A 65,000-nucleotide genomic window follows, 5' to 3' on the forward strand; every position below is an offset into this window, starting at 1 on the left:
AGGACCAGTAGTACCAGTAGCCAGGATGCAGTATCACCATCACCATGGCCAGTACTGCCAGTAGACAGGGGGGCGGGTTGCCCCGGCAAATGTCAAACACGGCGGACATTAAGGAAAGAGCCTCAACTGAATTCGGCGTTTACTCATCGCAGGGAAATTCTCACCCGCTGATTTTGTATAAAGTTGTTTACACAAAATACCGTCACGCTGGCTGTGGGGCCACTCGCTGTAGCCTAGCCTGAGGACTTTGGGAATCGAACCAAGAACCACCAGTGGACTCCATGCAGAGCCGGGAGGGGGGGGGGGGGGGGGGGGGGTTGGAGGCGGGGGGTAACAGCCTGGATGCGAGCCAGCAGCGGTCCATCACAACCAACATTTGGAATGAATCAATTAAATTACAAATAAATAATACTGAAATGGCTCCTTTTTGGTTGAGGAGGATGAGAGGATGAGGACATTTGAACGAAATATTTATGACCCCCAATGTTGAGATGAAGTTGGCGCCACTGATTGGTAGACTGTCGGAATGGCGGTAGGCCTACTAAAAGGTGTCTGAAGGGGGGCATGTGGGAATGGCCACATGATGTAACCATAACAACGGTTATAGCTAATGTGTACTGTGGACAGTACGGGACCGGGACGGAGTAAGGCCGTGACGTACAAGTTGTTCTGTGCTGTGTCCTGATTGGCTGAAGAGAAATAGCTCCGTCGTTGTGTTCTAAAACTGGACCTGGCGATTTGACGTGTTCAATCTCTGGCGACTCCTTGCGACTCCTTGCGACGGCATCAGCCGCGCCACAACGACCAGTTCACACTGCTGCAACTTTTCCCCTGCGACGTTCCAAAACAGTCTCGTTGCAAGTCGTTGCGAGGCGAATCTTCGGTCTGACCTGGGCGTTAAAGACCCGTCAAGCTCCCATTCTGCCCCGCATGCTTAAACAGCTCCTCTCCGCGGCAGATCTCTCAGAGGTCCTCAGACGTCGTCAGGGGGATCCGTCCGGTGATGACACAGCGCCCTCTGGGGCCGGATATATCTGATTATATCATGGATGTCATATCATGTGTCCCACATAACAAAGTCGTGAACATAATGAGAACGTGTGATGGACGAGGTAACACGCAGAGAGAGAGGAAAGGGGGAAGAGAGAGAGGGGGGGGGGAGAGAGAGAGAGGGAGAGAGGGGAAAGGGGGGAGAGGGAGGGGGAGAGGGAGAGGGGGGAAGAGAGAGAGAGAGGGAAAGGGGGGATAGAGGGAGAGGGGAGAGAGAGAGGGGGGGGGGAGCGAGAGGGGGGAGAGAGAGAGAGGGAGAGAGGGGAAAGGAGAGGGAGAGGGGGGAGAGAGAGAGGGGAACGGGGGAGAGAGGGAGAGGGGGGAAGAGAGGGAGAGGGGGGAAGAGAGAGAGAGGGGGAGAGGGAGAGAGAGGGGAAAGGGGGGAGAGACAGAGAAGGGGGAGAGAGGGAGAGGAGGGGAGGGAGGGGAAAGGAGGGAGAGAGGGGGGGAGGGAGAGAGGGGAAAGGGGGGAGAGAGAGAGGGGGAAACAGCGAGATAGCTGGACGGATAGAACAGGGAGGGAGACAGACAGACGGATATGTGGTGGGACAGACGGACAGACAAGAGACAAAGTGTGTTTATGTGTTTGTCGTTCTCAATGGTTCGTCCCTGACTTCTGAGTTGAACGAACACACCAGATGTTGAGGCTGACTCAGTCAGATGTTGGCGACAGCAAGAGCGAGACGAAGCCCCCCCCCCCCCCCCCACCTCGTTATCCTCAGATGTCAAACAGGTATTCATTGTACCGTGTTTGCCCCGCCCCCTCCGTCCCGCGGTTGGCCCTTTTCGTTGGGTGGGGGCGTGGCGGTTGATTGGGGGGCCTGACCTCCACCTCGTCACCACATATGTAACCCCCCCCCCGCTCTTCACTCCGCCCGACGCATTCAGTACTCCATTCAGCTCCTCCCATTGTTGACACCTTGTCACCGCCGAACCTGGTCGCCTAGCAACGGAACCTCAGCTCACTGATCGCGCCGCTCTTGCGTGAAACTCGTCTCCCTTCGTCTCCCCTCCTCTCCCCTCCCCTCCTCTCCTCTCCCCACTGCTCTCCCCTCCCCTCCCCTCCCCTCCCCTCCTCTCCCCTCCTCTTCCCCCCTGCCCTCCCCTCCTCTCCCCTCCCCTCTCCTCATCTCTCCCCTCCTCTCCTCTCCCCTCCTCTCCCCCCTGCTCTCCCCTCCTCTCCTCTCCTCTCCTCTCCTCTCCCCTCCTCTTCCCTCCTCTCCTCTCCCCTCCTCTCCTCTCCTCTCCTCTCCCCTCCTCTCCTCTCCCCTCCCCTCCTCTCCTCTCCCCTCCTCTCCTCTCCCCTCCCCTCCCCTCCTCTCCTCTCCCCTCCCCTCCCCTCCTCTTCCCTCCTCTTCCCTCCCCTCCTCTCCTCTCCCCTCCCCTCCCCTCCTCTTCCCTCCTCTCCTCTCCCCTCCTCTCCTCTCCTCTCCTCTCCCCTCCCCTCCCCTCCTCTTCCCTCCTCTCCTCTCCCCTCCTCTCCTCTCCTCTCCCCTCCCCTCCTCTCCTCTTCCCTCCCCTCCCCTCCTCTCCCCTCCTCTCCTCTCCCCTCCTCTCCTCTCTCCATCCTTGAAGGAGAGGGGACCAAAGGTTCAAATGGACCTCAGTGGGGGTTTTGCTTCTTTACTTGTGTTGTCGGCCTGTGGGTGTGCGTGCGTGTGTGTGTGCGTGCGGGCTTGCGTGTCTGTGTGTGTCCTCCGGCCTCCAGAAGAGTATCTACCATGTGGAGGCAGTGGGGGTCCTTCCCAGCAGGTACTACACCCCCTCCCTGACGAGCCGTCCAGAGAGGAGCCCGTACTGAACACACTTACAGGCTTTGTGATCGAAAACGAGCAGTGGGGGGGGGGGGGGGGGGACTGGGGGGGGGGGGGGGGGGGGGGGGGGGGGGGGAGGGGGGGTATCGATCGATCAGCCCGGGCTACCTCTCCTCATCACAGACGCCCCCCTGCCCTCTATTGATATGAAACAGCTTCATTGTTGCGGACCGATGGGTGTTGGATGAGGTGTGGGACTCCCCTGCTCTACGGAGAGCCGGACGACCCACTGCTGGAGAGACGAAGAGGAGGAAGAGGAGGAGGAGGGAGAGGGAGAGGGAGAGGGAGGAGGAGGAGGAGGAGAGGGAGCAGGAGGAGGAGGAGGAGGAGGGAGGACAGGAGGAGGAGGAGGAGGAGGAAGAGTGAAGGCCGTGCTTTCTCTCATTGAGGGGAGAGAGACAAAGACAAGTCCTTGGCCGGGAAACAGAGAGACGGGCAGGAGAGAGATTGAAAGGGAGAGAGAGCAAAAGGAGTGGGTAATTACAATCATTGGATATTGGAAAACAGGATGTGTGTGTGTGTGTGTGTGTGTGTGTGTGTGTGTGTGTGTGTGTGTGTGTGTGTGTGTGTGTGTCCTCTCGAGATTGCTAATTAAACATGTAACGCAAGTCTATTCACAACATACAATATGACAATTACAATACACTCATGATTTCATTCCATTAAAAGATAATTGTCTCTTTTGCAAAAAGACATTGACGTGCATTGGCACAGCAACGTCGCTTCAGACGTTGGTATGTCAATGCCAATCAAGAGGAGTCCTCAAAGCACCCTCCATCCAGACTATATATTCCACTGGGTCGTAACGCATTCATACTGATAAAGACTGATGTCTCCATGACATTTCGCAAATGAGAAAATCTTATGTTGACATATTGTAATTTGCAGCCTTAAAGACGAAATGTGTAGCATTTGAATTAGCTCGTAGCTTAAAATAACTTGGTCATTTCTGTGGGCAATGCTGAGATTCAAATAATTGGATCAATAAAAACTCATCCTAGAAATGTTTTCTACAAATAAAAACTGCTGGCCAGCCCGAACCTCTCTATGTACCTCATCTATCTTTCTCAGCCCGCTATTCGATCTCCTGCCTTCATTATCCTCTGGCTCTCTCTATCTCGTAGGTGTGTGTAAGAGGTATCCCGAAAAAGGGTTTTGTATTAAAAAAAGAGTTGAATCTGCACTACTGGAACCAATGAAGCGCAGAACACAAACAGTAAGTTGTAAACGCAGCAGAATAAAAACCTAAGTTAATTACTACAGCAACATGTCCATGTAGCCTTCACATGACTCACAACCTTAAGCACGCGCGCACACGCACGCACGCACGCACGCACACACACACACACACCCACACACAAAGGTACATCCATATTCTTCATGTGTCACTCTGTCCTAGGGACAAGGCAAGGGTTTACAAATAAATACATGAATGTTAATAAATCCATATAGATATATATTATATACACACACACGGCATGCGTTAAAAATAGGAATTCCGACAATGCTAGAAAGAGAGAGAGGGAGAGGGAGGAATGACAGTGAGTAAGAGACCCACACAGGAAGTCCTTGTGTCCGAGAGGAGTTCCCCAGATAAAGCCTCCTTTGAGGGTCTCCCTGGTTAATGAGCTCCACAGCTCTATAGACGCCCTGACGGAAGCGGAACCCCCAAAAGCACGGGGCCCCCACCAACACACTGGACCTACTGTAGCGCAAAGCAGCTACACACACACACACACACACACACACACACACACACACACACACACACACACACACACACACACACACACACACACACATTTCTGGAGACAGATTTCGGCTGGATTTGATCGAAGGATGTTAGTGGTAAGGTTTTGGTTGGACGTCGAAGCAATGCAAGGGGGTTTACGGACCCATGTCGCCCTTGCGGACCCCCCTTGCGTCCACCACAAGGGCCTGGCGTGTGCCTCCTGAAAATTGTAACCTTGTGTCGAGGCAATGGAGGACCAAGGGCTGTGATTGGTCCGCTAAAATAAACCCGACGTAAACCCAACGCAGAACCAAGACAGGTTCCCGACTGCGTCGAAAGCGACTGCGTGGTCATTGCGTTGCGTCAACATGGAACCATGACAAAGCCTTTAGTGTTCATTAGGCTAGGCTGCTGATTGGTTTGGAGCTGAATCCAGTCTTTTTGGAAATTGGTTATTAATTGGCTCAGTCCAACATATTCACAAGCTAATATATTCTGTCCTTCAAATGAAAGGTCAAATGAAAGGCTTGTCGGAGGTCAAAATTAATAACATCAAATTGGCCTGCATAGTGTCTGAAACAGAAGCATGAAGACTAAATATCCAGATCCCAAAATGAGTTGAAACGCTTCCTAAAGCTGTATCACCAAATGTTTTTCCTGGTTTTTCGTTTAGTCCATATGATGGGACTGTGAGGAGATGATAATCAGCTGTAGGTGAACAGCTGCAACAACACGCTTGGTTGGTCTGTCACTGAACACTGAACCACTGGAGGGGAAAACAGATCTATTGATGTGAGGGCCTATGGGGGCTTATAACAAAGAGAGATCTGAAGCTTCTGGAGACAAGCATCTAGTATCTGCTATCGGCCTAATGACATGCATGTCATTCATGCTATAGACAGCTTCTCTCTGCCTGGAGAATTTTGATTTGTATTTTGATTTGAGTTTCCCGATTATTACTTTTTTCTACTTCAAGTGGTACTTGACCGGATATATAGTAAGGCAGCAACCAAGACTGCTTTAGATGGGGCCGAATTCTGTTTCAGACACTATGTGGGCCTGATTGATGTTAATTTAGACCCCTGACAAGCCTTTAATTTGAAGGATTTTTAGAGGACTTAATACATTAGGTTAGGAATATATTGGACTGAGCCAATTAATAACCAGTCTCCAAAACGACTCAATTCAGCTCCAAACCAATCAGCAGGCGAGCCTAATGAATCAGAACGGTCGGATCCACGTCTGAAATCTCCATTACTGTCAATCACGCGTAGCGTCGCAAGTTTAACGAGTTTACTTCATGACGGTCCACACGTGCGCGTGCGCGTGTGTAGATTCGCCCTTCAGACCGAAAGGGTCAGCAAAATCTGTCACGGGCTTCTTTAATAGGTCCATGGTTATGGGCCCTCCCTCGAAGAACGCCACCTGTCGTCCCGCGCCCTGTTCTCGTCTGAAACGGGAGAGGCTAACAGGACTTGGCGCGGCGCCCGTCCAATCAGGGCCGCCGCCCGGGACATCCGATCCAGCTGTGGTCAACAGCTGCATCTCGTTTTTGTGGAAAAGCCATTTCGGTCATCTACCCCATCCCCTCCCCACGATCTCCGCGGCGTGGTTTACACGGGCGGGGATGTCATCATGGGCAGAACCCAGTTGTCAAAAGGAGAGTCGTTAAATATTAAAGGGGCTCCCGTTGTTCGGTTGTTGCCATGGCGACGCCGTCTGATGTGATGGTGTGATGGTGTGATGGTGGACGCCGGAATGACCTCATCAGGAGTGATGTCTGAGCAGAGTGCTGGGTGTGATTGGATGAGGAGGCATCTTGTTCATTCACTCCACATCACCCGCTCCCCTTTCTCTCCCCAGTGGCTCGTGACGAACTGTTGCTCTGCATCTCTACCAATGAGCTCCGAACAGCGGTGCGCGCCACGGACCGGAGGGGAATGTGGGCTCTCACACTAGGCAAGTTTGCCTGTTCCGTGCTGCAGGAAGATTCAGCACGATTCCCCCCCCCCTCCCCACTCCCCCCGCTGGCCCGTGGTCACTCTGCTCCCAAAGGCCGTGGCCTGGGCACGATTGCTCCTTCATTACATACGTCATCACGTCGTAATACGATAAATACGTCATCACCAAGCGTGGTGTCCAGCTGCGACTGAATGCTGTCGCTGGCCCAAATTTCAGGTAAACACTCGACTTCACTGTCGCACCAACGTAAACCCACTCGTGAACCGCTAGCCGCCATTGTTTAAAATGATTGTTGTGGGGAAGAAGGGCATGGACCTATAAAGAAAGAAGGGTCGCGCAAGGACTACGTCATCCAGCTCACGTTGCGTAGCCGCGTGTGTCATCTCATTAGCATCTGTACTTTGGCCACGGGGCTGTTCCGTGCTGGAATACGGATGGCGTGGTCACACTAGCCAAACGTTCTAGACTTTAGTATGCAAATGAAATCGGGCACGGGGCCGCGGCCCTAGTTTGAGTGGCCCCTTAACAACCGTCTTACTGGGGTTTCATTCATTTATGTGGACATGCACTGCAGGGAATTTACTTTTGTATTTATTTATTTTCTAATTACTTAACTTGTGATTTGATTTGCATAACTTTTCAAATTTGAAAAACACTTTGGTAAAGCACACCCAACAGAAAAAAACTATACACACAAATGAGCGCCTACCAGAGCTACTTTCCAGTGACCGTTGTGGAATATCTTATTTCCAATTTGTTTTTAATAATCGTCTCACTGGTATTTCATTAGTTTAAATGGACATGCACGTTAATTACTTAACTTCTACTGTGAATTGATTTGCACTACTTTACAAATTGAAAGACTTTTGTGAAACACATCCACATAAAAAAAACAACAACAACACTGTATCAGTTCACATTTAATGCCCTGGGCTTTATTGTCATATTTTAGTGAAAGTTTTGTCACATTTTCTCTTGTTTAATGTTCTATTCCCCTCCCTCCCCCCCAGCCCCCAGTGTGGGACGTGTATAAACCTCGGTAGTATGTTTCCTGCCAGTGGGCTGGGCATGACACAGACAAGAACTGCTACTAAGTAGCGCCATCTTTGTGCCAGACTCTTCACAGAAGAGAGGTATGTTTTCCCCAGAGGAAGGCACCCGATACGTGGTGTGTTGGCCTCGCAGCCACGTGAAGATTCTTTTTCCAAAAAGAAAAAAATATTTATAAAAAAAACCAACAAAATTAAAAAGACGAAAAACAGAACGAGGGGGATTGAGAGGAGGAGAAAGACAGGAGGAAACTAATGGGTCCCGTGGCTCTTCTCCTTCCTCACGTCAGCCGGTTTTGTAGTCAAACAACTGGAATGATTTAGCAGACAGCGGCGTAGCAGCTACGTCGCTAACGCAGGAACAAGTAGCAAGAGTCAAGTCCTTAAGAATAAAACAAAGAAACCGAGTTCAAGAACGGAAAAAGGATGAGGAAGACAAAAACAAATTGATACTCTTGAAAAATCTGTGTTGTGGTTTTTATAAACAGAAACTGGAACGGAAAAAGAAAAGCAGCATTGATATAGAAACGGATAAAAAAATAATAGTGCTTTGATTCAGAAGAGGTGGAGGCCACTTCTAGGAAGAGACGCATCCCTGGTTTGTTCCTTGTGTCAGGTTGGTGGGGGAGGGGTGGGAGAGGGAGACAGAGAGAGCGAGAGAGAGGGGGGAGGGGGAGTGCTTCCATCCAGACATCCACCCCAAGCCAGTAGCATAGTCCACCACCGATAGACCAAAGGAAATCAAACTACAAAAGAGTTCGAGGGGTGAGGAGCGAAGGGTGTCAGACCTGCTTTGTGTGTTCACAACATGTATATAAAATAAAATATATATATACCCAGGAGACCGTAGCTACCAGAAAACATACACTACCGCACAGGAACAAACGAAAAGTACAGTGTACAAATGAAACGAAAACCGATACAAAATCATAGAAAAATAAAATAAAAACTGTAAACACAGCACAATAAATAGATTTTTAAAAAACAGCAGACTCCGCACCATGCACATGATGTGATTAGAAAAAAAAAGAGGTTTCTCTGTACAACTCCGTCTCTCGCCACACGGCCCTCTTCCCTGAACCCCCAACACATTAATTTACTCACACACACACACACACACACACACACCAGACACGCACACACACACACACACACACACACACCAGACACACAGTCTCTTATAACCCAAGTGCAAAACATCACAAATGGACCACTTCTGTATCCAAGTAACATATATACAACAGGGGAAAGTACAAATGTGAAGTTACTGTACATATACTTAATTCATTTTTTTTCTTCTTGCCATATTCATAATTTACAGATGTCAATCTTTTTTTTTTTCCACCTTTTAGCAGTAACATTAAAAAAAAGGAAATCAAAGTAAAAAAAAAAAAAAAAAACGAAATAAACAAAAACAAACAAAGAGCGGTTTAAGAAAAACGCAGTTGAGAGATGAGATTTGCCGCCGAGTCTCCGCGGATGGATCCGTCGTTCCCGGAGCTCCGACCTCATCCCGGTCCCGGCGTCAGCGGCGTCCCTCGCTCGGCCATCCCGATGCTCCGCCCCCCCAGGGAGGATTCTGGGGGCCCCGTGGCGGCCCCTACGTCACCTCCATGGCCACCGTGTTGTCCACTATGCTGCTGAGCGACGGCGGCTCGGGCTCCCGGCTCTCCCTGAGGAGGAAGACTCGTCAGTGGGGGTCAGGGGTCACCGGGGTCCAGGGGTCAGGGGTCATCAGGGGTTAGGGGTCATAAGGGGTCAGGGGTGTTGAAGGTAGGGCTGGAATGAATGCTTTAAAACATCTTAAACTGAGGCGCGCAGCACAGTGGGAGATGGGTGTGATTTATTTTGCTTTTGTTAATCTTGTTATTCTTCAGATAAAATCCAAAATTATTATTTATTTATTTTTTCCCTTACAGAAAAAAATAGATTAAAATCTATAATCGGGTTTGGTTTGAAAAAAATCAGATTTTAATTTTTTAGGTCAAATCACCCAGCCCAGAAGGGTGTCCTAGGAATGACTGGATGAAGCACCCATTCATAAGTTTGCATATGCATGTGTGTGTTTACGTATGCGTATATATGTGTACATGCATCACCCATCTTGATGTTGGTTCTGTTTGTCTTGTTTTTGTCCTTATTTTTAACTATAAGCGTCTACTTATGCATTAGCACTTTGTATTTATTGTATTTATTTATTACATTGTTATTTTTTCTTGTGTCCTTCCATTGCTGCTGGGCTGTTCTGCAACAAACAAATTTCTCCTACGGGGGATTAATAAAGTTGTATCTTATCTTATCTTAAGACACACCTTCAGTAGTGAATGACCCATTGAGACCTCGACTACCCTCACACTTCAACAGCCACTAACTATTAACTAGTCTGTGACTTCCTCGTCCATCAGAGCAGCTCATTGAGATGCAGGCCCTTCAGCAGCAGGGAGGAGCTGCGGCCTCTTGCTTAAGAAGGCCTACAGGTTAGGCCTCAGATATGGAGGGGTTGAATCCAACATTACACCACCCCCCAGACGTTACAGGGGAAATATCATAGCACCAGGTGTGAGTGTGATTGGGGTGGATGGGCGTGTCCCCCTAGCCACCAAACGTTGCTCATCTATCCGTCGTACATCTAGACGTCTTGACACGCCCACTTGTGATGTCAGAAGAGGCAGATTTTCAAAATGGCTTTTCACGGCTAATCACCCTCACACCTGGTGGTAAAGTGTGTCACCTTTAATCAGCTTTCAACCCAACTTTCATGACTATTTCAATAAGAACTCCTTATCCTTATGTAAGCGTCTTAGGGTACCATATTAAGCGCTATATAAATTTCATTTATTATTATTATTATCTTCATACAACGGTTAATATAGACCTCTGAGGGGCCCCTCCTAAACTAGACCCATGAGGGGCCCCTCCTAAACTAGACCTCTGAGGGGCCCCTCCTAAACTAGACCTCTGAGGGGCCCCTCCTAAACTAGACCTCTGAGGGGCCCCTCCTAAACTAGACCTCTGAGGGGCCCCTCCTAAACTAGACCTCTGAGGGGCCTCTCCTAAACTAGACCTCCGAGGGGCCCCTCCTAAACTAGACCTCTGAGGGGCCTCTCCTAAACTAGACCCTTGAGGGGCCTCTCCTAAACTAGACCCTTGAGGGGCCCCTCCTAAACTGGACCTGAGGGGCCCCTCCTAAACTAGACCTCTGAGGGCCCCTATAGACCCTTGACGGGCCCCTATATACCCTTGAGGGGCCCCTCCTAAACTAACCCTCTGAGGGGCCCCTATAGACCCTATGAGGGGCCTCTCCTGAACTCGACCGTGTGGGGGCCCCTCCTAAACTAGACCCTTGAGGGGCCCCTATAGACCCTATGAGGGGCCCCTCCTGAACTCGAGCGTGTGGGGGCCCCTCCTGAAGCCGAGCGGGGTCTCACCGGGGGTCCACGGGCGGCGCTCCGGGCCCCTTGGCCAGGGGCAGGCCGGCGGCGGCGGCCAGCTTTAAGGCAGAGGGCGCCACGCCGCCCAGCGCCCGGGGGAGGTGGCGCGCGCCCAGCCCCCCCGCCGACGGCACGCTCAGGCGGAGGTTGTTCCCGATGAGGACCTGAGTGGGGCCGGCGGGGGGGGAGGGGCCCAGCAGCCCCAGGGCGGCGGCCGTGTGCGGGGACGAGGAGAGCAGGCTGGGCGACGCCGCGACGACGGGCTTGGAGGAGGGCTGGAGGAACACGGGGCCGGAGGCGGGCGGGGCCGGGGGCTGGTTGCCACGGTGAGGGGCGGAGGAGGCGGGGGAGGGGTGCAAGCCCTTGAACACACCTGGGGGGGCAGAGCGATTAACACCGGCATCAGGTTTAGGGGGAGGGGAATGAAGTCATGGCACTTCCTGTACGCTCTTATTGTGTGTACAGTACTTAGCGTCGTGTACTTAATGTACTCTTATCCTAGCTGTCTGTTGTTTACGTGGAATGGGTTAACCTAGTGATGGTTAGTGCTGTGCACTTGGTTTATGAACATCCTTACTGTACCGACAGAGTTACATTGTTGTTTCTCTTTCTCCTGAGAAATGTACTTAATGTACGTCGGTACTTTGGATAAAAGCGTCTTCTCAAGTGCCCTGAATGTAAACGAAATCGGATTAGCATTCTTCTACTTTGTCCGTTTCAGTAAATACACCAAAAAAGGAGGATATATATCATGGATTTGTGCGGGACGCAGTAGATCCAACAGTATGGGCGGAACCCTCTGCGGTCATGTGACAGAAAGGCGCTCTGTGATTGGTGGATGGGGGTAGGAGGCGGGCTGTGGAGCGGACACCCACCTGAGGCCGGGAGGACCCCGTTGACGCCGCTGGGCGCCGGCTCCTCCTTGGCCTTGAAGGCCAGCAGCTGGTCGCTGGTGACCAGGGCGGAGGCGGCGAACTGGGCACTGGCCTGGTCCAGGGTCTTAGATACCAGGCCCTGGGAGGGGAGGGGAGGGAGACAAAGGTTATGAGGGGGGGGGAAGAGTACAATGTAGAGAGGAGGGACAGAACGAAAGCAGGGGAAAAGAAAGAGCAAGAGAGGTAAGGACAGAGGGATGGAGCAAGAGGTGGAAGAGATGGATTTCCAAGAAGGAAAAGAAAGTGAGACAAAAAAGAGACAGGAAGAACCGAAAGGAGTAGTAATGATCGAAAGATGAAGGGTGAAACAGAAGGGAGAGAAATGACAGACACTATTAGGATGGTGCAGGGCAGAGGTAAACACTCTGTGAACGTGGAGAGCACAGCCTTATTCATTACCAAACAGGAAGAGGTAAGGTTGAGGAGGGAGAGGATGCGCCCGCTTCCCAAAGGACGGGGCAAACAAGGCCTCGAACCGGGAAACGTGCTAGAAGTAGTCCTGATAGTCCACTAGTCTTTCATATTATTTCAGCAGTTTACTTGAATAACGGCGTTAGTTAGCACGTTATTAGTGTTTACCCCTAAGATGAAGATAAATTATTACTTTATCGGTCTTACAAATTTGGGGTGCATGTATTTCTTTCGACTGACCAATGTGTGGTGACCTCATGATCATGCTCTACCCAACTGAGTACAGACACGCCTTCTGACCAGTGGGGGAACTCTTGGCTAACTGGCTTGATTGAGTTCTCTCATTAGCTTATTGATGTACGCTTTAGTACTAGCTCGCCCCTGTTTCGCCACTGTTTCAGTACTACCTAGCCACCCTGTGTGTGTTTCAGTACTACCTAGCCATACTGTGTGTGTTTTAGTACTACCTAGCCACCCTGTGTGCGTTTTAGTACTACCTACCCACACTGTGTGTGTTTTAGTACTAACTCGCCATACTGTGTGTGTTTTAGTACTAGCTCGCCATACTGTGTGCGTTTTAGTACTAGCTCGCCATACTGTGTGTGTTTTAGTACTACCTAGCCACACTGTGTGTTTGATTACCACCTAGCCACACTGCGTGTGTTTGAGTACTACCTAGCCACAGTGTGTGTGTTTGAGTACTACCTAGCCACACTGTGCGTTTCAGTACTACCTAGCCACCCTGTGTGTGTTTGATTACCACCTAGCCACACTGCGTGTGTTTGAGTACCAACTACTCCCCCAGTGTGAGCCGGCTCGCGGCGCTGTTTACCACCTAGCAGGCGTACTGACCTGCGTGCTGGCAGCGGAGGGCGCGTCGCTGGCCGCGAGCTGCTGCTGGATCTGCTCCAGCTGCTGCTTCTGCATGAGGGCCAGCTGGGCCTGGTGCTGTTGGTACTGCTCCAGGCTCAGCACTGAGGAGGAGGAGGAGGACATCACTGAGTCAGTGGGGACTCACACACACACAAACACACCTCTGATAGTGGGGCTCAATGGTTTAAAACAAACACATTCAGACGACGAGGTTAACCTGTAATCAGGACATGAGCCAGTGTCTCCTTGGACTGGTTTATAGCGGAAAATAAGGAGGACAGACAGACAGACAGACAGACAAAAGCTTGTCAGAGTGGAAGAAGCCAATTAGGTAGTAGGTCTCCCAGTTTGTGGCTGGAAGACTGAATTCAGACCGAATATAACAATCCTGCTAACGCACCACCCGATCGGGCATCAATACATCCAACCCAAGATGTTTGCCAGGGTGGGAGCCACAGTGATGTGGAAGTCAAACGTTTCCTTAACTCAGAGGAAAATCATTTACAAGAGATTATGTTCCACAAAAACAAAACATAATCAACAAAAAACACAAAAATGTAAACTCATTTAAAATGCTTGAAACCGAGCTATTTCAGTGTTGCACAATGCAGCCGTGACCTTTCAGTTCGCGACCGAACTAAAAGTAGATGTTCAGGCAGTGACTAAGACTTTCCTGGAAGGCAGAAGCCATTGTTTGAGCCTTTACAGAGAGAGGTGACAGGGCGGGGGTGACAACATTAGCTAGCATTCAGGAATCGTATACTCCCAGCCACCGAAAGTACACCATACTTTATTCTGCGTCTAGACAAATCGTTGACGCATGCACCATGACAGGCCGGGAAACGAACCGAAAACCATCCCCACACCGTTATCAGGTAAATAGTTATACTTTCTACTTCAGTGCCATAACAGTTGACAAGGTTTCGCGTCTGGTGGCAAATTATTTCAGGGCGGAGAACTAATTTCCCCAGATAAAATTCCCATTATGAACAACTCCCATTATAAACACTAAAACAATCAATTTTCAAAGTTATAATTGACAAACCACCCGCGCACACACACACACACACACACACACAGACACGACTCAGCATTGCCTCCATCTCGGAGCAGCAGAGATTCGCTGGTGTTCCAGTAAGACCGGAGGGAGGGAGTGCATACAGAGGGCCCGATTCATTCCCCTGCAGCCTCGAGTCTGACGGTGCAAACCAGCAGAGCATCGGAGCACAATACACATCCCCGGCTGGCCTTGACTTCTCTACCCCACACCTCAGCACTAGCCAGAAAATGTCATCACAACACACGCAAGTACACACATTGAACAACACAAACACACTCACAAGTGCACACAACAAAGTTGCCCGACCCAAGGGTTGGGCGGGCTCGCCTAATTTCATGCATGGTGACATTTTTCAATTCCACCCCTGTGGCCCTTACACGGTGCACATTGTAGCAGACTTTAATTCTGCGGTGAGGCCTTCAAAGTAAAAGCTTTAGAAAAGAGTTGAGCCGGTGTTATGAGAGGGTGAGACTTCGTGCCACCTGTCTCGGCTCATTCAACACACAGCACTCCTGAAACTCCCCTCCAGTATGTGTATTTTTTAAAGGCCTTTTAATGCCCCAAATGGAGTACAGAAGCCCCAGTCACGCTTCTTTGATGAATAACCCGATTTCAGTGACGACAAGTCCACTCCAACGTTTAAAGCTGCGTAGCGAAACGTCTGAACCACAAACCCGCAGACCGAACTGGCCTCTCACCACTAGCTTGTGGTTGGAGGACTTCCAGCGACGGAAAAAACAGCCGCACACACATTAGTGGTCAGTTATCAATTTTGTGGCGTGTCTAAGCACCCTCCTGGGTTGTGTAGGGCCCATGCTTAGGCTGTTCTCACGGTAGGGAGACGCAGAGACTGGGCTCAGAGCTTCCCACAGCGGTCGATAGGTGACCATTATGGCACAGGACTGACTGCCTCTACAAACAGATATGACAACCTGCCCGTCCAATCAGGTCCAGCAACTGCCTTCTGGCTGGGAATATAGCCTATACTATTACAGCATAGCCAAACATTATGAACCGTAGGTTCATAATAAAAGGAAAAAGAAACGCAAAGAAAAACAAAGCCAAGTTTTGATGCAAACTATAATTACGTTTTTGTACAGCACCTCTTCATTCTGTACAAGGATGAGCGCATTCTCTCGTTTTTAAGTGAAAACAACCTACCTATCATTCACTGTCGCTGGAAAAAAATAAAATAAATTCCCTACCTAGCCATGACCTCAACTGACAACCAAAAGGAACCAAACTCTTTTTTTTTTATGCCTAAACCATCTCTGAAAAGAGAGCACGTCCACTCTGTGGACGTGCTCTGTGGTGGCGGAGAGCCCTAGTGTATCTGAGTAAGCGCGGTATTCACATCCGATCATGAAATCCAATCTCTGGAGAGAATGTAGAGGCCCTGGACTGATTAAAAAAAAAAAAAATCGCATGCTAATGATCGGTGCTAGTGTATAGAACAACTGCGACGCCATTTCATTTAACAGAACAGCGATAAGGCCCCGCGAGGCATCGACCGAGGTGATGCCTTCCCCTAGCCTGAGTGGGCGCCGTGGGCCAATCCCAACTTGTTGGGATTGGTGTTGTTTCTGTGTACACTTATGTCCTTACAGCAAACAAGGCCCACAATTAGAGCTCAGTGATAAAGCGATCTATAGCTCGGGGCGGGAGGCAGACTCGACGGTCCGACTCCCTGTGGGTTCAGCGGGGAAAGTTGCTGGAACGTGACCGGGGATCACCGTTCCCTCTCTCCCGCTCTAGAGCCATTGTTTCTGGGTTTCCGTTCTCAGTCAACACCGCTAGACTTGGAACGAGGATTTGTCTTCACAGTCGGTCACTCTGACACACAGTGGGAACATACTACAGAGTCACTGTCGGAGCGTTCAACCATTCGAGTTTCTAGTTGATTATCAACATATATATATAATTAGTGTTAGTTTCTCGTACCAATGGTTCATGGTGTTAGCGCATGCTATTGATGTAGGCCTATTCAAATGTGCTGTTGGAAAGATCTATAGCTGTAATTATCCAAGAGCCATCATGTAAATGTAATTTGTAAAAGAAAAAAAAAAGAATATGACCCATGTCTAGAATTGCATGAAAGGACAGAATATATATTAATATATTAATAACATTCTAGTTGGCTGCTCTCTGAGACAATTCGGCTTTTTGACCGGAGCTGCCTGATGACTGACCACGCAGAAACCCTTCTCTCTATTTGTTTCGGGGAAATCAAACCCGCCTGTCGACACGTACGGCTAAGCTCGACCCCAGGAGCTGGAGAGCCTCACACGACGGCCGAGAGACTGGGGGAGGGAGGGAGGGCCGACACTTGGGGATGTTTATTTTCACAACATTGCCTCTGCTCCCTCGCTCCAGCTGTTAAATCTCGCCCCCAGCGGCCTATTTAACCTGTTTGAGTTGGTTATTATACTGCACACCGTTATACATTTTTAAACCCACGTTTGTTTCACTGTATTATAAGAGTTGTTTCGGAGCGATGATTCAACACAACACACTACAGTAAACCTTTTTTTGTGCTTACATGGTAGAGTTATACACTGACAAACATGCTGGTGGATAAAATATATGGTTTTGGATAAGGCACCAAACCAAGAACGGTTCACATCCAGCAGAGTTTAATTTCATGCTACAATGCAGCTGCTGGATGAACAAGATAGTAGTCTGTAACCATCAAACAGACTCCAGTCAATCTATTCCTCCCCTTCACCCCACAGGAACGGTAATATAGTCGACAGTCAACATCGGGAGCTATCGAGTGTCGCATCCCCCCTTGTCAATCAGGATGAATCACCATAGCAACCGACATGCCGGCATGTCAACATCTGCGGTTGAACCGTCCTCAACTCCCATGGTGAGGCCAAACCCTCTCAGAAAGAGCGAGAACAACTTTCAAGACACAAGTACGTCCCAAAAAAAAAACAATTACCACCTGAAACTTCTCTTTTAAAAGCGCCAGGAAGACCATGACCACAAACACATTACAGTTAAGCCAGTTCAACCCAAACAACGACCGGGGGCAACTGACTAACTTTCCCCCTGGGGCGGCATTTGGCCCAGGAGGTAGAGCGGGTTGGCTAGTAACCAGACGGTTGCTAGTTCAATCACCGGCTCCTCCCCAGAGTGTCGAGGTGTCCCTGATCAAGACACCTCACCCTAATTGCTGCCGACGAGCTGGCTGTCGCCTTGCCTGGCAGACACTGCTGTCGGTGTGTGAGGGTTTAAAAAATAATATTGTAAAGCGCTTTGACACTGGTTAGATAAGTGTTGTACAAATGCAGTCCTTTTGCTTTCACTTTCACTTTCACAGTACAGATAACGACCAAAAAAACAACAATACCAGCACCACCAAAGGAAGTTAACGAGCGGGCAGGCCTCACCGTTCACAGGGGGGGGCGCGGGGCGGGCCTGCGTCGGGCCCCCGCCGGCAAGCGGCCGGCTCAGTCCCGACCCGGTCCTCTGAAACCTCCGTAATAATCCCCTGCGAGACATGAACCCAGCGCCCGAGGGGTCGTGGGGGAGCGTCCGTGGTCTAAAGTGCCTCCAGCGGCAGGACTTTACGTTCAACAGGACCCGGGCCAGATCCACGGCGACGGAGGAGGTGCAGGAGGAGGAGGAGGCGGAGGTGGAGGAGGAGGGAGGAGGAGCCGGGAGGAGGCGAGAGGAGCCGGAGGTAATGCTGTCTGAGGTACTGGTGTTGGAGTCCCGGAGCGGTGAGCTCAGCGCTGGAGGGGGGGCGGGCGAGGAGGCCGGGTGCTCGGGTTCGGGGTCCGAGTCCAGGTTCTGGTAGACGGGGTCCAGGTCGGTGTGGGCGCGGTCCAGCAAGAGCCTGCAGCGAGACGGGAGGAAATGAAGAGTTATGGAGGATTCACTGATAATCAGTGCATCAGCCGATGGTGTTCTGAGACTAGTAGTATCAAATGTGTGATCACTACGGCAACATGATAAACGAAAAATAGGATAATGGGTTCGGCAAGACGGTTAGGGATCATCCGATGATTTTCAAATATCAGTGTCACTACATAAGCAATACGGAAAAATTGATTTTACAGATGGGTTAGGGATAAGGTATTCATGTCAGAGAAACTATACAAAAGTTATAAGGGATTTCTCTGGAAGAAAATAAAAAGTAGCATGTCGACCAAAATGCTGGCCCCCGAAAATTATACTTTTAAAGAAAAACGATTAGTCAGCACTTGTTAGCGATACATCAAACGACGACTCAGCAAACCTATACGCCTCCAACGCATTGGCAAGAAAAAAGAACGATAATTAAACGTCTCACAGAGGAAATGTGATTGCGTTAGAAATGAAATCCAAACAAAAAGGCCATAGGGGGAACTCCCAGCTTTCTGAGGAACAGCTGATAGGTCCCATCTAGACAAAGCTTGATTGCATTTGCAATTGGGTGGGTGTCTGAAGGAGACACCTTTTCACCCAGGGCCTTTCTTCAACAGGGACCAGTCTTTCTGTTAAAGGACTGATAGTACGAAACAGGATAAGACAGAGTCATTATTTCAGAAGCAGCAGGGAGAGGGCTTACGTTACCGTACTGCTTCCTGGCCTGAGGCAAAACACTTTATCAAAAAATGATATGCAATTAAAATCACCAGCACTGATACAACTAATACTAAACAGTTTACCAACAGAGCGGAGTCGACTTCACACCACAGTTTAAACGCAACTTTCCAATCTCACATCAACCACAAAGTCCTACAAGCGTACAAAAGATTCCAAACTTTCCAATCATCCATCTTCCTTAAAAAGCGTCCCTGCTGCTACACTTTCACACTCTTCAAATGTCTACAAACTTTCCAATCATCCGACTCCACAAACCCAAAGCTCTCCCCCTGCGCCAACGTTCCCAAACATCGTCTACCCAGACGCGGCAGAATCACAAACGCACGGACTCCCGGTGCGAACTGCCTCAGTGCCCGAGGACAAAACAAACTTTACCCACTAAACGTATGCAATTAAAATCCCCCGCACTGATACTTTTAATGCTGAACAGTTCTTTTCCAACAGTACAGAGTCGACTCCTCACCGACCACTTCCCATCAACCAAGGAATCCTGCAAGCAGTCAGAGTTTCAAACGTCTATAAACTTTATTACAGTCGTCCAGCTCTTTAAATCTTCTAGAACCTTCCCTATCCTCATCGTCTACACACGAAGCAGAACCACGACAACTCCCAGACCGGGGGGTCCGGGAGTCAGTCACCGGCCTGGGGACCCCCAGACGGGGGTCCCCAGGCCGGTGACTGACTCCCAGACCGGGGGGGCGGGGTGTGACCCCCAGACGGGGGTCCGGGAGCCGTCCTCAGGGCGGGGTGCGACTCACCGTCCTCCTCGGCCCGTGCGCCGGCGGGCCAGCCCCAGGCAGCGGCGCGGGGCCGTCAGCGAGGTCAGACAGTAGCGGTAGCGGGGGTCCCCTTGACCCCCCTGGGAGGGGCTCACCCACGGCCAGGTGCTGTTCTGATCCTGGTGAGCCTGGTGGGGGGGGAGAAAGAAAGAATTAGACTTTATTTGTGCAACACTTTAAAGTAATTTCTCTTTAAAACTCTTTAAAAAAAAAACAACGCATTTTATGATGCAATATATTTAGATGTTGAACGTTAAAATAGATCTTGACGTCTTCCGATTGTCGTTACCATCCCTATGGGGATTTATGGTTCCCTAGGCAGTCCTTTGTTGTGCTAGTTTCACTGCCAAATGTGCATGTAAATGTCCCCTCTGGCTACAGGGTCACTTTCAACAGAAATATCGGGAGAGAGAGAGAGAGCAAGAGGAGGGAAACACGAGCTTCTATTAGGAGGTGTGAATGAAAACAAAGAACAAGAGCAGAGGAAAGGAAAACCCTGTCATCAGATTGGTCTGAGCAGCAAAGCATAGCGAGAGAGAGAGAGGGAGAGAGAGACGGAGACAAAGAGAGAGAGAGAGAGAGAGAGGGAGAGAGAGACAGAGACAGAGACAAAGAGAGAGAGACAGAGACAGACAGAGACAGAGACAGAGACAGAGAGAGAGAGAGAGAGAGAGAGAGAGAGAGGGAGAGAGAGACAGAGACAAAGAGAGAGAGAGAGACAGATAGAGAGACAAAGAGAGAGACAAAGAGAGAGAGAGAGACAGATAGAGAGACAAAGAGAGAGAGACAATGAGAGAGAGAGTGAGACAGCCAGCATGGCAGCCTGACCGATGGCTCTATAAATAGCAGCAGATGAGAGTGGAGGAGGGGGACGGGGGGGAGGAGGGGGGGAGAGAGGGAGTCACAGGAGGGCACTCACGGCGTAGTATTGACAGCCTGCTTTCCTCCTGAACGCATAGCCGCCATCTGGGTCGTTCTCCTCCTCCGCCTCTGAGGAACCAGAGAGGAGCTGACACACACACACACACACACACACACAGTCAATTTATGTCCAGTCACGCTGGTGCCAATCGCTCACTGAAATGTTGTCATAGTGTTCCTTGGGTTGGCACTCAGTGTACCGGATAAGCCACTCAGATTACTCATTGTTTTGGTTCGAGTCAATAAGGAACAGGTGGGGTGGAGGTGTACAGGAAGCATCGGGGGCAGGGGCCAGACCCTTTCAACCGGCCCGCAGCGGCTCCAAGGAAGAAAAAACACGCCGGTAAACATGCAACGCGTATATCCCGGGACGGGAACAGGTTTCGGGAGAGGCGTCACAGTGAGCGACGTCATACGGGGCGCGGTTCCCAAACGGGACCAGGGTACGTGGGGAAAGGGTACCTGGGAGTAGGACTCCTCGTCGGAGCTGGGGAAGTCGTACTGGTTGAGGTCCTTGGGGCTGAACACGGCAGGCCCCAGGTGGGCGGGGGCTGCCAGCGGGGGCGCCTTGGGCTTCTTCTCGTATTTCCTCTTGGTCCGCACCACCTCGCTCTTCTCCGGCTGGGGGGGGGGGGGGAGAGGGAAGGGTGGCGGTTAGGTCATTGTTGTTGTGCTTGGCGATACGTTGACGTCGGCGGTTTCTTTGGCCCTTTATTTACTCAGCAAGGTGCAAAACGTCTTAAAGATACGTCTCTTTCCCCTTTCCATCATTTGAACAAAACCGCACACCATTTAACTATGCCGTTTGATGCACCTCCATTATATTACTTATCAACATGGGACACACACATTAAGTCCTTGAAGGGCCCGTCTCTATACCGTCAGGGAGGTGCCACAGCGACAGTGTTCACTGCCCGTTCCTTATTGGTCACAACCGCTCTGCACAGTAATCTAAAACGCAGCGCATTAGTCCGGTTCGTGCGTACGTGTGCGTGTTTGTTTTGGAGGGGCACGTGTTTGCCCGTGTATGTGGAAGGTGAGGTCGTGTGGAATGCCAAGCCATTGATATGCAGATGGCAGCACGTGCCATATGCTGCCGTGGAAACAGATGGCGCTACAAATCCCCCCCCCACCCCCACCCCCTCCCTGACTCTACCGTCAACACACTCCATCTCTGCTGGGGGAAGTCAACCCTCCATTCATGCGTAAGCCCTGGGGAGTGGTGGCCCGGTCGGGGGGGGGGGGGGGGGGGGGGGGGGTGTGTGTGGAGTGGATTGCGTTGGAAGGGCTCTCGTCACCACGGGACTACCGTGTCAATATGCAAAGTAGTCGCCATGGCGATAAGACGAGAATTACCCTGGTGACGGGCTCCGGGAAAAAACGGAACAATGGGAGGGAGTGAATCAGCTGGTGGGGGGAGGGAGAGAGAGAGGGGGAGTCGGAGGGGGAGGGAGGGGTGGGTGGGTGGGCTTACATAAGGAGGTGATTAAGAGGTAATGGGGGTGCGGTGGAGCAGGGGTTGTGACAGAGCGGCTCAATGAAGCAGTGTGCTGCGTGGAGGCGCACACGGGGGCCAACGCTGCTCGGTACGGAGCGACGAGGGGAGACGAGGAGCGAGCTGGGCGACCACCCCCTAAAACACGGCCATGTTGGGGATCAGTACCACGCGGCGGTGGAGGGGTGTTCTAGAAATGAACTCATAAATATGTTATTCCATTTGGCTGCAATAAACGGCAGGCCGCGGGAATTAAAGGGTTAACGTTGATACGAGTCCACGATCAAGAAAGCAACGGGTGATTCACTTATTAAAATGAATAACCGAGTTTGGCTTTATTCTGTGTTCCACATCCGCGGGCCAGAATGCGGTTCCAGATTTGAACAGTAAGGTGCCGCACGTCACGACTTCATTTCATTCATAATCCCGCATCCAACGCATCACATCCCCGTGACCAATAGCAGGAGGCCAGGAGGTGCGGGGGGGCCGTACCTTCTTGTAGTCCTTGAGGTCCAGGTGGTCCTGATGCCGGTACTGGCTGTTGCTGGACGGGGGCAGGATGGGGATGGTGTACACGGGCTTGACCAGGGCGCACTGGGCCAGGGTCTCCGCCATCACCTCGCTGCCGTAGTCCGGAGCCACGTATCTGACGGACGGGGAGAGAGAGAGACGGTCAGGGTCGGGCTGGCGGGGTGGCTGCTGGGAGGTGCGGTGTTTTGCCGAGTCATGGTTGGATGCATAGCGAAAAGAGCTGACCAATCGCTGAGCGTGAAGTATAACTTTGGACTCTTTGTTTTGGTCCTCACGACATGAATTTGTTGTTTTGTTGGAAAAATCCTATTTCCTGCTTTAACGACATCATTATAAGAGTGCATCGCCTTTGTATTCTCCGATAGTGGTTTCTGAAAAACCATCGGTTTATCCCCAATGGCAACAGACCACCAAGTCTGTGTGGAAAACATCAAATACCACCCACTGCCAGACACCAGCAAAACCCCAAAAAGATCCATACACGCCTCAAAGACCGATGGTTCCGTACTGTTGTGTAGAACGTATTCTCACACAAACAAGAGTGCTTGAACAGAGTATATACGAGAGGGCAGTGTGAATTCGCAATAACGCCTCTTTGAAAATAGAAAACCGACGCAACCAACTGCTGTCCCTGGCTCACACGCCAGCACCACTGTCCACATCACAGGAGAAAACTCTTCGCCCGGGCACGTATACATCGATCTGTTCATCGACGGTTGCGTAGCCACTGTCCACGACACACACTTTATAGCGTCGCAACAGTGCGGCAGGCTGTGGCATAAACCATGCGGCAAAGCAGGGGAAGGCATTAATCTTAAAAAAAATGGAGCGCATAAACCTAATCAGAAGGGGAACCTGGTATGGACTGGCTCCGGGGAGACACTCACAGTGGACAGTGTATATACAGCAGAGCACCCGTGTCTCCCTCTCCCTCCCACCTCCACACCCCCGGTCTGATATCATAACCGAGGGGAGCGAGGACGGGGAGCCGTCTCCCCTGAATGAGGTCGTTTGGGGTGTGGAAATTGGCAGGTAGTGGCGCGGAGCAGCGGACAGGCGACCCGTCTGGATACCGGGAGGAAATTGAAATGTCACCCTGAATGAAACCAGGGAAACGGACGAGGGGGGGCAGCAATTTAGGCCCGTTCTGACAGCCGCTCTCCTAGGGACCTCATTCCAGCAGTGCATCGTGTCTGTGTTGTGTGTGTGTGGTGTGTGGTGTGTGGTGTGTGGTGTGTGGTGTGTGGTGTGTGGTGTGTGGTGTGTGGTGTGTGTATATATATATATATATATATATATATATATATATATATATATATATATATATATATATATATATATATATATATATATATGGATCGCTGGCGCTGGAAGGGTCCCTGGGAAACCAAATGGAGTCCCAAGGGCCATCAAAAGAACTTCAAACTATTTTTGCGACACGTTTCACAAAATGCTATTAAGTGAAAAGCTCCACATGGAACTACAGCTTAGCAGCCGTAGGTTCAACCGCCAGGGAGGTGTGACTGCATTAAAACACACAACAATTTCTGTGTAAAATAATTAATGAATAAAGTCAAAAGGGTTATTAGCACGGGCAGCGTAGCCTGACCGCTGGGTAATATTTACACTGCTCCTGCCTAAAAGGGCTCATCCATGACACCAAATACACACAGAGTCACACAAAGGACTGGATAAGCCATTACTCACACAACCTCAGGCCCAACGCTCGTACCTACAAGCACGGACAATAAAGAGGAGCAACCAAAACACAGTGCCGCCAGAGATTACGAGTGTCCATAAAGAACAATGAACAATGGAGTCTTGTTCTTGGCTCGACACACGGAATGTCAGATCCGCCGCAAAAGGGTGGTCAAAGGGGAATCGTCGAAACGGAGTGCGTATCAAAACTAACACACCCACGCACACTGTCTGGTTGTTGATAAGAAATTGCTTCTGCAGCAATTTAAAGTGTTGCAATAACTCCAGTTTCGCCTGAACGCATGGATTGTTCTACCACTCTCTTGGACAAATGATTCTGCCAAGCGAAACTTGAATTTGTGAGTGTTTACCTGTACTTGAATCTCTTATTCTGCAAGTGCAACAGTGCATATTGGTTGACTACGTGCGACTGCACTATTCATATTGGCATTAATGAGTAGTCAACACTGCACCGTAATTAGCATTCCATGCTATTTAGCGCTTGTGGCAGTGCACCAACACAAATTGTGTGCAGCTCAAAGAAACACGGAAAACCGTCAAAACAAAACACTGCAGTTGACATAACCATTACGTCTGCCCATTTGGGCCCCTGGTGGCATTAAGGAGGGGCCCTCCTTCTCGTGGTCTCACCCCTCCTTGTTTGAGGAGCTGTACCCCTAGCCCTTAAAGGGGCTTGGGGTTAGGGGCTGTCCCTTGACGCAGATAATGAGGCCCTGCTAGAGCCTCAGTGGGCCCCTCTCTCCCACCCCGGCTCAGCCCCATCCAGACCCAAGGCGTTCATCACAGATGACTGTACGCGCGGGGCGTCCTACCTCTTCTCCACGATCTCCAGGGTGAGGTGCAGCAGCTCCCTCTTGCTCTTCTCTCTCCTCTTGATCATCTCCAGGATGGTGACCGCCCGGCTCAAGTCCCGCCGCAGCTTCAGCATCTTCTCGTACGACGCCTCGTCGTTCTTACGGTTCTGTGGGAATGGACCAATGAGAACCATTAGGGGGCGAATAATCACACGACTTCAATGCGTTTTTTTCCTGTTTGAAATGCACACTTGATGTTAAGCTCTTCAGACCGAGACTGTCATCGCTGCCCGGGGCTTAAACTCTCAAAATAAAAAAAGGAAAAAAAGGAAAGACTTCGACGCATATGCTCCAGCAGTCCTTTGTGGGATCCTTTTACAATAATAATCAATGATTTCAAATGAAACTGTTTCCTGTGCCTGGCAGCCCCCAACCCGACCCTTGAGAGACTGCGTTCTACGAGACCTAGTGAGGGGGGGGGCCCGTATTCTTAGCCGTGCATAGTGGCACTGCTGCAGCTGTCAGAGGGGGCGAGGGGGGGGGGGGGCTTTCCAGGTACTCTCCCAGTCCAGCCAATTACATTGACGGGGGGCTGTGGACGCGCTCTCTAGAATGTCAAGGGGGGTCCATGAAGAGCCCTTTTCATTTCCTGGACATGATTTGCTGTTCAGGCGGAGGACTTGTTGTTATGCGAGTGCGTGTTACATCGCACTCGCATGTTTGTGTGCTTGTCTGCGCGCTGATTGGCCGCAAGATGAAGTGGGTACGTGCCGAGTGCCAGCACACGGTGTGTGTGTGTGAGCGTGTGTGTGCATTAGAGTGAAGAACACTGCTAGGTACAATGGACTTGGAACACGGATGCCTGAGTTCAACAACGGAAAATTCTCTTGAAGATAACAGTCTTGTTGCATGAATATCCCAACTCGAACTGTACAACAGTTTTCTGGTGATTTCTCCACAAAGGATAGTTTGAGAAACGATGCAAATAATATTATGCATGCATATCTTTTACATTGCATACATTCAGTTTAATTTCATTTTCAGTCGATTACTCTGCAGCTTGTATTTCCTCAGAGATACACCCCAACAAATCTGTCGCACGCAAGAGCTTGAACCTCATGTATTGTCGTTGTGCACCAACGGCACCAAGCAGTCGTAAACTAAAACCTACTCCCCCTACGGACTTATGTCTGGTCAATAGTGCTATTGATCACGTACCTCTGGGATTCTGAAGGCCCACAAGCGACCGTTAAAGACACGGCTGTGCGTGAACCATCCTGAGAGAACAAACCATAACCCCCCCCACCGACCTCCAACACACGACCCCACAGTCTCACCTTCCGGGTCTGCATCTTCTCGGTCCTCCGGCGGAAGCCGACGTAGGGGTCGCTGGTGCTCGAGCCGTCCCTCTTCTCGTGCTTGACGCTGGGGATGAGGTAGCCCGCATGGCAGCCTTTCCTCTTGCGGCTCCAGTACTCAAAGACCTCCTTGATGAGCTCGTCGTCCTCCTTCAGCAAGAGCTTGGCCTCCTTCAGACTGACGAGCTGTGAGTAGCAGGGGCGAGAGACGCCCACGTGCATTGAGTTAGCGGTGAAAGCAACTCCACTTATATGCATAGAAGACACTTCTATATATATTACAGAGTATAAGCATGTAACATTTTTGTCTTATAGCTGTAAACGTGCAGCCATTTTACAATGAATGAGGATTCCTATCCTGGAACACACTTTAACAACATCTGGAATCCGCGTGAACTCTTAACTGTAAATCAGGGCTCAAACTGTTGAATGGCTGAAGATTATTATTCAAATATGTCAGCACGACATTCACCGTTTAAAGCGTGACCCCTGCCTCAGACAAGCACTGTGACTAGCCTTGTGCTTTATAAATACAACTGCGGTGCCAAGTTAATACAGTGACAACAGCAAAGAGGGAACTAGGACAGGGGACACAGCCTTCGCACTACATATGTATAAAGGCTAATACATATGCACACAATAAATAGCAGATGTCAAATGAATGAGGGCTACTGCTTTCAGTAATTAATTGGGTGATTCACGCGGCTGGTGAATCTACCTGTTTGTAACAAACATTGTGCGGAGCAGAGGCACTGTGGAGCTTGTAGAGGTATTGGTTTGTTTCAGTTGTGCGGCCGTGATGTAGACAACCACCACTACTATTGAAACATTAAACACCGTCCACTTTTGTGTGGATTCTATTACGTCGGTGTTTTGATTGACAGGGAATGGATACTGCTCATCATAAACAAGCCCCAAGGCCTAAAAAAAAAAAAAAAGTTTGGTTCCTGTTGGTTGTCAGTTGAGGTCGTGGGTAGGTATGGAATTTATTTATTTTTTTATTTTTTTCCAGCTGCAGCGAATGATAGGTAGGTTGTTTTCAATTAAAAACGATAAAATTCGCTCATTCTTTTACAGAATGAAGAGGTGCTGTACCAAAACGTAATTATAGTTTGCATCAAAAAATGTTTTCCTCTTTTTTTTTAAGCTCATAGAATAATTTGGGTCGCACATAAATTGACAGGGTCGGTCGGAAAACGGAACCAAACAAAACAATTTTTTAAGCCTTATATACAAACGTTCTTCAGGTCAACATATGTGGTAGTGAACAGTAGACGTCTAGCAGTGTGAGACATACAAACTAAGCAGGAGAAGGAGTAAGAACGAGGTTGAATGGGGGGGTGGCTCTAGACTCCTCTAACAGGCTGGGGGGTCAGAGGTGGGGTTACATACTGAGCTCCAGGCGTGACGGTTTACGAGGCGCTCAGAGGTTGACCGTACCTGCTGCCCGCTGCCCTTCTCCAGCCGGTCGATCATGTCTTCCAGCTGCAGCGCCGTGATCTCCATCTTCTTCTTCAGCTTGTTCACAAACGTCTCGTCGTCCGTGTCCAGGTCGTAGTCGGGCTGCTCTGCGTCCAGACAGAAAGCTGCTAGGGGACGGAAGGGACGGTGGCTGTTAGAGGACAAACTAAAGCCTGGAGAAAACACGGGTCAACGAAACCAAAACAACCCCAAACACCAGTAACTACCATAGCCCCGGCAGAACTTGTTTGTCAGGATATTGTGCAATTCACAGACTTGGATCATTAAAGAACAATCTTATCTTTCATAGAGTTTAACGGAGTAGTTTTCCACTGTTGTTGTACAACATTGTGCTTTTTAGCTTTTCCATCCCTCATTCTGTAGAACCCCGTTAGCCCGTGAGACAGACTCCCACAGGGATCTGTACGGGCCACTGAGATTTGGGCCAGACAAATTCAAACGCTCCCAGGGTAGTTACATAATCCAGTTTTGAGACTCTTCACAAACACATCCAAATTCAAAAAGGCCCTCTCCAATTAATTCTGATTCAACAGCATTTAGAGAAGTGAGCAATACTGTGGATCCAAACCCTTATTCGTAGTAACGGTGCATGACAGCAGGCATTCCGTACGCCTCTGTGAGCCTTTACTCTGCTGAAAATACCCTTGTTTACTTTCTGAGTCACCAGTGTGTTGGGAGGCGGCCATTGCCCCGAGGTCATTTTTACATCGGTTTTGCCGATGACATAACCATATTCATCGGCCAGGTTGCCAGATCCCTCCCAGTAAGGGGTCGTTTCCTCATCGCTCCAATACAGTCACACACATGCCTCCCAGGCATTTGAGGATTAAGGATTAAGACGAGTACAGCTACATAGGACATACTTATCTATTGCCCATCCACGTTTCACCACTGAAGCCATGTTGGACATTGTGAACCATTACCAAATGCCTGAGGCCAGTACTGGCGATGCCAAGAGTGGAGTTTACATGCATCACAACGCAAACAGAACTATTTGTAAATTCAAGTTTTTTGATCATGGACGGAGTAGATCATAATTTGCGCCGACATTACAAATATAGTTTTATGCGTGTTAACACACAGCCACATGGGACAAAACATATCAGCCCTTTCCCGGCCTTTAAACATGTGGGCAGATATTGGCAGAGGCATTGCGAGCATAGCCGGCTGTCGTTGAGCTAGCCTACGTCCATCAAGTCTTCTCCAGACTTCACAAGACTCCATCGTGGAGCCTGCAGCCACACAGCGCTCTGAGTCTCTCACAAAGCAGTCTCAGAGATCAGGGTGCACCTCCACAACCTCCATACCTCCCTCTCCTTCCCTCTTTACTGTCTGCTCAAACACTTAAAGACAGCAGGAAGCCTTCAGGATCAAACACCCGAGGAGGCATCCAGGCGTCCCACCGGGTGAGGCATTCACTTACCCTCAGCTCACCTTTATCGAGCCATCTCTCCCTCCCTCCCCCTCTCCCTCTCTCTCTCTCTCACATACACAACGCTGAAGGCAACCTTGAACACATCACAGATCACACACACACCTTAAAAATTCCACAAACATTCAAAGCCAAACAATTATTTCTAAAGTTTATTTCTCATGCCTTACTACTTCTAGAAACCGGTATAACTCATACAACGCACGCACACACACACACACACACACACACACACCTTAACCTTAAAAAACCCTTGACTCTTGCAGAGCCAGAAAGATGTACACAAACGCACAATGCGAACATAACGGTAACACCCTTTGAAACAAGCAAATACACCAATTTATTTAACAAACCTTAAAAAGAAAACCATTTCAAACAAATCCCTTAGCTTATCCAGACCACTAGCATCAAATTCAACCGCAACAGCATGGCCTTAAAAGACCTGTTGACTCAGTCATCATAATCTCAGGTCCAGCTGTCCTATGTTATAAGCTAACTTCTTGGGGAGAGACAGCACAGAGCCTGGGACAGAGACCAACAACTTGACTCTTCCCCCTCGATTCTAGTTTAGTTTGATCGAAGATGGTATATTGTCGTGAGTGGATGGAGCTTCCAGAAGGGGACTTTAATAGGTTTGTTTTTACAGTGTTCAGTCTACAAAGCGTCAATTTGAAACCTTAACACTTTGTTTTATATTCTACTACTGCTGGCTGTACTTGTGTCCGCCAATTACACCCTTAAAAATCTCCACCTGCAGCAACATGATTGGCTGACACAAATAAGAACCGTAACAAAGTAGGGGTGTAATGATACACGTATTTGTACTGAACCGTCACGGTACAGGCACTTCGGTGTGGTTACAGATGTGGACCGCGGTGCGTAAATGTGGCGAATGTAAAGGCCTGTTTTGCGATGCGGAATTTAAAGTCTGAGTTCCCCCCTGACCGTTTAGCCAAAGTATACTACTCCGACTCCGTAATCCGACTCCGTAACTACGGAGACCCCTCAGCAGCTCTCCTTCGGGAAGTCGGATACGCAATGCAAGACGCCGCCCGATCTATCTTATATGTTGACCACAAACCATGTAAGCAGTGTTGTTAATAAACTTCCAAAGCTTTAAAAATGTTATTTGATGTTTCATTGGACCTTAAGGTGCAAGGCAAACAAGTTACAAAGTTATTAAGGTGCAGTGTCAAACCGGAGTAGTGATTCCGGAAATGATTCTGTTAAAGGTTGGGTATGGCATTGGAGAAAGGCCAGCAGATTTTGAAAATACACAACTCAAATGGTTCTACCCCCTCTCCTTCAACACTGACTGACTCCACCCATGGACGCACAATCATGCAGTTTTTCGAGCCCTGCCCGTTCCACAGATGATTGACTTGTTTAATTTTAATGTCAGTACTTCTAACTCAGTGGCTGTAAGTGGGTTATGATAAGGATTTCAAGTAATTTTGCAAAAATTGTCAAAAAAAGAGAATTCCATATCCAACCTTTAAGAGGACCAATCACAGCCCTTACCGTCTCCGTTGCGTCGACCAATAGGTCCATGGCGTCGACGGATAGTTAAAAAATATTGGATGCGCACGTTAGCTACGGAGAGGGTCTCCAACAGGCTCTCCGACTATGGAGAGGGCTCTCCATGTCTACGTACTAGGGATGGGCACGAGTGGTAAATTACAAACTCGAGTGATCGAAGGAATTCCTCGAGGATCAATCGAGTACTCGTTAAATCAAATCTATTTTTAGAATGCAACGCATCTGCAGCAGGAATAGGCCTGATGATGAACGCCAATATTACCAACCAAACATGTAATGCTTATTCTCCATAAAAACAGTCAGAGTTATCAGAGTATTCATTATTTATTTTTGTTATTTACCGTTCAAAACACATTTTCCTTACAAAAATAAATATGCGTCTCACAATTTAAATCACGTCGACCCAAGGCCTGTAACAGTTTTAAAAAAACGAAACAAGTAGCCTAACCATTGCAAATAATTTAAAGCTGCAAATAAAACGGCAGCAAATGGACTATGGAAATACTCAGCGTTGTGATCTTCTCTACACGCCCGGGATTACAGCTGCGTCTTGCGGCGGTGAAAATAGCCGACACACTTTCACTTTCACCGTTGCTGCGGGTCTGCTTTCCCGAACTCACCGTTGTGTTTCAGGAGCATATGTTGCCGCATAGTACATTCTGCTAGCTCGATTACGCTTGGCATATTTTACATTTCACCTTATGATCTCCTATTTCTTTAAAGTATTTCAATTCTTCGCTGCGGTTTGCTTTAACCGCCATCTCTTAACTTTTTGAATTCTGGCGTGCCTGCACACGGCACGGAACGCGCCATGGAAATGGATGCATTTCATTTTCTTTGTGCCCACGTCATGCGTTAGTGGCGCCGACAGAAAATTGATACATTTGCTTCAGAAAACTTTGTTTATGTGTGTATATGCAAACTCGAGTTTGCCTGTCCACCAACCGAGTTCATTTGTAACGAGGAGTACTCGAGTAATCGATTCCTCACGCCCATCCCTACTACGTACAGCACTTCAACATGCACACGCATTCGAAAGGGCACCAACCAGGTGTTACCATCACCTTTCCTGTGAAAGCTGTGCAAACCCAGCTCACAACACTATTTCAACAACCCCTGTCTGGGAATTCAGAAATGCAAATGCCATAACCAAGTTTCTGTGTTTTCATTGCTGCTGATCTACGGCCAGTCTCCGTTGTTGACAAACAAGCAGTTTTTTTTTTAATTTTCCCCTTAACTATGAACCGTACGTGCCAAAAACCAATGTACGTACCGAACCGTGACTTTTGTGTAACGTTACACCCCTAGAACAAAGTGAACCGACCGGTTCCCCCATATCTGAGCACGTCTTCCATCAGCTTCAAGATATGAATCTAAAATCATATTCGGGAGGCTAGCGTCCACACTACGCAGGCGAGAGCGGCAGCCTACTCACGCTGTATGTGAATGAGCTGCTTTGGCATCTTGAAGTCCCCCGGGTAGAGGGACTCGTAGTAGCCGATGTCGCTCTGACCCTCGGGCACCGGGATCACCATGCTGTCGCGCTTCTCGCCGTACACCTGCTGCGCCGAGATGGCCCGCTGCAAGTGGTGTTCCTGGGGGGGGTGGGAGGAGATAGGAGATGAGGAGGCAGGAAGTGAGGAGGGAGGAGGAAGAAGTCTCACTCAGAGGTGTTTCATGAGTCAAGTCCTTCACAACTTAATATTTAGCGCATCGTCTTATAATGAGACTTAGGAGGAAATAAACATACACAGGAAGATAAACCGATGCTTGTGATTGAGATGCAGGGAGGGTGCTGGGTTCAACCCCAACATTTGGATTTAACCAAGCACCTTTCGGCCTCAAGTCATACACTAACATGAAAAGGTGCATGGAAAGATTACTCTTTCCCTGCAACTTTTCTTCACATTTCACAACTTTAGAACCAGTTAACAGGGGTGATATTTTCACACAGTGGCTTCAAAATACATTATGTTTCTTCACAATAGACTTGTTTATGCTTGTCCAGACACTAGATTAAACCAAGCGCACCAGTTTAAGGTTTAGTCTCCTGGCACACCTCAGCAGTTCTGCAGACAGTTACACTTTACTGACGCGGTATATTAAAGTGGTACGCATAGGGCCATTAAAGTGTTACCATGTATATTTCAGGCACAACGTGTAACCTGGTGGACTCTCAAGGGGCCGGTCCGCTCCATCGGATTCGGTTACATTGAATTTGTTTCTGAAAGTGTTTATCCTGCCGTCGACTGCAAAACAACAATTAAACAAAAGTTGCCCACAAGGACGGAGAAAGCGCAATCCTGGCCAGGAATTCAACCAATTAAAATTCTTTCAACCGTGGCGAAATACAGTCACAGAACTCTTAACCGGAGTCACTCATTCACAAAGCAGTGAGGGGGTGAGAGCAAAAGCAAGCAGACCTTGACAGTGTTCTGCTCTTGCAGATTCAACATTACATTCCTGACGCACGGAAAGATAAATGGCTTTCGAAGAACAAAACACAAGTGATATTAATTGACAGGGACTCAAAGGTCAGGTAGTAATTGTTTCACTCAATGAAAAAAAAATCCAGCAACCATTTCATAGCAATTAATCAAGTGCTTGCAAATACACAGACGCTAGCAAACAACCCAATTCACTTAATCTGATTTTCAGAGAAAATAAACCATTTTATCACCCACAGAACACTCAATAACACACGTTACTGCCTGTTTGGCGGAAGCTGATGCAGGTCCGCATTGACAATTACTTAACACAGACGTGAGGAGGGTCTCAGGTATTTGCTTGTGCTACGACCACAGGGGACGTGCAGTGCGTGGTTCTACATACAAGCGCGCTCACTAAGGAGGCAGTATTCCCTGTAGCGGTGCTGAACTGTGGTCCTATGCAATATCCTCCTCTGACGCTTCACATTTAACATCTCTGCCTTCAGGCTCAAAGACGCAGAATGCATTTAGACTGCAAAATCTGTGTTTGAACCCGGAACTTTTCAACCAGAAGTCAGAACACCCTAAACACCACTTGACCATCCTGCCCACAATGCTGCTTCAATTCCCAATTTTTCAACTTTCCCGTCTTCACTTGGCAGTCCGTATCAGGCACACGAGCCTGATGGAAGGATGGACTCTGCAATACCGAGCACGCTTCTGAACCACACAAGACTCAAGCAGCAGCTCCTGGAGAACCTTCAGACCCCACCTCACCCAGGAGAGAGCCACGCTCCCAGTGCCATAGCGCTGACCTCCCCTGGGTTCCGTCCGCACGGGGAACCGATGACACAGCCATGCCCCGGGTCTCCCCCTGAGGCTTGGGGCTTTGTCTGCCCAGACACCGAGGGGGTACACCCTGGGACCTCCTCCAGCACGGGGGGTATCCTATTGTACCCCGAGGGTTCGATAGAGACCAGACGGCAGACTATAAACACGGGGGGCCCTTTGCAACAGTAATTAGGGGGAAAGTGGGCCCTTGATGAATGGCACACAGGTAGGAGGGCTTGGCACTTACCCCGAATGACTTCAGGGGGGACCCCCACTCCCCCCGCCCACGGTTTCCACAACAACCACCGCCTCACCCCAGTTTAAGAGCAGCAGATGCGAAGAAGACATCAACGCAGCCCCCCCCCAAACACACAGTCTGTTCGCTTAGGGTTCTCCCAGAGGAACAGATGGAACGATTCCCATACAGGTTACCGTGGCAACCAAAGTGTGGCCTTCCGCGGGTGATGGAGGAATGCTGAGGAAGTCTCCTTACCTGGGAGGTGCACAAACACTTAATTTCCCTTTCAGACACATCCCACACATTACCTTGACGATAATGTGTCGTACTACTACTCAATAAAATACATTCAGGGTGCACATGGAGCTCTCTCATCAGCTATCCAATACAGCCTGCAGGGCTAACACATTGCTACAGCCCAAATACTGAAAACCATCAAACAAGGCCGAATGCTTCTTAAAAGAAATGTGCCGACAGATACATTCAATGAAGGTCCTTTTTGTTGTGATACAGCTTAGTCATATACATGCTTTAAGCACTTGCAGATAAATTCTGTCCGTAGCTGCTAAAACCACTACTAGTACCAAGAGTTGCTAAGCAGCCAGTTTGTTTAGCCGCTAGCGGTTCCACGCTGATGAACTGATCAACACCACAGCCAAAACCACTGCAGTACATTAGCAGAAGCACGCTATACTACTGCAAATGAGGAACCGCAGGGAGAGAAGTGGGGGTTAGAGAGTTAACACCAATGTCTACAGCCTTATCTGTAGGCATCCTTTCGCTTGAGGCCCCGTCCCCTACTTACCCCAAAAATACAGCATCTATTCTGAATCCCCTGCAAGTAACCTTGGATAACAGCACCTGCTAACCTACACATGGATCAAGCAGCAGGTAACGGAGACCCACCAGACCCCGCCAACCCAGGAGAGACCCACGCACTCCAAGGGACTACTAAATTATCCCTAAAAATAACCAAATTGTTGATACTAGTCAAAGTGATAAATAATCAAATGCAGCTGAGAGTATTTGAAGCATGCCATGGGCGATGTCTTCCCAGTGAGAGGTCAGTGCCTGTACAGGCAGTCTGTCAACACAGGAACACCGCGTGTCTCGCGGGCCAGAATGTAGGTCAGGCTGCTAAGCCATGTGTGTAGTCGTGTAGTAAAACGGCCTGTTTACCTCATCTGTCATTCCATTACGTAACAGTGTCTACTGGGCCGTGTGTGCGTATGTGGTTGGGCAGGGGAGATTTATGCTGATTTTACACCACTTTCCCTTGTTTGTGGCCACTCTTCAGCAGCCATTGGGATTCAGAGCGGCAATGTGACCAATCGTAGAACAGGAAAAAGGTAAACAAAGTGACCAGGCAGATTCTTTGGCCACTCCCACTTGCCATGGCCGATTACGAAACTGTTCTATCTAATCACACTCAAACCTAGAAAGCAGTGAACGAACCCACAAAATGAACTAGTTCAATAATGAGCAGGCTTTAGGGTTTAAAAACAGCACATACTAAATACTAAGTAGGCTAGGCTTTTGAGGATTCAGCCTCATCCCATAAGGCATTGGTAGTAAAGGTGGTAGAGAGAGAACAATAAGGCTAAATTATTACTGACATTTTAAAATCAGCCTCAATACGTTCATTGAAGGAACCACATAATTGCCTCCTTTGCATTCAGCAACACCCATATAATTAGCAAGTGACAAAACATGCAAAAACATTTGCATGGGCTACATTAGTTGAAGTAGTTATTTTACAAGCCGCCTAGGTTCCTGCTGTCAGTTTGCGGATCGTTTTGATTTGAGGATAATGGCAACAACATCATGATCCGCCAAGTACAAAAAAAAAGGATCACAGACTCAATGAACGTTTGGATGAAAGTAAAAACGGATTAACTTTGTGACTGTGGGCTAAACTGCAAAGTTAAAGAGTTGATTTCAGGGGACTCGGTTGAATGCACGGGTGACTCATTTCTGCATGAAGCCACCAGTGCACGGGGTTTAAAAACAACATTTACCAGCATTATGGTTATATTTCGTCCCCCTGCCATTTGTATCATACACATAATTTGTATTATACCGTTTGTTTTGTCGGCCCTGTTTGTTCCGTTTTCTTTACTTTAGCGTTTATTTTTGTTTTAATTAGCACTTTACATTTGTATTGTTCCCCTCCGGGAGATAAATCTCGTCACTGTTAAAATAATAAAGCATGTAGCCTCGAAAAAACTACAGAAGACTCAACAGATTATTTTCGTAAAACAACTAGTCCAGAGCGGCAAACACACACTCCACCGGTGGGCAGACAGCCCATGCTGGCTGCTGGAGCTGTCAGCTGGACGCTGCTCGCTGTCAGAAGCCCCCGTGCTCCCTGTCGCCCCCTGGCCGCCGCTCTGCGCCACCGGGCTCCCTGTCTCCCCCTGGCGGCCGCTCCGCGCCGCCGCACTACGCCAAAGGCCCGGCGCGGCCGTCCCTCCACAGAGAAACCCAACAAAATGGTGGCGGAAATACGGGTCACGTGACTCCCTTTGTGCTCTCGGTGGCGGTTTGGAGCGGCGCCGTTATACACAACACAAGCTTCGGGTCGAACACAAAATAAAAGCGACTTTACGATAACGTTCGCGGCGAAACCGGGTCTTGAGACGCGTTACACGTCGAGATCCGTCGTGTAGTCCGCGGAAGAAAAAAACAGTAGCAATGGCGGCCATTTTGCCACTTTGCCTGCGCAGGCAGCGCCTCTCCAAATGAAAAATAAGGCAAAAGGCTATCCGTCATGAAGTGCAGAAGCAGCGCTCCCAACATACCGATTCCTCCTCCTTCTCCATGCCGGTCGGCATCTGCGGCACGGCCCGGTTGATGGAGGCGTACTCGTGCAGGTCCGGCAGGTCCTCGCAGCGGAACACGGGCAGCGGCTTAGCGGCGTCCAGCGCCCGGGCGCGAAACGACAGTTTACTCATTTCTCTACAATATGCAGCGCAGCATGAACCTATGCGATCCAAAGCCAAGATGAACAGCAACCCTGCTCCGAGATCTCATGGAGGAAATTGGTGTTTATCCGTGAATTGATCGGTGGGGACGGCGGGCTTCAAGGTGCGGTGCGAACGGAGCCGCGCAGGCCCGGGTGTCGGTCGCTGTCGGTCGGTCTCCCTGTTCTCCGCGGTCCGCTGTTCCTCCCTGGTTCAATACGCCATGGCCAACATGGCGGACATTACAGACTCCTCGCAGGGCTGTGCTGTGAGTTTCCGCGCGGCCCAACCCCCTCGATCACAATGCAGCCATTCCCACGCAGCGTCGTACGCCTGCGCGCCTCGCCGAGCCCTTGGGATGCGGTGGAGAGGAGGGGTACCGCCGATGGATGGATGGATGCTGATAAGGGGGTCGGGTGGGTAAAGTTTGGATGGGAAACTTTTTGGGTGGTACCTTTGTGACTTTTAATATTATTATTTTACATTCGATGCGGAAATGGGATTTATGATATAAAAAAAATCTCCTGATATTTGTAGATTAGAGTACTGAATGATTATTGGACTATTATAATATTAGATATTCTAGAGTGGGAATGTAGGAACATTAACACATGCACACATTGATGAATGCATAAGGAATGCTTTTTATTCTTGTAAATGCATTTTATTTTGGTAAAAATGCGATATACTATGGTTGGCTTGTGGAAACTAAAGTTATTTATATAGAATACGATACAATGCAAAATGAAAGCGCTGGCCAGTTTATACGGTCGGACCAATTGTTTGCAAATTACGCCGCCATGTGGTGGAAACGTGACATTGCGGGAGCCACGGCCTTGATAATTACCCAACTTCTTATGAACTAACTTCAGAAATACACCCAACGAAAAAATGAAAATGAGACAAGTACGGTTATAGCAAGGAAGATAATCATAATTGGACTATGGACGTCAAGGAGAAGAACACAAAACTAACAGTTAGCCTACTTCTATCAGGATTTCCAACTTGTTTGTTTGTGTGGCTTTTAATATGCTACAGAATAGCCATTGGTACCAGAACCCATACTCCAATCCATGCAGATTTTCAAGTCCATGAGTGAAGTGAGGACATATATAAAACCATTTGACCAGTTCCCATCCCACGCAAAGCAACAAGAGAAAAATACTTGGTTTATCTTTAGCTCAATCCTCCTACACATTATTCTTACTTATTTATCTTTATTTATACTAACTTCCCCAATGTGTGATTTAGAGTAGCTGGAAACCAGTCTCCTTGCATTACTTTTAGAATCATTAAGCAATTCATATATTCCGATACTTCCCCCTTTATTTCTGGGGGCATACTATCCCAGGCAATAGTAAAACGTCCGACTAGGGCAAGTGGGCACCGCCCCAAGCTGCCAATTTAATCTGAAATTATCAAAATGCGGCCTTCCTAAATTTGCCAACCCCTTACAAAGCTTTACTTCTATGTAGTCTGTCTAATTACATAACCCATGATGCACCCTTTCAAACACTGGTTGGTTTAACTTGAAAATCTCTCAGTCTGGAGCAGTGAACTCCTTATGTTACTAGTTTACCTTGGGGGTGAGGGAGCAGTCCTTCCATGGCTGGAGGTAATCCCTTCAGATGATCCACTCAATATGCACCAGGCCTCCCTTATGCACAGGACAGCAAGGCCAGGGTGTGAGAGGAAGTACTGGGGGAACAGCCTTTTAATATAGGAAACCGGGGGTGTTAGACTATTTCTCTATCAACATGGTACAATAAAATACAGAAGCCCTTTTTGGATTACTACGATGTAAACTGTAAATGAGCTCACTAAACACAGATTCACTAGCTGCCCACATCCACCATTGTTCATTTGAATGGCAGAACGACAAGCATAACTTTAACTCATGTTACATGACTATGAAAACAAACACCCAACATGGATGGCCAAGTCGCCCTTATCCTCACTACGTACACAGTATTGTAAGCACAACGTTACCGAATATCCCCAATAAACAGCCGTGTAACAACAACTATTCGCCAGAGAGCGAAAGAAGGGGGGCGTCTGATAAATGTCAAGCTGTAATCCAACACCACAAGGTGTGTTGGACAGCAGAATGACACGACAAGGGCAGCAACCACCACCACCACCACAGCCCAGACCCACTGCCCAGATCCTCCAACAAATAACACGAGATCCGTCGGAAAAACGGTTCATTTTGTGTTGTTTAAGGGGTTTAACCGGGCTGATCGCCCTGTGCCTCCCAGCTGTGTGCACTGGGGAGCTGGGGCTATGGCTGACAGCTACTCTGCTAATGTTAGCTCTCTGAGGCTTGGTACAGATCCTCACCCTACAACCCATCACTTTAGTCTCGGTGTGGATAGTGTAAACGATGACCAGGCAAACACTTTTCTTATTTTTCGTAAATACATGCCGATTCGTAGCCTAATCGATGGTGGTAAAGAAAGGAAAGGGTGCAACTTACCTGCTGGTAGCCACCAAGCCACAGGGGAGGGCACCAATGATCTCCTCCTGGTTGTCATGCTAGCGACTGTTACGCCAAGGCTGAGAGGATACTGGGCTGTAACGTTATACCGGTCTACTGCGAAGCTGTTTCCGGTCTCTTGCGTCCCATGGGTTGGGTATGGCGGTTCACGGATTTAGAATAACGTGAAGTATCTCAACCACAAGTTTAATTTATATTCGAGGTTCGACGAAAGAAATTATAAGGAATGTCCGAAAAAATTGATAAATACCTCTCCACCGGAAGTACCTCTCTTGCCTCTCGCCGCTTAATCCATAGAGCTGAAAGTCCCGCCCTCCCCCTCGCCAATAACGCGCATTTGGAGCAGCGCGCTCCTGGCGTTCCGCCTGGGAATGAGGTTACGCTACTCATGGCTAGCTCCCTTTAATGACACCTGAAAACGTTCAGATCCGATGAAAGTCGGTTAAAGTCCGCCCTTGCGTGTGTTGAGAATGCTTGATCCATAAGGGGTGTCGATGTTAGTCATATATCTTCATGGATTCGCTGAGGTTACTTCGAGAGAAAAGCTTCAAACTGACCACCAAGCCACTTTGCATCTGAGCTGTGATTGGACAGCGGAGGCGACCAATCGCCTGTGGAGGAGTTGAGGGAACGTCTTCTCTCGATGCAGATCCAGCCAATCACAACTAGCGACAACAATGAAAAAATAAAAAAATTAAGACCGTGACCGAATAACAATACCAGCATAATAATAATAACTATAAATAATAATAAATAGTATTTCATTTACAATATAACATAACTATGTTCAGGTGACCTTGGGTGTCTTGAAAGGCGCCTCTAAATTAAATGTATTATTATTATTATTATTATGTTTGCTTCCATCTTTCATGTTGCACCTTCTCTTGCTATGTGGAAAAATAACAAGACAGCACTTACTAGACTTCTCTAGTTCTGTTTCAATAACTTTGGATTTAATGGTCGCGTCACACTTTTTTGGAACCCTTTCCCTTAACGTTTATCGAAAAGTTGTATTATTCTTGCATCTTTTGAGGCAATCTGCAGGTTGCTTCCTGATCAGCATGAACCCAGCCACCTCAATACTGAGTATGTTTGTGAAATAAGGGTGTCGATGCTCCAGATTCATGCCAGACACTCTGTGTATAGCCATGGGTCCAAAAAAATGAACCACGAGAGATTTAGGAGGTCCTTTGTTCCAACAGCAATCAGTCTCTTTAATCATAGCTGTTGACAACAGCTCTAATTAAACGCCACATCATATATAACAGGTTGTATTGTCACACACCTTCCCCCACTCCTATCCTATTCCTGTTCCCAAACTTTTCCCACACAAGTCTCACCTCCGAGGAGGGCTGGTCCTGATGAGATTGGTTTCATGATGAAACAGGAAGGAAAATGCGGAGAAAACAGACAAATGAAAACAATATCTGTGACACACCCACACACAAAGCCTCGGTTCATTCCGCCGCGTGCCACATGCTGGCTCAGACACTGTGGGCGCGAACAAGGCTGCATTGTGAGGATGAATTCTGCTGGGCTGCTTAACTTCTCTCCAGCAAGGCTAGCCTGCAGCCATCTACGGGCAGACAGACAACACCAACCAATATATTCTGAGCAGCTCCTTCTGTTCCTCTTTGCCAACATGATTCAGCCAAACAAACTGGACTTTGGCCTCTTCTAAAGGCCAGACTTTTATGATGATTATGATGATCATGATGAGGATGATCATGGCAATGATGATAACTGTGGTGATGATGATATGCCTCATGATAATGGAAAGCACCTAGTGTTTAGCAAGTCAACGTAAAAGAAATGTGATGCAATGCAAACATTGCCAAACGCATGAGTCATGAGGCTGTCCGGTCTTCTGAACACAATTATGGTACAGGCAGTTGGGCCCTGCTAGACACTGCAGGGTGGTGCACGTTATGTGAACACACCGCACACATTTTCATTCCAGACTTTACCTAAGGTACACATGAGTCGGTTATAAATGAGTTGAGTTTTAAGACGTGATTTAAATCATAAATATGTTTGTATTACAATGCATCATGCTGTTATTTAAAACAACACATTACAGTTTTGTAAATGTATGTCATGGATTAAAAAGATGCGACCCCAAAGACAAACATTTCCTTTCATATTAAAGAAAGAAAGACTACACAATCATTTCAAGAAGAGTGCAGTTCCTCTGTGCTATGCTAGAGGGCAGTAAAGACCAACTTTACGACCTGTGTGTGTGACTTGAAATGCATAAAGCACAATATTCACCTTGCTATCATTCACCGTCTCAGACCCGGGCAACACAGCAGAACAAAGCACCAGAATAAATAATAGACTTATTTATTTATTTACCACCGGCTGGAGGGAAGAAAAGAAACAGATACTACATATTTATCAATCGGGCTTGTCTTAACAATGTGGGCACGTACCATTTCTCCACGTCCCGTAGTCAACTGACCCCTGGAAAGAGGCTAGTTGGATCCAGAACACCATCCGACTCAGTGGCTCTGCAGTCCACCAAAGGAGGGGGGGGGGGGCAGGAAACCAGAGTTTCAAAATGGCACATTAGGATCCAAGCAGAGCCAGCCAGAGACATTCGACACGCCAAACATTGTCGGTGACGAACCGAGTGGCGTGATGCCTCCGGCTCCCGGTGAAGGGAGGGCGGCCGTTTGTGTGGCCCAGCGGGGGAGCTGATGGAGACGACGGTCGGAGGTTGTCCCCCGCGGTCAGTGGTCCAGACACCTGCTGGTGGGCGCTGCGGGAGGACACCGAACTGTGTCCACAAATGGTCCCGGCAAGAGAATATATACTAGTGTTATTCTTCACCCTGACCCTACGATACTTTCTGGATTTGATTCTGGTCCCTTTGTCGTCGTCTTCATACATTTGTCTGCGGTCCTTTGTGAATTTGATGAGTTCTGGATGGATAGGGACAGTGGAGGCAGGAGATCGGGTTTTGAGGAAAGAGAAGGAATGACGCGTGCAATAGGACCACAGGTCGGAACTGCACCTGGCTGACACTAGTACACAGATAGCATGCTACATGGTTAGCACAAGGTGCTCAGTGCAGCGCTGAAGGGTTAGCGGTTTAGCATATAGCTTATTCAGCCTTCACAGCAGAGTGTCTACGCACTATAGTGCTCTCCAGCAGGTCCTCACTGTGTCCTCACGACTTACTCAGTACGAGATGGCCATGTGTGTGTGTTTGTGTGCGCAGGTGTGTTCATCTGCGAGGGTGTTGGCTTGTCAGCTTGCCGGTGCATCACTGTCACCGCGGCGACCAGTGTGTTATTATTGGACCGATTTGACTGACACACCCTGACAGAAAGGGCTGTGCACTGAAAGTGTTTGCATGTGTGTGTGAGACTTTGTGGGGGGTTTGTGGCTGTGTGTGCAGGGGGTCTTTTTTTGTGTGCGTGTATGTGTTGGTATTAGTGTTGGTGTGTGTCTGTAGGTCAGTGTGTGTTTGTGATGGTGTGTGTGGTTGTGTAAGGAGTAGCCTGTGGGTGTGTTGTATTTGTGGTTGTGTAAGTATCAGTTTGTCTGTGTGTGTGTGTGTGTGTGTGTGTGTGTCTGTGTGTGTGTGTGTGTGTGTGTGTGTGTGTGTGTGTGTGTGTGTGTGCGTGTGTTTGTGGGAACATTTCCATTCTCTCTCGTTACACCACTGCGTCTGCCGCCTGCAGCATCTCTCTCCGTCTCTTCCTGGAAGCGGCCAAACTCCCTGCAGGCCTACATGATCCTGGCGACTTGTTACCATAGCAGCAGAACTGCCACACCCGGCATCGCCACGGAGACGGACACCACAGCTGTGATCAGAACCAGTCGATTCTGACAGATGCCGGGATGAGGCGGGAGACAGGATACGGTAAAACACAAGACAATGAGAAACTTTCATTTCTCAGTGAAGCCGGTATCGCAGGAGCTGATTAGTGTTTATTTTTATTCTCTCTTTGCATATATTGTGTGCCATTCTATGCTCGGGGCATACAGTCACCGAACTCAGAATCACAAACAGGAACTCACACAACAGCAACTAATGTAACACACACACACACACACAGACACAATATATTCCTCAAGTTCCCGCCCTCTTGTCAGGGCTCCAGAGAACTCTGCCATTTGGAAGCAGAAGGTAGAGACTCAGTGCATATAGACGCAAAAAAAAAGCACAAGAACAGCCACATCTAAAATGCTAATCTTTTGTGTTTTGTTTTGCAAAACATAAGGGAATAAATTAAACCGCAAAAATATTCCTTAGATGAAGAAAAAGGAATTGCATCATAATATTGTTTCGCCACCTACTGTTTAGTTGGAAACTACAAACCTTTGGTTAAATGTTTCCTGTACTGAATCCGAATAAAAGGAATGGTGATAGCACTTGCACTGGTGCTTGGGCGGGAAGGTCAGAGCCATAGTTGGAGTCTGCATACGATCCTGCAATGCAAATAGTCCTCTATCACAATTATAATGCGAAAACTGTAACAGCAGCAGCCTTTTCTCCCGGTTTTGCTGTAACCAACAGCAGAGGCTGCAGCTCGCTGGGGCTTTTCTTAAATGTTCAAGTAATTCAACAGAACAGCCCCATCTGTCTTCAACAATTCCCACCGGACATCTTAAAAAATAGCAATTAATTGGGATTAATGAGTATCGGGATAATTTGGGATTAACTGAGATGCAGTGTTTTAAGGTGGCTTAGTTCAGGTCTGTACGCAGCGATACAGTTTGGCTCTGTAGCACGCCAGCGTTCAATGAGATGTCAAGCCTTCCTGCCCCGAGTGTAGGTGGTTATGAACTCTCTGGTGAACAAATGAATGGCCCACATGTGGTTTGATAGTGTGGTGACAGATATTGTAACCTGTTGTTAGTTTCCTGAAAGACATTCTCCCACTCCCTCCCTCTCTGACTCAATCACACACACCCAGACACAAGCCTACAGACACACACTCACACCCCCCTGTACATACACTCACACACACACACATCCACACACACCCACACACCAAGACACACACAACGAGACCCACCCACCCCAACACATACACAGACACACACACACACACACACACAGTGCCGCGCCCTTGGGTGCACTGATGGGCACGCGTGTGGGTGTAATATGTGCGCGCGTGTGTGTCAGCATCCTGAAAAGAGCTGTCAGTAAACAGAGCGTATCAGAATCCTCCCAGGACATCCAGTCTGAAGACAGGCAGCAGACAGAGCCGCAACCTTGGTTCACTCAATCTCATCGCGTGTGAATTAGGACCGCTTCAACAGGCTCCCCAACAGGCTCTATGCAAGGAGACGGTGGCCTTGTTAGTGTCAAGGCCACTATCCATCGCCCTCGCGACTGCTGCTCAGAATACGCAAGAACGAGACGTTTTCTTCTTTATTTCACTATTTCAATTTGTATCTTTTTTTTTTGCCAATGTAAAACACGAAAACATCAACTTCACTCTCAATCTCGCCACACATATCACATGACCCTCTGAGCCCTACCTCGCTCACACAGTCCCCCCCCCCCCACCCCCACCTGACACTGGCTCCACCTGTAGAGGGGAACCAGGAACACAGACCTCGCTGTGCCTTTTTTGAATTGAAGTTTTTGTGCCCTTTCACCTGAACGCCACAGTCCACTGAACTACAGTGTGAGAGAGAGAGAGAGAGAGAGAGAGAGAGAGAGAGAGAGAGAGAGAGAGAGAGAGAGAGAGAGAGAGAGAGAGAGAGAGGGAGAGGGAGAGAAAGAGAGAGTCAGGGAGAGAGATTCAGGGAGAGAGAGAGGGAGAGAGTCAGAGAGAGAGAGAGAGAGCGAGAGAGAGAGGGAGACAGAGAGGGAGACAGAGAGAGAGAGAGAGAGGGAGACAGAGAGGGAGACAGAGAGAAAGAGGGAGACAGAGAGGGAGACAGAGAGAGAGTCAGAGAGAGAGCGAGATAAAGAGAGAGAGAGAGACAGAGAGAGAGTCAGAGAGAGAGAGACAGAGAGAGAGAGCGAGAGGGAGGCAGAGAGAGAGAGAGAGAGAGAGAGAGAGAGAGCGAGAGGGAGGCAGAGAGAGAGAGAGAGAGAGGGAGACAGAGAGAAAGAGGGAGACAGAGAGGGAGACAGAGAGAGAGTCAGAGAGAGAGCGAGATAAAGAGAGAGAGAGAGACAGAGAGAGAGTCAGAGAGAGAGAGACAGAGAGAGAGAGCGAGAGGGAGGCAGAGAGAGAGAGAGAGAGAGAGAGAGAGAGAGAGCGAGAGGGAGGCAGAGAGAGAGAGAGAGAGAGAGAGAGAGAGAGAGAGAGAGAGGGGTTTCCACGGTTACGTGGCGTCGGCTGCCCAGGTCCATGTTTCTTTGACACAATCAGGACCCCTAGGAGACGCGGAGCTGGGGGGGGGGGGGGTCACTTTGCCTCGTCGCTCAAACCCGGCGACGCTTTCAACAGCCACACGGGACCCAGCCTCAACCAGAGAAAACCCGACTGCTGACGAGAGTTTGTACAGCGTTCATAATAAACCCCCCCCCCCCCGTCCCCCTCCTCTCCCCTCGATAACAATCCCGAGCGCAATTAGCGCCCCCGCTGCTAATGAGCTAATCATAATCAGCGCTGATGTCGATTTACCAGGTGAGGGGGCTGTTAGCCCCACGCTAACAGGAGCACTCACACAATCTACCTCATGCCGGGCATGGACCTAAATGGCACCACCGCCGCCGCCGCCGCCGCCGCCCGCGCTCATCACCGACGTCGGGGTGGGGTTCGCGGGGGGAGACGAGCAGAAAGCGCTCGCGAGCCAACTCGTGTGTCTCTCCACCACCGACCTCCGAGGTTTATGGGGTCCCCCGCCCGCGAACAGAGGGAAGGTAACCGCGGCGCACAGGCTCATATCCTGCTAGTGACCCGCGTAGCGTAGCGGCTAAACCTTGCTTACATTAGCGCACCGCCTCAGACGGAGTGTGGTTATTCATGAGATTTAGTAGGGCGGCGTTCCAGCAGCACGTTGGGGAAGTATTCCAGTCGGGTTGGGGTGGGGGGGAAGCGGTACAGGCTGCCAAATAACCATAGGAGGGAAACAATAAAGGTTTGCTAATTAAAAAATGAGAGGGGGGAGAGAGGAAGTTGTGTTGCAGAGGCCTGGTTGTTCTTCCTCTATCAGAGGAGGCAGGGGGTGTAATGAGGGAGACGCTCCCGCTGTACGGTTCCGTCGTACTGAGGGGTTTGGCGGACGTTGTGAGTCAATATTAATGTGATCCCGACGCTCCGTTTCCCTGCTCAGGGTGGGAGCCAAACGGTGGAGGGGCGTTGGAGACAGAGGGAGATAGGGAGAGAGAGAGAGAGAGAGGGAGGGAGAGAGAGAGAGAGAGAGAGAGAGAGAGAGGGAGGGAGAGAGAGAGGGAGAGAGAAAGGGAGAGAGAAAGAGAGTCAATACCAGCATAATAATAACAACGACAATAATATATTTAATTTACTATATAATATTACTTGCTATGTCTTTGAGAGAGAGAGGAAGGGAGGGATGAACTTCAGCTCGAGAGGGATTGAACGTTAAAGAAAGAGAAAGGGGGAGAAGGGAGAGAAAGCGACAGGCCGAGAGAAAGAGAAATGAGAAAGACACAAATGAGGCACATGAGAAACGAGCAAGAGAGATTCAGTGAGTAAGAGAGCAGGAGCCAGAGGGAGGCAGAGAGACTGGTGCAGAGAACGAGAGAGAGAGAGTAAGAGATAGAGTTCATGCTAATCAGGATGTTTCGCACTCAGTAGGAGACCACACGTGTCTTCAGCGTATGTCAACGCGCTCTCTTCTACACCTCCCTCCACCGACAACTCTCTCTAAATCCCCCCCCCCCCCCCCCCCGTCGTCACATCCGTCGCCACGGTGACAGCTGAACATCACTTAGCGCCCTCTGCCGCCACTCGCGTTGCTCCGTCCGGCCGTTCCTCCGACGCCGGTTTATCCCCGCGGGAAGGCGTTGATAATTCACTGGGGCCTCATTCCCATCCGTAAACACGTGACTCAGACCGCCGGAGGGGAGAGGGGGGGCTCTTCAACGGAGGACGAGGAGGTGGGGGGTCACACGCATGCAAAGTCAAACGTGTGCAAATAAAGGTGTAATTCGCACAAACACGCACACAAGCCTTTCCAGAAGAACACACACGCACGCACTGACACCCACACTTAAACTGAATTGACTTGCTCTCACTTCACAAGACCCCACCCCTATGCACACACACACATACACACACAGATACACAAACACACCCTACATTAACCACACCTATCCTCCACACACACAACTTCTATTGAACACACCTATCCAAAACACACTTCAATCCGCACACAAACAAACACACACACACTTCAATCTTCTAAATCAACACACATATACAGACATGCCCACACACACATGTTCAAACACAGAGCTCAACAACACAAACACATCTTTTATTGAGTGCAAAACTACACACACAAAACCAACACACACATTAAACACCCCTCTCCAGACAAACAAACACATACACAGACATTAAACACACATATCCAGACAGGCCAACACACATAAACATTAAACACACCTATCCAGACAGACAAACGCACACAAGCTGAGGGAGCGATGAAAGCCTCAGATGGGATTAGTCCCCGCCCACCCAGCCTGTTCCCACCAGGGTGCTTTCCGTCTGCACGCCGTTTACCCAGAATGCCGTGCTGTTGATTCCGACCTTTGAATAAGCGCCTTTGAATGGGCCTCCGCCCGTCCGCCTGGGAACGCCGTTTGATAGCGAGATTTGAGGCGGGAATCAATTCCACGCTCGGAGAAATACTCATTTCGTAAGATAAATATTACATGCCTCGAGAAGCGCAGACGTGTCTTGAGGAAAACAACAAACAAACAGACAAACAAACAATCAAACAAACGCAGGACAAAACGCGGCTAAGTAACAACCTTCACTTTGATCTGCCTGTCTCTCACATGGAGGGTATTCCCCCCCGCGAGGAGACGATCCGAGGCGGTTGACGGGTGATAAACACGTTGATTTCCCACGGCGGACGTTCTGCTCTTGACAAGAGACATCCCTACTTCATCGCTCAGCGAATTATGCCACCCAGGGTGCATGCTGCCAAGCGAATCCTTCAGCCAATCATAAGGCAGCGTTTGTGACACACACACACACACACACGCGCACAAACAAACGCACACCTGACTTATTCGTTCTTTTTTTTTCTTTCCTCCTTTTACTGCATTTATACCGCGCTTTTCTAACCAGTGGCCACTCAAAGCGCTTGACAATAATGCCCCAACATTCACCCATTCATTCACACATTCACACACTGACGGCGGTGTCACCCATGCAGGGCGACAACCATGCTCAGGGACGCCTCAACACTCAGCCGGGAAGAGCCGGGGATAACCTTTAGGTTACCAGCCAACCCGCTCCTGAACCACATGCCGCCCAGCTCAGTTCGTCCTAAGTAAAGAGGGGAAGGTATCATCGAGTGATAAGGGTTTTTGACCCCTTAAAGAGTCTGGTTTCGATCCCCAATGTCTACAGTCTAGCTATAGGCTCCCTGGAGCAGGTCGCCCTTAACCCCTTGACCGGCTCTTTAATTAAATATGCTAAATTACCAAATAGTTAAGTATTTAAGAGACAGACCAAAAAGGCATCGCCCTGAACAATTCTTATTCATAGAGCGGAGCCTGCCTTCGAGTTTAAATGATCTACGATAGCCTGCAATTCAAACCAGCCTGTTAGCACGAGATCACAAAACAGGTCTATTATTTACCTATTCGCCCTCTCAATGGACACTTCAACCGGAATGGACCCTGAAATGAACAGAGATACCACATCAAGCAAGCTCCAGCCGGGCTTGTGTTTTGTTACCAAACTCTCCACTATCTTACCGTCTTCTCTGTCTGTTCTCTAATAACGCTAAGTCGAGATATGGACAAAGAAATTCTGTCAGACAGACAGACAGACAGACAGACAGACAGACAGACAGAAATACCATATATTGAACAGCTCAGTCTGTTCTGTAATGAGTTAAGATAAGCCAAGCTTTTAATTGTTTTGGAATTTTAAGTGCATTGTGACACTGGCAACGTGAATTCCCTTACCAGTATAATAAATAAACTTGAAAACTTTTATTGCGCTCAAACCACAGCCGGAATCTCCCAGACACAATGAGATATATTATTATTCTATACCTTCAAACCTTTGTTTGAACCTAACAAATTTGAGACTTGAGTCGGTGGACTGTTGAAGGAACCCGAGGCGATCTCTTACTTCTCCTTCAAACACCCCCTGGCAAGCGGCCATTTTGTCACCAACACGACTCCCCCCCTCCATCTGGCCTGGGGGGGGGGGAGCAGGACACTCTGAGTCGATACGGATGGCGTTGTTCTGAGGCTGTGTCCCTCTGCTTCAGGACAGGAAGTGACCTCACATGTCCTAAAGGAAGGAACCCCCGGGGTATCCTCTTCACAGAACCCGGACTGGGGCTTTCGGTTCCACTTGACATTCAAACCGACTTTTGTGATCCGATGTGCCGGATCGGAGCACAGGTGCAACGTCCCCAACCTGCGCTGGATCGTGTTCGGAATTCACTTTTATGCAGGAATCCTTCCTGGATAGAAATAAATCTGCTGTGACATCCCTGGGTAGGAGCGTGAACCTTATGTTGTTCTTGGTGACTCTGCGTAGCCTCCCCCCCTCAGCGCTCTTATGCACTTATTGTGTGTTGTACGTCCTGGCACTTAATGTACTCATTTATTGTGTGTTGTACGTCCTGGCACTTAATGTACGCATTTATTGTGTGTTGTACTTCCTGGCACTTAATGTACTCACTTATTTTGTGTTGCACGTACTGCCACTTAATCTCCACACTTATTGTGAGTTTTACGTCCTGGCACTTAATGTAAAAACTTAATAGTACTTAGCATTGAGTAGCATCTTATCCTAGCTTTCTTTGTTGTATACAGAATGGGTTAACCTAGCAATTGTTAGTGCTTGGCACTTAGTTCTATGAACATCCTTACTGTACCGATAGGGATGGGGATCATTAATATTTATTGATATCGATGCCATTTTCGATACTCCTTAACGATCCGATTCTTTATTGATACCACTATCAATACTTATCTATTCATTGGAGGAAATACGAAGCGTTTTTAGTGATAGGGAATTAAATAATTGTATTTGAAATAAAATATTGTAATTCTTAACTAAATATTGACTTCAGTCGTTTTAATTATATATACTAAAATGACTACAGCACTATACAACTGTATTAGTAATACAGAAACGTGAGTAATACAGGATTACTCATGTTTATCACCAAAAACTAAATTTAACGTTTCTTTATTTTATATTTTAATGCATCATGATAACAGTCGTTTTACTGAGCCAACCTCAACACATCATCACGCAGCACATCTGACACTTTATTTAAGACGATGGTACTGGCATACAAGGCAGTCGATGGAACTGCTCCTGCCTACCTCCAAGCATTGCTAAAGCCACACACCCCAGCTCGATCCCTCCGCTCAACTACCTCAGCTGGACGTCTGGAACCTCCATCACTAAGAGCTAGCAAAGGCCGTTCAGCAAAGTCACAACTTTTCTCGGTTTTGGGACCTCAGTGGTGGAACGAGCTCCCTGCCGCTCTCAGGACCGCTGAGTCGCTCACTATCTTCCGAAAAAGACTCAAGACCAACCTGTTCAGGGTCCACCTCGACACTGCATTGCCCCCCCCCCCCCCCCTTCTGGCCACCATTGTATTGTATTGTATTGCATTGTATTGTATTGCACTGTATTGTATTAGAGCACTTAACTGTGTAGCAACTGCTGCTATCATGGCTGTAACACGGGAATTGATTAGCCTAGCGATTGTGGTACTTGCACTTGGTTCTATGAACATCCTTTCTGTACCGACAGCGATATATTGATGCACTTCTTATGACAAATGTACTTATTGTAAGACGCTTTGGATAAAAGCGTCTGCTAAATGCCCTAAATGTAAATGTAAATGTACTTTTTAAGATAACTAGCTTGTATACTGCTGATTACAACACCGATTTCACAATTGGATTACTATTTTTAACTGGCGGGACTAGCGATAATGTCTGCGTGTGCGATTACCGCTCGCAGTTTGAGGTTGATTCAGATGGGCCCGTCTGTGGTGCGACAGGAGAAGGGGGACACAGAGTCTTTTCCACTCGGAGACAGTCGAAGGTACTGCATTTGGCCTTTATTTGATGCACAATGCTAATGTGCTTGGCCATTGAGCCATCCTCGCAAGCAAAGTTAACTGCCAGACTTCACTTGTTTTACTTGTAATACCTGTTTTCTTACAGTTCCATTCAAAAACATTGGTGGACACGCTGCAGTGATAGGATTGATTTGATTTAAATGCCGTGACGCGACTCGAGGGACACAACATTACGTTACAAGAATAATAATAAATGAACCACGGGACTCGATAGTGGTATCTATAAGCCCAAACGTTACTAATTTTCGGGATTTGAAAAAAGTGGAACCCGGTCCTTGATAGAACCGGGTTTCGATCCCGATCCCTATATACTGACAGCGATATATTCTTGTTTCTCTTTCTTCTGAGAAATGTACTTATTGTACGTCGCTTTGGGTGTTTAACATGGTATGTAGTGGTGGGGGCCGCACAAGACACGCCTCATCGAGGAGATCTCAGCAGAAGAGGGCGCGCTCTGCATGCCTTACAGCAGTGGTTCTCAATCATTTTTCTGTCATTTGGAGACAGATTTTTTTTCGCGCCCCCCTCCCCGGATTGAAATAGGGTTAGTGCTAATATTTATTTATTTATCTGTACAAAACCACTGTATGAGTTGCTGGCACCAGCATTCTGCATACAATCACCTTTTTATCAAAATAGATTGATACAATTGGCTGAGATAACATCTGCAACAACTTACAATTTCCAAGTTTAGATTATTAACTCAATTTGTAACTTTTAAACAAGACTGCTAAGTCTCTGTGAATCTCAAAACAGAGAAACAAGAGTAAATGATTCACTGGGGTTTGCATTTAATGAAAAATATTTTTAAACATTAAACATTGGTCACTTATCAGCTTCATCAGCTTATTGCCTTTCAAAAAAAATAATATATGTTCATCTTTCAAGCATGAATAAAGACACCAAGTCCCTCTGCCATGACTTTGCAAGATCATAATTCAATGGCAGGCCAAACACAGGCATTGTTTTGAGGACGCAGACAGAAGGCCGCCCACGTTGTGCCGCAATGGCGGTCCACACACCTGATGAAACCCGATCAGGACTCCGTACCGGACCACCCTGGGACGTGGTCTAGCCTCATCGGATCGGCAGTGTGAGCCAGATCCGATCTGGGGCCTTTAGAGCTGACAGGTAATGGGTCTGGGTGTAGATCGGGGATCGAGGGTCGCGTCGTCACCGAGGCCGGTGTCTCCGTGGTCCGGTGTGACGCTGATCAAATAATAAGTAAACCGCGAAAAGATAAGACGGGATACATGGGAGTTAGATGGCAGACCGTGGATGCTAAAGAAGCATTACAATGGGGATTGGGAGGCAGGAAATAATCATCATTGAACGCGTACGCGAGTTATGTTCAGGTGAAGGTGGGTTAACAATAAGGGGTTTGCAGGCAGTATGTAAAACTAAAACGATTAAAACCATCCAATACTATAACACCTCCACCAAGGCAGATCAGCTCAGTAGAACTGGTCCTGGGTGTGAGCGAGCCAATCGGCCCCTAGCTCAGTCAGATGACCCCCTTCAATGCCCCTATTGGAGAACTCCAAGAAAACAGGGAGAGGGCAATGCTAGGGAGGTCACCCAACAATCGTCATGACCTCTTCACAAACCTTTGAAGATCATTCTTTGGTGGTGTTACGCAAAGCCATGAGAACAAAATGCTGTGAAAATCCGTGTTCAAATTTTCGAGAAAACCCGCACAAAGAGGAACAGATTGTCAGACAGACAAAAGGGTATAGAACACCTCATCGGCCAAGGTAATAAACAAGCCAGAACTGTGTCGGAAAGAAAGAATAACCTCAGCCACAAAGAAGACAGACACACCTTGGGACCCAAAGGTACATCTCATCCTTGTGAGCCACGTTTGCTTGTGAACACTGTCGTGTTTCTCTCCAATATGGAAGAGACGGTGCATGTCTTTCCTCATAAGCACTCTGAATTAAGCCGTCGGTGTAAGATGCCAGCCATGCCGATGAATTTCCTGAAGAAATAGCGTGCGGTTGCATGAGCCAAATTATCGCATACAAAATATTCTAAGTGGTCCCTGGCCAACTCAGAAGCTGACTTTTAATTAATTGAATAAGTTGGCTCATTTGCACAAATGTTTTATTTGCATGACTCTGCCGTTTCTTACTCAATAGCGACGTCCTGGAGTCCACAAATGACTCCGCTTTCTTCAGTAGTCATTAGCTTCACTCAGTCCTGTAAGTCCTGTGGTCTTTGGCCTTTTGGGGACAGGGGTGGTAGTGGAGGTGTTGAGGTGTCCGGCTGGTAGGGGGCATGTCTCCAGTGGAGGTACAGAATCATATATCCGTGGGGACTTTCTGGGTCCCCTGGCAAAAATATTCGACATTGCTAATTTACCAAGTTTCTGAATCTTTGGCTCTGGAATCAAATCCCTGTCTGCAGTCTACATATATGCTTCCTCGCAGGTCAGCCTTAACCCCTACCTGCTCCTTAATTAAAAGTGCTAAATTAACAATAGTTAAATATTCAACTAACGAAACCGCCCGTCCTGAAAGATGAGGGGGGATGGCGATTGTTTTGTGTGTGTATTTTAATAATTTTGGTTAATCTCTGTCTAATTCATATTACTGTCATAGTACTGTACATCTGGCCTCACATTAACCCTATGCCATCCTTATAACATAGCGGTTGTGGAAGCCACGCTACAGCAGTGTCTGTGCTCTGGCCCGCTTCCTCCGGCAGCCCAGGGGAACGAGCCCAGCTTATTGGGTGGTGCTGCTGATGTTAAACACAGAACCCAGCGTGCTCGTGGATAATGAAGCGTTTTTCAATGCTCCTCTAATGGATTATGACGGCTCTAAGAATACGTCGACCCCCTGTGCCTCGGTTTATCAACACCAGATAACAACAGTGGATTAAGATGAAATGTGGAGACTTTAATTTAGGTCGGTGGCGCAGTCTATTCCTTGAAGGGTTGAATCTGTAGTTTATCCTTTCTGAACATGAACATTTGAGGATCTGCAGCATTGCAGAGAAGAACAAATCATGCGGTTATTTAACCCAAGAATAGCACTCAAACGAAAACACACACAATGTAAAAGAGTATTAATAAACACATTGAGGAAGGCTTTTTTATTTTAGGAATTGCCATCGAAATGAGACAAGGATTGCATTTTATTGCAAGCGTTTACCAAACATTCCTACCGCCCGCCACCCACAGACATACTCATCCGATCATACACACATTTGCCAATCCTATAAACATTCAGACAATCATAAACACATTAAGCCATAACACATTCACGTATTCATACATTCACCCATTCATAAGATGATACAACTTGAATGAAGATTGGAGAATAGTTTTTTATCATACATCAGATCCCATCATTCCATCTACGTGAACCTGTGTGTGTGTGTGTGTGTGTGTTTGAGCGGGAATCACTTTGTACTAGAGTATGTGTGCATGGATGCCCATGTGTGTTTGTGTTTGCATGCATGTAGGAATGTGTATGTAGGTGCATCTGTACGTGTGCGAGTCTCTGTGTGAACCTGTGTGTGTGTGTGAGCGTGGTGGGCTGTGTACCGGAGGATGTGGGGATGTGGGTCTGAAGCAGGGAACCAGGGGCCCCGGACTAGGGGTCCGGAACAGGGCTTCTACGGCCGGCCGGCAGGCGGAGGATCAGCCAGCCAGTGTTCCAGGGTGTCGAGCAACCAATGATCTCTAAAGCCCGACCAGGCATCAGGAGAATAACTGTAGCTATGAGGAGCACAGCCCGAGACCCAAGTATCATGAACTATCATTATCTGCCTCTGCCTCTCTTCCTCTATCCTCATTTCTCTGTCTCTACCTCCCTTCTTCTGTCTTTAACTCTCGCTTTATCTTTCTCTGTCTCTACCTCTTTTCTTCTATCTTCCTATCTCGCTCTATCATTATCAGTCTCAACCTCTCTTCCTCTGTCCTTCTCTCTTCGTCTCGGCCTCTCCCATTATCTCTCGCTATATCTTCCTTTGTTCTCTCTATCTTTCTATGTATCTCTCCATCTTTCTGTCTTTTTATTTTTCAGTATATCTCACTATTCTCTTTCTCTATCTTGATCTTTCAGTATATCTCACTATTCTCTTTCTCTATCTCGATCTTTCAGTATATCTCACTATTCTCTTTCTCTATCTCGATCTTTCTGTATGTCTCTTTTCCTTTCCTCTCCCTCCATCCTTCTCTTCCTCTACTTGTCTCCACTTCTATCTCTATTTATTTTCCGTTCTATCCTTGTCTTTCTCGATCTCGTCCTTTCCTGACATGTCTGTGTCTGTTTTTCCAGACCTCAATCATTCCCCTTCTCCTGTCTCTCTCTAACCCCCCTCCCTTTCTCTGTGTACCTCTCTCTCCGTCGGTCTGTCCCTCTATATCACAGTGCCTATTTCTTTATCTATCCCTTCATCATTATCTGTATTTGTCTCCATCTGTCTTTATCTCTCCCTAGCTGTCGCTCCCCATCCGTCCATCAAAGTCGCTACCCGTCTCCAGATGCCCTCTCTTATCAGCACCCCCTCCCCCCCAACCTCTCCGCTGCCCTTTCTCCCTCTCTCCCCCTCCCGACGCAGTGGACGTGGGGGCCGTGGTGAAGCGCGGTGGATTAGGAGAACAGGGCTGACCCCCGGGGTTGAATCAGTTGCCAACACTCTGTTAGGAAGCATTTCTCCCGCTGTCAGACACAAACAGGAGCGGACGTGTGCCGGTGGCGGCCTCTAAATGAATGAGGCTTGCGGTGTGCTTGTCCGCGCCAAGGTACTCGCCGCTGCCCCGGATCTCTGAAAAATAAGCGCTGGGGTGTAAAGAGATCCGGAGACAGCGACGGCAGGGTGTGGGTTGTCGGGGGGGGGTGGGGTGAGGGGCGGGGCAGGAGGCTTTGGTACGGCTGTCGGGTGGAAGAAGCGCGCAAACAAACCATTAAGCGATCACATAGCATCAGAGGGGGAGAATAATAGCGGGGATTATGCATCGGGAGCTCTGCTACGACCGGCTGGGAGAAAATAAACGGAAAAATGTCCACAAGATCAAGCGGCTTTGCGCTGCCTCTCTCACTGTAGAAGACAAGGGAATTACTGCGTGTGTGTGTGTGTGTGTGTGCGTGTCTGTTTATGTGCGTGTGCGTGAAATGAGATGGACGATATTTGTGAGACATCTGGTTTGTGTGCTCCACTAATGGTACCGAGATGGGGCAGTATGCATTTCTGTGTGTATGTGTGAGTGCGTATTTGTCCGTTTGTGTGTGGGTGCATTTGTTAGTGTTTGTGTGTATCTGTCAGTGTGTACGAGCCAGTGTGTGTGTATATTTATGAGTGTGAAAGGCAGCGTGTGTTTCTCAGTGTTACTTGTCAGGGTGTACTTGTCATTTTTCAGCCAATGTTTAATTCCTATTCAGTCCCATTCCTCTGTATTATACGTAGGTAGGTACAAAAAAAGAAAAAAAAGGTAATTTTCTGACAAGTAGTACAACAAAAGACGTGTGAAAGGAGTACCAGCGTTGTAAGCCCGAGACAGCCTTGACAAAAAAAAAATCAATCACAACTCGCCTGATTAACATCGTCTGCGCACAATTCTGGGAACACAAAAACAGGATCACCGTGGCAACCAGAGGCGCATGGCGGCGTCGCTTTGGGCGGGAACTCAGGAGGGATCGAACGCGCTGCGAGGCACTGCCGCGGAGAGACGGGTGATTTTGGGCCTGAACAAGTTAAAGATTTTCCCATCAAGGCGCGTCCATGTCTCAATCGTTCACAGCGATTATTAATGACCGGCTAATTTCAAGGTCAGTGAATGAAGAGTCGTTAAGTCGCTCGAACGTCACATCCCGGACAGGTTCTCTCCCTCTCTCGGTTGGGTTCTGTTTTTCATATTTCTTGAACGTTGACCACACTGGGATGGATCGTGGAGCTACGAAATACTGACGAGATGTAGACGGAGATCGAGAGAGAAGGAAAGATTTAAAGATGCATAAAGATATGAAGATAGAGAAAGGGAGGGCGAGAAAGAAGGGAGAGAGGGCTGGTGGGAGAGAAGAGATATGGCAATAGAGAGAGGGAGAGCGAGATAGAAAGGTAATGAGAGAGGGGAGAGAAAATAAGATAAAGAGATAGACCAAGAGGGAGGGGGGGAGAGAGAGAAAGAGAGAGAGAGAGAGAGAGAGAGAGAGAGAGAGAGAGAGAGAGAGAGAGAGAGAGAGAGAAGAGCAGACCTAACGAGCTGATCATGAGCTCTCTCCTGAAGACTAAAATGGGCCTGACGTTCCGCCTCCCCTGATTGGCTGAGGTGGGGGCGTGTGGTCGGGGATCCAGGGAGGCGTCGGCGGTCATCCGTTAGTGATAGCAGCCTGAACTAACGAGTGGAGATGATGTCTCAGGTTCTGCTCAGCTCCTCGCCGCCCCGGCCTCTGTGTGTGTGCAAGAGGGAGTGTGTGTGTGTGTGTGTGTGTGTACGTATGTGAGTGTGTGTGTGTGTGTACATGTGTGTGTGTGTGTGTGTGTGTGTGATTGCGTGCGTGTGTGGAGCAGCAGAGCAAGGTGTTTTTGGGTCCTTGGCTTCAATAGGTCAGGGGTTGGAGAGGAGGGAGGGGGGGGTGGAGAGGAGGGGGGGGGGGGGAGAGGAGGGAGGGGGGGGGGGGGGGGGGAGAGGAGGGAGGGGGGGGGGGGGGTGGAGAGGAGGGGGGGAGGAGAGGAGGGAGGGGGGGGGGGAGGAGAGGAGGGGGGCTGGAGAGGAGGGAGGGGGGGGGTGGAGAGGAGGGAGGGGGTGGGGTGGAGAGGAGGGGGGGGGGGTGGGAGAGGAGGGAGGGGGGGGGGGGTGGAGAGGGGGGAGGGGGGGGGGGGGGAGAGGAGGGAGGGGGGGGTGGAGAGGAGGGGGGGGGTGGAGAGGAGGGAGGGGGGGGGTGGAGAGGAGGGGGGGGGGGGGGGGGAGAGGAGGGAGGGGCCATGCTTGGGAGGAGCTGAGATAAGGGTCTGTGTTCAGGGCCAACAACACTGGTATCCCAGGGAGGGTTCTGGTACAACAGGCCTGTCCAGAGGCCCTTGTTAGGCTGTCCTCATGGCTTCCTGGACGGAGACTCAGAGGAGGGCTGGTAGCCGCCGCCGCCTGGGTCAAAGGTCACTTTGTGCGATTAACCGGAGCATCCCTGGTCTTCTGGTATGTGTGTGCGTGTGTGTGTGTGTGTGGGGGGGCTATGAACCCCGTTGGGACATGAGGAGAATAGAGCAAATTGTACTCAGGCATGCATGAACACACCGACACATGCATAGGCATGAGGATAATCACACAGGGCGGCCGTGGCTCAGGAGGTAGAGCGGGGTGACTTGTAACCGGAAGGTTGCTAGTCCGTTGCTAGTGTCGAGGAGTCCCTGAGCAAGAGACCTAACCTTAACTGCTGCTGATGAATTGGCTGTCGCCTTGCATGGTTGACTCCGCCGTCGGTGTGTGAATGTGTGCAAGAATGGGTGCAAGAATGGGCGATGGTTAGGTAGTATTGTGAAGTGCTTTGAGCGGCCGCTGGATAGAAAAGCGCTGAATAACTGCTGTCCATGCAGACGAAGTCTGCAGAACGCTTTGTGTTGTAAACGTCTTTTAGCCATCATGTTTTTAGCTCTTGTTAAAATTAATTTAACAGTAAGGTTTGAATTCATTTTGTTGAACAATGCTTCCTACCTCAGGGATGTAACCGCTATGTACTACCGAAAACATTTCATTGTCTTTGATTCCTAAGTACTCTGCACTCGGTCCAGTTTTGCGTGGTTGTCTTTTTTTTTCCCCAACCTTGAGACATTTTTTATTGTTCTCAGCTTCACTAGTAAGAATATGACATGCATTATTTCTGTGCGCAAATGAACGATCCGTTCCGAAAAGAGTTGGTTGTTTGAATGAACAAGATCCGAAGATCAGAGTCCGACAGAATATCCGAACTTCGCATCACTTATGTCAATCAAGGTAAAAATAACGAACAATACATTCCAGATCATCTGCTCACAATAGTACTAACCTCAGAGTTTTACTCCGAATCATATTCAGATATTCAGACATAATAATGAGAGGCCAAAGGGTTAGGTTCATTATTATAACGCCAGCAGCTCTTCTATGCAGCTTTGTCTCTAAAACAGTGAATGTTATTTCCAACCCAAACTTTCCGTGGTTAATACCACGGTGCAACGGCGAATAATGAGCAGGATGACATGCACGGCTCGTTAGGTCTGGAACGGGTGGCTGCAAATGAGTGGGTGGACAATCCTGGGCTGATAAAATAGGCCGGTTTCACCAGTGTTTAAAATAGCCGTGGCCACAATGAGGCTAAAAGAGCTCACCTCCACTAGCTCCACAGTGATCCAGTGAGAGAAGACAGACTTCTCTGTTACAGAACTAGTAATCCTCGATTCAGCAGTCCGACTACGTCGTAGCTGAACGCTTCTGGAGGAAGACGATATAGAGCTTGAGAAGGCAACGGAAACTGAGATATTCTACCGAAGAAAACTCTTCTGCAGGATATCTGACTCAATAAACTTGCTTCACGTGAGTAGAAGAAGCTTTCAGAACGGGATATTAATAAGTGTATTTCCACACAGTGTTGATTTAAAACCTCAACACCCTTCTTTACAGTTTACTACCACTGGCCTGAGTATGTGTTCGTAAATTACGCAACACGATTGGCAGAGACAAATATGAAGTGAAAGAAAGTGCAAAGCCCTGTCAACCATGATTTGATTTCATCCGCCATCAGACCTCAGATATTAATCTGAAGTCTGATTTGAGATATTAACAAACTACAAACTTGTTCCTTGAGTTTGTGCCTCGCCCATCGTTGTCGGAGTACACCGGACCTCCTCTTTCTGAAAGAGTGGGGGCTGATAACAATTATGAGCTGTCCATTATTCTTTATTTGTGTATATTCCTGGGCCACTCGCAGTCGTCAGACATGACCGACATTAAATCGAGGTTATGCACTCGAGTCTGATGAGGACATTAAACGGGAAGGACACCGTTGCATTTAGGCCACAAGGTGTTGTAAGACGCAAGATTTATGGAGTGTGAGCGTCAAGGACAAGATACCTCCATTCTCCGGGAGGTTGTTTACTGCTGTAGCGTGATTAAGTGGCTTAAACTGATCCAAACATATCTTTGATTATTTTTCTACTTGAATGGGCCGCCACTTCAGAATATAACTGACATTAGGAATGAGATTACACACGAGACATCAATTAACCTAGCCTTTTGTAATCCATCTGAAGCTGAAGCTATTGTCCAGGTCAGTGATTCTACGAGCTATCAACGCTGAGCACGTCTTCCTCTGTTAATTGCAATGAGGCGTATTCACAGAAATAAAGGGGTTTGAATAGCAGTAGATAAACAAAACAAGACAAAACTTAACATGGGAAATCTGAACAAGAGAATTGAAAGTAAGCCTTCTTAACCCTAACTTGATTGAACGTTCTAAACAATAACTTAAATAGCGGTACTCAACTCCAAATTCACCATCTAGCTAACCTATGCTAGCTAACCGACTCGCATGAGACAAGAGGAATAGCAGTTTATTTGAGACGTTGAGCGATGGTTGTTTCGTGTTGGACCTTTGGACTGGCTTATGCGCTGGTTCACTGGACAGCTCTCATCTCTCCTGGATCTCTCCAGTCCCAGCAGGGATAACGAGGGTCCTGATACGTTTTGGTCGGTGTGATCAGACAAGCGGGCGATCGCGGCCCCAAACTAACTGCAGTGGTCTCTCTGCGCGGGGTCAAATGTGGAATCAGTACCTCCAGGAAACCACTCCACTTTCTCAAGAGTTCTGCTTCTATAACTTTCTAAACTTCAAACCATTCTGGACCTTAACAACTACAAATAACAACAATGAACTCAAGCTAAAGAGGGTCTTAACTGAACGTAGATTTGCAAGCTTTTACGGGCGGCCTTGCTGTGGGGGTACATGCCCCTCTCAGGATCTGAATCGTTCGCAAAAGGCATAGCGGTTTCTCGAATAGGATTCAGACAAAAACTTCATGATGAGTGTTGGACATATTCCCTTTATCTCGTTTATTACAGACAAAGTTTTTGTTGTTAATCCTGGTGAGGAAGACATTATATTCGTATATCTAATTGCATGTGTTGTAGGTGTATGGTTAAACTCATCATGTGGACGGCTTAGTGAACAGAGTTCATCTCAGAGAGGGCAGGATGTTTTGCAGAGGGCATGCTGGGAAAGCAAGGTGGGAAGAATCCCTTATCAGGACCCGATCAGTCATTTGACCTGGACTTAAGGCACAGCCTGGCACAACAAACTGATGGTTAAGGACATAGTTCAGTAACTGTAAGAAGACCAACTGTGAAACACTATTAAGGAAAAAAGAAAAACATGTTTTAAAAACAACAACTACGTTTTGGAAAATTCATGAAAATTCAAAAATATATAGGTGTTTATTTCTGTAAGGAAGGCCATACTGTAATAAAGTCTGCATATCCCTGCGTGATTGAGTAAGCTCAATCGTATTTGGAGTTTCATTCTCAACCCAGTGGAGGTGCATTTCCTCCGCCGAAATAACACAAAGCAAACAAACAAAGGGGATCCACCGTTGATATAATAACATTTTCATTCCGCCCGCATACTTAGATGGGCCTGGTTTTGGCGAGAAAGCTAGAGGAGCGGATTGGGTTTTGAAGCGTCCTTCGAAGCCTTGGCATCTCTGATTCCATTATAATGAAGCAGTAAAGACCTACTGGGCCTTGATGCAGCGTGCCAAACAGCCGGAACTAAACGACACACGCTGTGCCGCTAAATGTCACCGGGCGGGCCGAGCGAGAGACTTTGGCTGGAACTATCGAGTTCTGGGCGGTCGGACACTGGCTGGCGTGCGTGCGGGAGTTGAGAGTCGCCGCCATGTTTGTTCACGAGGGCGCCGTCTTTGCGCTGCGATACGGCCGCTGCCAAACCCCACACAAAGGCCCGGGTGACATTTAGCAGCTCTCTCCAAATCCCACAAAAAATGGAAATGTATCATTTATAGTAGTGGAGGGAGGCTGTATAATCTGTTTTAATAATGTATTACACTGCTGGATGCTGTTCAGAGAAACAATGCCACGTATGAAACACAGCCTCCACCCTCTGGCTACCGGTGAACTTTAAATACTTGCATATTTCATCTAGATTACTCATTGAATGGACAGTAGGATGAGTCAAATGTGAATGGCATTAGAATGAGGGGAGGATACATGGGAAATGATAAAGTCTAGAGTATACGTAAAGGGAGGTCGCTTGATTAGGAAGATAGTTTAAAGGGGACATTTTATACCACCAGGTCTGAGAGTGATGTCATATGGGGCAGATTTTCGAAACGCCTTGTAAGGCTAATCACACTCACACCTGGTATAATATGTCCCCTTTAATACATCCTAATTATATACCTGGATACCAAACAAAACAACCTAGGGTTAGGAGAAACTAGACTTGCAAATTGGCTGTATTTTAATTTCACTAGGTATGTCTTAAACCCCCGCTGGCGACAATAGAAAATGATCATCACAAAAAGCAATGATTAGTGCCATTCAGAACTGAGAATAAACTAATTACCTTAATCAACTTCATCTCAGTCGGCTCTGTGATGAATAAACAAAATCCAACCGAATCAACCGTTTTCTTCCCTTACTTCAACTTTTCTTTCAAACATTTGCCAAAAGATATCAAACAGCACAAAACTTTGGTTCTCATCTGAAACTTCAGCTCTTTGAGCAGAACTCGCTCCCCCTCGCAACTGAATCCTCAAATGCGTTTCGTTCGTTTTTATCTTTCTTTTTTTAGTCTCTTGCTCAGTAATGACAATTAATCAAGCATGAAATTGACAATTGCGAGACTGAGATTGAGAGAGAGAGAAAGAGAGAGAGTGAGGGGGGGGGTTTGGGGGCGGGACTCGAAGCAAAGCCGGGCTTCGCTTTCCTTCATGCGGTCTGTCTACCGAGGGCGAGAGAGAGAGAGAGAGAGAGAGAGAGAGAGAGAGAGAGAGAGAGAGAGAGAGAGAGAGAGAGAGAGAGAGAGAGAGGGGGAGAGAGAGGGGGAGAGAGAGAGAGAGAGCTGAAAGCTTCCTCAATCGGGTGTACAACTGCAAGTAATAAAGAGAGTCAGAAAGAAATACTTTTGAGGGAGAGAAGTCTGACGAACAGACAGACACGCACACACAGACTTGCAGACACACACACACACACACACACACACGCACGCACACTTACACACACACACAAACACAGGTACAAAGCCTGCGCCGCTGGTTATGAAACAAGCCCTTCACTCAAAGCCTAGCTCATTGTGTTGTTATCTCAAACCTGAGAGAGGCCAACAGAGCGACTGTCTGCGTGAGAGAGAGACAGAAAGACAGAGAGACACAGGCAGAGAGACAGACAGACAGAGAGAGACGGACAGACACATGCACAGAGCGAGACAAGACAGAGACAGCGAGCGAAGAGAGAGAGAAAAAGACTGAGACGGAGAGAGTGAGACTAATATACAGAGAGGGAGAGAGATAGAGACGCAGAGACACGAGTGAGAAGGAGAGTAGAGGAAAGAAACCGAGATATAAGACGGAGAGTGCTGAGGGTTTGTTTGATAGAACTACGGGCACTACAACGGCTCCTGTTAGCATCGGTTCGTGCTTCCTCTTTCTTCCTAATCTCCCTCATCGAACACGACGACCGTTTCTCTCCACCGGAGATAATAAAACACGCATCTGAAAGCTGGACGGCTCCTGCTCTTTATCTAAAATGGCGGGGCACCCCGGGAGAGACGCTTCAGCTAAGAACATCACACGGGGCGCGCAAGAGTGGGGCCCGGGAGAGAGCCAGAGAGAGAGAGAGAGAG

At 48.4% G+C, this 65,000-nt stretch overlaps 1 protein-coding gene across 6 annotated transcripts; it reads right to left on the reverse strand.

Annotated features, from left to right (window-relative positions):
* Nucleotides 1–7,467: 7,467 nt before the first annotated feature.
* Nucleotides 7,468–40,510, reverse strand: epc1a (enhancer of polycomb homolog 1 (Drosophila) a). Of its 6 annotated transcripts, none has more exons than XM_030349017.1 (15): nucleotides 39,901–40,510; nucleotides 39,004–39,081; nucleotides 32,399–32,558; nucleotides 27,951–28,099; nucleotides 26,490–26,696; nucleotides 25,171–25,319; nucleotides 22,601–22,754; nucleotides 21,076–21,234; nucleotides 20,612–20,701; nucleotides 19,672–19,820; nucleotides 17,713–18,161; nucleotides 13,237–13,358; nucleotides 11,914–12,052; nucleotides 11,036–11,411; nucleotides 7,468–9,280 (listed from the first exon to the last, which is right to left on the reverse strand). In XM_030349017.1, exons 3-15 carry the CDS (start codon nucleotides 32,496–32,498, stop codon nucleotides 9,208–9,210), a joined length of 2,316 nt encoding a protein of 771 aa, XP_030204877.1. In that variant the 5' UTR covers nucleotides 32,499–32,558; nucleotides 39,004–39,081; nucleotides 39,901–40,510; the 3' UTR covers nucleotides 7,468–9,207. The 6 variants fall into 6 exon arrangements, with proteins under 6 accessions (XP_030204877.1, XP_030204876.1, XP_030204879.1 ...); XM_030349016.1 differs by having other exon boundaries at nucleotides 39,004–39,135; XM_030349019.1 differs by having other exon boundaries at nucleotides 27,951–28,096; nucleotides 39,901–40,509.
* Between the last annotated feature and the right edge of the window lie 24,490 nt (nucleotides 40,511–65,000).

This window comes from Gadus morhua, chromosome 23, assembly GCF_902167405.1.
Source record: "Gadus morhua chromosome 23, gadMor3.0, whole genome shotgun sequence".
Classification (NCBI taxonomy): Eukaryota; Metazoa; Chordata; class Actinopteri; order Gadiformes; family Gadidae; genus Gadus; species Gadus morhua.

Coding starts and splice junctions, on each gene's coding strand:
- epc1a (XM_030349014.1), bottom strand. CDS start 37,415: ATGAGTAAACTGTCGTTTCGCGCCCGGGCGCTGGACGCCGCTAAGCCG. Junction 32,559..37,262: donor TGGAGAAGGAGGAGGAATCG/GTATGTTGGGAG, acceptor CACCCCCCCCAG/GAACACCACTTGCAGCGGGC. Junction 25,320..26,489: donor AGAAGATGCAGACCCGGAAG/GTGAGACTGTGG, acceptor CCATTCCCACAG/AACCGTAAGAACGACGAGGC.